At 42.4% G+C, this 72,089-nt stretch overlaps 2 protein-coding genes across 2 annotated transcripts; one reads left to right on the plus strand and one right to left on the minus strand.

Moving 5' to 3' along the window:
* Positions 1 to 14,074: 14,074 nt before the first annotated feature.
* Positions 14,075 to 41,205, plus strand: LOC123751369 (ankyrin homolog). The gene is made up of 14 exons (XM_045733462.2): positions 14,075 to 14,208; positions 17,342 to 17,501; positions 18,058 to 18,162; positions 19,003 to 19,116; positions 21,138 to 21,236; positions 22,775 to 22,876; positions 29,138 to 29,236; positions 34,587 to 34,685; positions 34,989 to 35,087; positions 35,516 to 35,614; positions 37,058 to 37,156; positions 37,860 to 37,922; positions 38,472 to 38,538; positions 41,053 to 41,205. Exons 1-13 carry the CDS (start codon positions 14,203 to 14,205, stop codon positions 38,498 to 38,500), a joined length of 1,173 nt encoding a protein of 390 aa, XP_045589418.2. The 5' UTR covers positions 14,075 to 14,202; the 3' UTR covers positions 38,501 to 38,538; positions 41,053 to 41,205.
* Positions 41,206 to 55,715: 14,510 nt separating this feature from the next.
* LOC138351633 (balbiani ring protein 6-like) lies at positions 55,716 to 56,378 on the minus strand. The gene has a single exon (XM_069303634.1). It carries the CDS (start codon positions 56,376 to 56,378, stop codon positions 55,716 to 55,718), a length of 663 nt encoding a protein of 220 aa, XP_069159735.1.
* Positions 56,379 to 72,089: the final 15,711 nt, after the last annotated feature.

Here is a 72,089-nt window from a genome sequence, read left to right on the forward strand (position 1 = left end):
AGCACAGGAACGTAGTATACCATACAAATTGAATAGATCGAATACTAATGACCCAAAGTGGATAACAAAGAATTTGAAGAACCTTATAGGTAAAAAGAGAGCTTGGTACAAAAGGATTAAAAATGGGGAGGTCACTTTAGAACAGGAATTCGTACAACTGGTTAGAAATGTTAAAAAAGAGATAAGGAAAGCAAAAAGAAACTATGAAGTTCGCATAGCAGGGCAAGCAAAGACAAATCCTAAAGGGTTTTTTCAGTTATATCGTACTAAGACTAGGGAAAGGATAGGTCCATTAAAAACTGAGACAGGTCAAATAACAGATAGTGATGAAGAGATGAGTAGTATTTTTAATAAATATTTTGTATCTGTATTTACTAAAGAGGAACTTAACAATATGCCTTCAGCCGAACAAGTCTATGTGGGTGGGGACGAGGACAGGTTGACGAGTTTAACAGTTACCAGGGAGGATGTTCTTAAACAAATAGTAAAACTCAAACCAAACAAATCCCCAGGGCCGGATGAAGTGTTTGCCAGGGTGCTTAAAGAATGCAAAGAGGAGCTTTGTGACCCACTGTCAACCATATTTAATAAATCAATAGAGTCAGGCAGAGTGCCGGAGTTTTGGAAAGTTGCTAATGTGATACCAGTTTTTAAGAAAGGAGATAGATCACTTGCGTCTAACTATCGACCAATTAGCCTAACGTCTATTGTGGGAAAGTTACTCGAATCTATAATAGCAAATAAAATTCGTCTTCATCTTGAAAAACATAAATTAATAATTGAGTCGCAACATGGTTTTATAAATGGCCGTTCATGTTTAACAAATTTGTTATCTTTTTATTCTAGCATTGTTGAGGCAGTTGATAGTGGTAAGGATTGCGATGTTGTATACCTTGACTTTAGCAAAGCTTTTGATACAGTGCCACATGAAAGACTGATTAAAAAGATAGAGTCTCATGGTATTGGGGGTGCTATATTAAGCTGGATTAGGGCATGGCTATACCAAAGGAAACAGAGAGTTAGTATAAATGGAATCAAGTCAGAGTGGGAAAATGTTGTAAGTGGAGTGCCTCAAGGCTCTGTCCTGGGACCTCTGTTGTTTATAATATATATAAATGATTTAGATTCAGGTTTGAGTAGCAACATTTGCAAATTTGCCGATGATACGAAAATCGGTAGGGAAATTAATTCGGAGGAGGACTCACTATCACTTCAAGTTGATCTAGATAGGGTTTTGAAATGGTCAAAGGATTGGCAGATGCAGTTTAATGCTGATAAATGTAAAGTTCTGAGGTTAGGTAATGATGATAGAGTTACAAGATACGAGCTAGATGGTGTTGTGATTGCGAAGTCGGATTGCGAAAGGGATCTGGGAGTTATGATTAGTAAGAATTTAAAACAAAAGGATCAATGCATAAATGTTCGTAATAAGGCAAATCGGACACTTGGATTTATTAATCGCAGCGTTAGTAACAAGACACCTGGTGTGGTTCTCAAGCTATATCTTGCTCTAGTTAGGCCCCATTTAGATTATGCAGTTCAGTTTTGGTCGCCATATTATAGAATGGATATAAATTCACTTGAACGTGTCCAGCGTAGGATGACTAAGTTAATTCCCCAAATTAGAAATCTTTCATATGAAGAAAGATTAACAAAGCTTAAGTTGCATTCACTGGAAAGGCGAAGAGTTAGGGGTGACATGATAGAGGTTTACAAGTGGATGAATGGACATAACCGGGGGGATATTAATAGGGTATTAAAAGTATCAACACAGGACAGAACACGAAACAATGGGTATAAATTGGATAAGTTTAGATTTAGGAAAGACTTGGGTAAATACTGGTTCAGTAACAGGGTTGTTGATTTGTGGAACCAATTGCCGCGTAACATTGTGGAGGTGGGGTCCCTCGATTGTTTCAAGCACGGGTTGGACAAGTATATGAGTGGGATTGGGTGGTTATAGAATAGGAGCTGCCTCGCATGGGCCAATAGGCCTTCTGCAGTTACCTTTGTTCTTATGTTCTTATTATGTGCCTCTGTAACCCTTTCCACTACCGCCCACGGGATGGGTATGGGGTGCATAATAAATGAACTAAACTAAACTTTGAAACGCAAAAGCCGTAATACTGCTTAAGATACCCCCCCCCCCCTCATGCTCCACCGGGCTCTCTATATGTGTTTTCTCTCTCCACACAGTATCAAAGCCTTTCTAAGTTATAACAAGAAAATTACAACCTAATTAACGAGGGATATAACGAAATCCATGCCCGAAACGCTTTGCGTAATAGTGGCTTTAGGCATTGTATGTACTAGCTCTACCTATAAGTCAACCAATCTTTGTAAAAATTTATTGTATGTATGTACCTTACCTAAATAAAAATTATTATTATTATTTTTATATAACGAAATCGAGGTATTTAAATAGGAGCTGCCTCGTATGGGCCAATAGGCCTTCTGCAGTTGCCTTTGTTCTTATGTTCTTATTGGCCTCTTTAGAATGCATTATTGCAACAAAGGTGCATTGAAACAGAGTACCCAAATGAACCACACAGACATTAAGAACATAAGAACAAAGGTAACTGCAGAAGGCCTATTGGCCCATACGAGGCAGCTCCTATCTATAACCCCCCAATCCCACTCATATACTTGTCCAAATAATATTAGAAATAACTTTTTTCAGTGTTAGAGTATAACAAATGAAGTGCATTAGACAGTGATGTGGTGGAGGCACACTCCATACACAGTTTCAGATGTAAATATGATATAGGGCTCAATAAGCTCAGGAACCTGTACACCAGTAGATTAATGATTGAGAGGCGGGACCAAAGAGCCGAAGCTCAACCCCCGCAAGCACAACTATAGGCACTGCAAGACGCCGAAACGGCGTCGTGAATCACTGTATTGGTACATACTTGTGGGTTATTAACTGATTCACTTTATTATATTAGCTAGGCTAAGCTAACTGCTTACAAAGCCTTTAGAATCGTCTCTTGTGCTCATGACTCCCAGAGAGTGAATGCTGTGGCAGTATATAATGCAGTCAATCCTCCATAATGAGAGGCACCGCTCCTGTGCCAGGTAAGTCCACTATGGGCTCACCATAGCCCGTGCTACTTGGAACTTGTTCCGAGTAGCTGAATCTATAACAACAACAATCCATAATGAGACCGCTGAACAGACACGTACAAGAAACTTACTTTTTAAAGATTCGATTTCTTGTGGCACGGGCATGAATAGCCCGTAATGATTTGTTTTAATAATACACGAATACAGTTTCTCAAACTGTTTTATATTGCTATGTTAAGACTGTATGCTATACGTTGTTGCTGCTGGGTAATATATATAATCTTTGTCTAGACTCTGAGATGTGGTAATGGTCGTCTTCATAAACTTGAGTTCTTTATGCCATGATACTCAACTATGATGTTTGTTTGTTATAAATCCCACAGTTTGTTTCTTTGAGGATTCTGATAAATCCCCCAATCTGTTGTCAAAAATCCCTGAGTGTATTTTCCTCTGTAGTTGGCGTCTGATCTGTACTTATATTTAAGAACCATTTTCACCTATTATATGAACCAGTTCGTTTCCTATTTAACTTCCCTTCTCTAAGAAAAGATTCTCGCAGCGGAATGTTAAAACTTAACATGATGTAGTTACTACTTTCCTCTCCTCCGCTGTAATATTCATGCCTTGTTAAAAGAAACTTACTTTTAAGTTTACCTGTTCACATATTTAAGTTCACCTATACCTGGTTGATGGGGTTCTGGGAGTTCTTCTACTCCCCAAGCCCGGCCAGAGACCAGGCTCGACTTGCGAGAGCTTGGTCCACTAGGCTGTTGCTCGGAGCGGCCCCGCACCTTACAGACCTCTTTGTTTTTAGGCTAACTTTGTTTAAGACAATGCTTCCTAGTCATCTAACTCCATGTTACACAGAATATCCCAACAAAAGGAGAGGCGCCAGCACCAAGGACATTTATCTCTCATTACTTCCGTGTCTGCACGCATCTAGAGCAGCCCTGCCCTACCCCACCACAAGTACTCTTCTGTTAATAGTAGTGTTTGCGCCAATTACATTTCATAAGCAATCTAAATAAAGGCACACTTACCAATTTAAATATAAATAAACAAGTCGGTAGGACAAATAATGAGTCAATTAAATGCTAATGTCAATGTTTCTACAGTTACCGAGCTAGTTAATATATTTTGTTTTTATGTATGTATTTTTTTTAAGAGGCTCAAGGTCAATAATATTTACGTAATGGGTTCTTCTCATGAACGAAAAATAACTTCTGCAATTATCTAAATATATCTGCAGCATTTCCAGGAACGCGTGGAGGTGGAGGGCGGTTACGACGCTAGGCTAGGCTTGCGTGCTCTCTGAAACTACACTATAAAACAGGTAACAATGGCGAAAAGACGAAACGCTTGTGTGTGTGTGGAGGGATAATACAAAGCTACAGGTTTAGATATGCAAGATAAAAAAGAGGGCATGGAGCAAATGATAAGAAGCACGAGAGGGGAGGTGTGGCAAAGCATGAATGTGACAATGACAAGTGTTGAGACCCTCGACGGCTTGTGGGGGTGGTTGGGAGTGGTTTAACTTGCCGTCCCTATTAGTTAACTAGCAATTCGCGTGCCCCTCTCTTTTTGCACCGTAAACACAGGCCTGTCACTTGCCGCACACACACTCCAAGCATCATGACCACCACTGACGGCTTGCAAGAGCCGTGCGTGTGTGTTGTGCGTGCACGCAAGGTGCCCCCCCCCCACAAGTGCCAAAGAGTTTAAGTGCACGCATGTCAACGATGGCGGAAGTCATAAAATACAAGAGCGTCATGGCGGGGGCGGAGCTACACCAAGCAAACAATGTGGAGCTGGCTCACTGTAGGTCAGTCTCGTGAAGGGGACGCCTCGGGCTGAGCCGTGTCAGGGCAGTGCCAGTGTTTGGAGAGTGCCACTTACACCAGGAGTGCCACTTACACCGGGAGTGCCACTTGGGTCCGCTGCAGGAGGAGAGGCTACTGCACGTGCCCTAGTAAGCGACGCCTCGACCCCACCCTTCTTCTTGCTTGTGGTGGGTGTGTCTGCATATTTCTTGTGTAGTTTGCTAGATTTAGACAATCTTATACGTTGCCTATTGAAGCTTTAATCGGCAAAAGGTATATGGAAGCTTAGCTTAGGATTGTTTAGTAGTTTATTGTAAGATTATGAGCAGTCAAAGACAAAAGATCTCTGGTTTGGCACCCAAACAGGCAGCTCCCGGTCCCCGATAATGGAAACTCACATATTATGATATTTGGAAATAGTTATTTACGCTTTTATTGCAAAAATAATACAAAGGCGGCCTGGTTTGATTAAGTAGTACCATCAAACTTAGCCTATTTGAAAAGTTCTATCAAAGCCTGATATAAGTTGCAACTCTAACATTCAACATATCTAAACCCCATGACAATATTCCATAATATAAGCCATTACGTTGTTTATTCCATCTAAAAATAGGTTACGTGAACGATTTGAAATTCCTTAGTGCTATTACTGCGTGCGAACACAAGGGTTGGTAATCAAAATATATGTACCTGATCCCGCTATCAAATTAATATGCAAATTAACAGTAATTATTTGGTTTTAATGATAAAATCATTAACCAGTACGTTGTTTGGTGACATTTATTTTGTTAAAATCGATAGAAGTGTACAAGAAAATGTTTATTTTATATTGAATTGGTTAAAAATTGCTGTTAGGACTTTGTACCCGTTTCTTAGTCTGAAGTATTATGATAATCTAAATGCTGTAAATAATCCTTAGAAACTATATACGGATGCAGGGAGGAACTTTTGACAAGCCGGCGGCTTTCCTGTCCCTCATTGAGGCTACTAGGGAGGATTTCCATGAGGTAAATTTACCATTTCGAAAAACCGATTATTGATAAGACTGGTTATATAATTGATGGGAAAAATTCAAATTAGGTCTTACACTATTTTAACTAATGGTTGATCAATAGGATTGTGTGACGCATATGGGTGATGACGTCATAATATTTAACATCAATCAACTTGATAACTAACACACCTGTAATTAGATAATCTAGAATGTAACTTACGGTAAAGTTACGCGGTGTTCCGCGCGAGGCTTCAAGCTTATATATATATTTCATTAACACAACTGTATGATCTATTTCAACGCTATTTCTATTTTTCCTTTAACTATTTCTATTCGTGTTAGCAGTTCTTAACATGTGAGTTGTTAATATTAGATCGAAGTAGATTGATTAATACTAGAGAGATTAATATTACGAAGTAGTTTTTTTTAAATAATAGACTATGAACTGGGTTTAGGCTCTATTGAATGTTTGGTAATATGGTGGTAATGACGTCGCTGTTACGTGATCCACACGGCGGATTTATTTATTTATTTATTTATTTATTTATATACAAGAAGGTACATTGGGTTAGAAAGAATACATAGCATAGTATTTACAATCTTGTAAAGCCACTAATACGCGCAGCGTTTCGGGCAGGTCCTTAATCGACGTCACTGTTACCTGTTCCTTGTTAATATGACAAATACATCACAGATATTGACCAACAATTAAACTAATACAATGAATGAAATTATATTTTAATTCATATGTTTGGCTCAGGCTACGAACTTCTTTGAAATAGATTCTGAATGTTTTTACACACATAAAATAGATGTTTTTTTCCCACATATGATTTGATAGCATTGGTGATGTTCCCAACGTGGTTGGTCAATGTGTACTTCCTACTCCTGGGGTTGTGACCTCGTGACCAAGCGTCCCAAAAGGTCACCGTTTCTGTAAGAGGTAATATGATTGAAGTATACCAATGGGGCCTGATGGCTGAGTGGGCAGCGCTCGGTATTCATAGTCCTAAGGTTCATAGTTCGATCCCCGGCGTAGGCGGAAACAAATGGATAGTTTCTTTTCACCCTGTTACCTAGCAGTAAATAGGTACCTGGGAGTTAGACAGCTGCTACAGGCTGCTTCCTGGGGGGGTGTAACAAAAAGGAGGCCTGCTCGAGGACCGGACCGCGGGGACGCTAAGCCCCGAAATCATCTCAAGATGTATGGAAGGTCATAGCAAAGAGGGTGGGGGGAGGGATATATGAATACTTCCGCACAAATTAGATTTTGAAACGATGGATATAAAAATTTTGTTGATTTAGAAGCTTCGTTGTTGAATTTAGAAGATGCCTTGTTCTCCAAGATGCCTTGGAGAACAGGGCATCTTCCCAAGATGCCTTGGAGAACAGGGCATCTTCCCAAGATGCCTTGTTCTCCAGCAAGACCTCCATGTGCGATCATTGAGTATGTAATGTTATCAACGCTTGGCGCAGTGTGTCATTGCCACCTTTTTTGGCCGTGATTAGTTCGTGTTTGGTGATGGGCCAGTCACATTCGTATCCCGCCCCCCCCCCCTTTCCCTCCTTAAAAAAAGGTTCCAAATCTTTTTTTTTAAGTCGCGGACCCCTTTGAAAATCAGAAAGCTATAGACCCTCGTCCTACAAAAATGCACAAACGTACATACACAACTTTGCATGCAATGCAGATGCAGTACCTTATTGAAAATTGATTGCAATGGTGGGCAATCATAGGAAGATAAAGAGAGGGAGGGACTGATTGACTGGTATCGGGGGAAAGCGCCAAGCCATTATGACTATATAGCCCTTGGAAGGTGTCTGGATAAGGCTTTGGGATGGGACGGTGGGGAAAGGAATGGTGTCCAACCACTTGGATGGTCGGGGATTGAACGCCGTCCTGCATGAAGCGAGACCGTCGCTCTACCGTCCACCCCAAGTGGTTGGACAGAGAGGGAGGGAGGGATAAAGGACCTGAGAGAGGAAGTGACCAGTGAAGAATGGGGTCAGAAGAGGAAGGAAAGCGAAAGGGAAGAGGACGAGAAGAGGCAGGACAGAAAGGTTCAACACGTGCGGACCATCAACAGAAGCGCCTGCCTTGCCAAAGTGCCCCGGTCATTAGTCATAATGGTGCAGATGGTGTGATGGAGCAGCGTCATGGGCAGCAATGCCCTGGCACCTGTGGCTGGTGCTGGCACCTGTGGCTGGTGTTGGCACCTGTGGTTGGTGCTGGCACCTGTGGTTGGTGCTGGCACCTGTGGTTGGTGCTGGCACCTGTGGTTGGTGCTGGCACCTGTGGTTGGTGTTGGCACCTGTGGTTGGTGCTGGCACCTGTGGTTGGTGCTGGCACCTGTGGTTGGTGCTGGCACCTGTGGTTGGTGTTGGCACCTGTGGTTGGTGTTGGCACCTGTGGTTGGTGCTGGCACCTGTGGTTGGCGCTGGCACCTGTGGTTGGCGCTGGCACCTGTGGTTGGCGCTGGCACCTGTGGTTGGTGCTGGCACCTGTGGTTGGTGCTGGCACCTGTGGCTGGTGTTGGCACCTGTGGCTGGTGCTGGCACCTGTGGCTGGTGCCACAGGTCTCATCCTAAATCCTTATCCTGACGTCTTCCAAGTGCTATATAATCGTAATGGCTTGGCGCTGGACAGGGAACACCCCATTAGGACAAAAAGATTATAGCCACAACGCCGCCAGCCTACAGAGGTACTAGGCTACTCCGGCCCCACGCGACCTCAATATCATCATCCACCACTCAACCAAGCTAGGGCAAGAAGAGCTGGGTTGAGTGAAGAGCCGAGATACAGGAGTGGTTCCTCTAGTAACTCCCTAGCTTTCATTCGGTCAAATTCCTCTACATCAACACTCTACTGGGAAGTGGACAGCACGCTCTTGTCCTCTTGAGTCAGCTGTCAGTGTCACTTAACACTCTCTTGGTCTCGTGTGGGGGAGTGAGAGGCTCTCCCCCTCAGCCCAGTTAGTCTTATTGTGTGAAGTGCTGAAATTCGCGGCGGGAGGAAGAGGAAGGAAAGGCTGCTCGTTTGATAACCTTGACGCCGGATATGTTCTAGTTAAATGAACAAAGTGTAGTGTAGTGTTATGTTCTAGTTCGTAGCTTTATGTTCGTGCACACGCATGGACGCACGCACGTGCGCCTCTACGCACACCCTGAAAATGCACAGAACTGACTGAAAGAGAGGAGGCATAAGATATGGGAGACATGGTTTGTTCTTTTAGTTTTGATATCCAAAGGATTTGGAAAGGATGTTGGGAAAAAGAAGGATGGGGCGGTGAAATTCATGGAAGAGGATTTGGGTGTGGAGAAATTGAAATTGAAATAAGTTTATTGAGGTAAAATACACACAAAGGGATGAGGTAGCTCAAGCTATTCTCACCCCGTTCAGTACATCGTGTTAATACATACATAGACACACATCACAAACAATAAACATATTACCAAACATTCTGAGAGATAAACATATACATTTCCTCAAGGGTGTGGAGAAGGGGCTTGAAAGTTCGGTGGCCTGTCCACCGTGGGTTGGCATATGGTTTTGGCTTGGGATCTTCTTAATAAGAGGCAGGGAGACATGATAGCGGTATAAACAATTCTATGGAAATTACACACATTGTTCAAGAAACAACAGCACCCGGAGACACGGTTGGGAACCCATACTCGTGTTAAATAGTACCTATTGTGACGGTCAATAGTCACGAATTCGTACGTTCTTAGTTTTTAGATATTAGTATGCTGCGGGCTGTATACTGACTAGTAAGGAATTCTTTTAAAATAAATGAGGCTAAAAAACTAACTTAAATATTCCTAGACCTAGTATAGCACACATATGTACTATATTAGGCCTCAGATATCGTATATTAGGCCTAGGAAGGATAGGTTAGGTTAGTTTGGTACAAAATAGTTTTCCGGTTTGTCGAACTCAGTAGTTCAGATTTCTACTTTAGCACGACCATACAAGAACATAAAGGCGTGTTCACACACAATGAACATATTAAGCAAGCACTCCGACTGTTCTTCCCTGTTCTGGCATGTTCTTTGTTATCTAGACACATGTTCTATATAACAAGCCCAGATTCTTGACGCCACGTGACCACATAGTGAACTATTCATGGCGGCCGTGATTGTTATCAGCAGGATTTAAAGTCTTGCTTTCTTCCTTTGAATTATTTGTCGCCCGGTAACATCCTTGATGAACCTGATGCCCTTGTCGTTCTTGGTGAATCTGATGCCCTTGTCGTCCCTCAGTGAATCTGATGCCCTTGTCCTCAGTGACTGATGCCCTAGTCGTTCTCGGTGAATCTGATGCCCTTGTCGTACTCAGTGACTCTGATGCCCTTGTCGTCCCTCAGTGAATCTGATGCCCTTGTCGCCCTCAGTGAATCTGATGCCCTTGTCCTCAGCGACTGATGCCCTTGTCGTTCTGGGTAAATCTGATGCCCTTGAAGTCCTCAGTGAATCAGGTGCCCTTGACGTCACTCATCCTTGTCCTCTTATTACCAACCACAATAATACCTTAATGGCACTCTGGAATATTCAGTGCCACGGTGACATACACGGCCTGGCGGGCTTATATGGCACTTTACAATGAGTTAGTGGCTGACATTAACAAAGGTCTCGGTCTACCTTCAAGAATAAGTTCATTCTTAAGTTGTTAAGAGTACACGTATGCTGAGAAGTACATCTCTGTATTCACGTACAAATGAATGACTTATGCAGGAGTACCTTTTAAGTCTTAACTACCCTCTTAGAAACTCGTATGAATTATGTCTCAACTTCTGTCTCGCTTAAATTAGTAACAGAAGCATATAACGGCAAAGTTTGTGCTGTTGAAAAACCCACAACAGCACCAGGCTTTGTTGAAAACTCCACAACAGCACCAGGCTTAGTTGAAAAACTACACAACAGCACCAGGCTTTGTTGAACACCCCCCACAACAGCACCAGGCTTTGTTGAAAAACTACACAACAGCACCAGGCTTTGTTGAAAAACTACACAACAGCACCAGGCTTTGTTGAAAAACTACACAACAGCACCAGGCTTTGTTGAAAAACTACACAACAGCACTAGGCTTTGTTGAAAACTCCACAACAGCACCAGGCTTTGTTGAACACCCTCCCCCCTCCAACAGCACCAGGCTTTGTTGAACACCCCCCCCCCAACAGCACCAGGCTTTGTTGAAAAACTACACAACAGCACCAGGCTTTGTTGAAAAACTACACAACAGCACCAGGCTTTGTTGAAAACTCCACAACAGCACCAGGCTTTGTTGAACACCCTCCCCCCTCCAACAGCACCAGGCTTTGTTGAACACCCCCCCCCCCAACAGCACCAGGCTTTGTTGAAAGCCCCCACAACAGCACCAGGCTTCGTTGAAAACTCCACAACAGCACCAGGCTTTGTTGAACACACCCACAACAGCACCAGGCTTTGTTGAAAGCCCCCACAACAGCACCAGGCTTCGTTGAAAACCCCACAACAGCACCAGGCTTCGTTGAAAACTCCACAACAGCACCAGGCTTTGTTGAACACACAACAGCACCAGGCTTTGTTGAAAACCCCACAACAGCACCAGGCTTTATTGAAAACCCCACAACAGCACCAGGCTTTGTTGAACACCCCCACAACAGCACCAGGCTTTGTTGAACACCCCACAACAGCACCAGGCTTTGTTGAACACCCCACAACAGCACCAGGCTGTGTTGAACACCCCCACAACAGCACCAGGCTTTGTTGAAAGCCCCCACAACAGCACCAGGCTTCGTTGAAAACCCCACAACAGCACCAGGCTTCGTTGAAAACTCCACAACAGCACCAGGCTTTGTTGAACACACAACAGCACCAGGCTTTGTTGAAAACCCCACAACAGCACCAGGCTTTATTGAAAACCCCACAACAGCACCAGGCTTTGTTGAACACCCCCACAACAGCACCAGGCTTTGTTGAACACCCCACAACAGCACCAGGCTTTGTTGAACACCCCACAACAGCACCAGGCTGTGTTGAACACCCCCACAACAGCACCAGGCTTTGTTGAACACCCCACAACAGCACCAGGCTTTGTTGAACACACCCACAACAGCACCAGGCTGTGTTGAAAACCCCACAACAGCGCCAGGCTTCGTTGAAAATCCCACAACAGCACCAGGCTTAGTTGAAAACCCCCACAAGAGCACCAGGCTAAGTTGAAAACCCCCACAAGAGCACCAGGCTTAGTTGAAAACCCCCACAAGAGCACCAGGCTTTGTTAAACACCCCCACAACAGCACCAGGCTTAGTTGAAAACCCCACAACAGCACCAGACTTAGTTGAAAACCCCACAACAGCGCTAGGCTTTGTTTATTTTACATTTGAATTCCAGTCTTTCAGAACACATTATATAACCTGTCCTCACACTTAATCCACTGCAGATTTGACGCTATCGCTCACAACGTCAAAATTCGGGCGTTTTTGACAAAATTAAAAGCAGTTTAATACTGACGCATCATTGGCTAAGAGGCTTAATGGACAACACTAGGCTATCTGAGTTGTCTAGGGGTCATACGCTTCTGGGTAGACAAAACCACTTGATATTCGACGTTTGCAACATGTGGACGATTACGGGGTATTCATGCCCGTGCCACCTCATGGGTGGCTTTATCTTCATCAATCAATCAATCAGTTGGACGAGACGTTAAAATGGTCTAGATGTTGTTAGTTAGCGCAACAAGAGCCCCATACTGATCTAAATTTAAAATTATTATGTGCGTATTTGAATGCAAAGGTGTTGATATCTATCAAATTCCGACCAACCCTTTCCCCCCTTTACCCAACCACTTGAGCTGGACGGTAGAGCAACGGTCTCGTTTCATGCAGGTCGGCGTTCAATCCCCGACCGTCCACAAGGGGTCGGGCACCATTCTTTACCCCCGTCCCATCCCAAATCCTTATCCTGACCCCCTTTCCCAGTGCTATATAGTCGTAATGGCTTTGGCGTTCTCTCCTGATAGTTCCCTTCCTTTCCCATTCTACCCTGCAGGTCTCAATCAACCTCTTTCTCCCTCTGTCCATTCCCCCCCCCCCTTGCACTACATAATGTCAGTAGGAATCAACCTTAATTAAGAGTTTCTTTCACCCTATGCCCCTGTTACCTAGCAGTAAAATAGGTACCTGGGTGTTAGTCAGCTGTCACGGGCTGCTTCCTGGTGGGTGGAGGCCTGGTCGAGGACCGGGCCGCGGGGACACTAAAAAGCCCCGAAATCATCTCAAGATAACCAGCGTTTAAACAAATACGAACGTTTCCAAAATAAACAGTTTCATAGTATAGTATTAGGAAGGCACCTGTGGACTGCCTGGTGCAGCAGTATGGTCGCCAGGCAGCGTTTGTGTTGGCCAGGAAGCATTTCACCACACTGTGGGGGAGAAAAAACCCATGCAAAACAGCAATAGGGGATTTGCGTCGCACGATGTACAGGATATCCTGTTTAGCCTAAAAAATCCCTCTCTCTTTCTCTCTCTATCTTTCTCTCTATCTTTCTCTCTATCTTTCTCTCTCTCTATCTTTCTCTCTCTCTATCTTTCTCTCTCTCTATCTTTCTCTCTCTCTATCTTTCTCTCTCTCTATCTTTCTCTCTCTCTCTATCTTTCTATCTTTCTCTCTTTCTATCTTTCTCTCTCTCTATCTTTCTCTCTCTCTATCTTTCTCTCTCTCTATCTTTCTCTCTCTCTATCTTTCTCTCTCTCTTTCTCTCTCTCGCACAAATTAAAGGAAGGTGAATTAAAGTAGATTATCGTACCAGGCCTGCCACCTATACTGCCTCTCCCTTCTGTCAAACACACCTGTTATCTCCCATTTTGGGGGGAACATAAGCTCTTGTTCACAATTCCAGTTAAAAAAGTTTTATTTTGTTAAAATTAGTATACCATATTTGTTAATTCTAAGTTTATTAGATTGATCTTGAAGACGCTGACGTAATAAGGTTCTGGCTTACCAAAACGGGTTCAAATTCTTAGTTTTGTTAATGAACTTTGAATTTTCCGTTTAGTTATGTAATTTAGTGAATAAATTTTTATGGTATGGAAATCCACATTCCGCTGTTAGCAACAAGGGTGTTAAACTATTAAGATTTATTCATTCCAAGACAAAGCGAGTCTCTCGAAATACAAGTGAAGCATTGAACGAGCAGCTCCTTATAATGTCTTCGCGTTCCGGCGCCTTATCCTGAAGTTACATCCAAAAGTAACCGTTTGGTTACTTCTACCAGAGTGTTAGTCTCCTCGGCTTTTCCTTTCTTCAACCACTTGGAGTGGACGGTAGAGCGATGGTCTCGCTTCATGCAGGTCGGTGTTCAATCCCCGACCGTCTACAAGTGGTTGGGGCACCATTCCTTTCCCTCAGTCCCATCCGAAATCCTTATCCTGACCCCTTCCAAGTGCTATATAGTCGTAATGGCTTGGCACTTCCCCCCTGATAGTTCCCTTCCCCGGCTTGGCACCTTCTTTTGATAATTACTTACTTCAAATCAAATGTTTATTCAGGTACACATACATACACCAATATGACAGTGACAGACACCAATATGTAACCATCAATGATACAACTTCTTCCACTCTACCAATTACCGTTGGAGTGCCACAGGGCAGCATCTTTGGACCTCTTCTATTTCTTATATATATAAACGATCTGCCTAATGTCTCTAATATTCTCAAACCTATATTGTTTGCTGACGATACTACCCTCAAACCTCAACCCACATACATTAAATAATGTTGTGAATAATGAATTAAAAAAAGTCCACTTATGGATGTCAACGAACAAACTAACATTAAACATCGAAAAGACTTACTACATCTTATTTGGAAGCAAATCATCAAATGCAATTCAGCTACAGATAGACAACATTAACATCAGTAATAAAAATGATGGCAAGTTTCTTGGCCTATTCCTAGACAAGAGACTCAACTTCAGTACCCACATTCAACACATAACTAACAAAATCTCTAAGACAGTTGGTATACTCTCCAAAATCAGATATTATGTTCCTAACTCTGCTCTCCTCTCACTATATTATGCACTAATCTACCCCTATCTTAATTATGGTATCTGTGCATGGGGGTTTACCACTGCAAACCACCTTAAGCCCATCATCACACAGCAAAAATCTGCTATCAGAATAATAACTAACTCTGCTTTCAGACAACACTCAGCTCCCTTGTTTAAATCCCTAAACTTTTTAAATATTAACTCCCTCCACACATTCTCTTGTGTCAACTACATTTACAAAACCCTGTTCTTAAATGCAAACCATGCTCTGAAACTCTCCCTGGACAGATGTAATAGGACCCATTATCACCACACCAAAAATGAATATCTCTTTGATATCCCCAGGGTCAAACTTAATCTGTGTAAACACTCTATGCAAATTAAGGGACCTAGTCTATGGAACTCACTCCCTAGTGAATTGAAAAACTGTAAAACTTTTGCCTTATTTAAAAGCAAAACCAAAAAGTACCTAACTTCATCTTCTTAGTTTCCTACACTGAGCTTTAAATTTGCTCTGTACCTAGTGTTACCCAATCTCCTAATTTTTATGTAATATCAAACTACCTTATCATTGTGTTCATTGCTGTCTTCTTTTATGTGCTAGCCATATACTGTATTGTGACTACCAATTTTTGTCAACTACCATTCAAGCTGTCATTGCAATCAATCTTATATTGTTTCTGCTGTATTGTGCCTACCAATTTTTGTCAACTACCATTCAAGCTGTCATTGCAATCAATCTTAGCTACCTATGTGCTTTAATATACTGTACCTACAATTTTCTCTCATCTTCTTTTTTTTCATTTCATGTAACTGTTATCATTTTTTTGTCTATAAATTTTGCAAGTATTTACCTCCCTAAAATTTTCTTAGATTAAGGACCTGCCCGAAACGCTGCGCGTGCTAGTGGCTTTACAAGACTGTAATTACCATATTTGTATCCTCAAATTCCTTATGTACATTCTTGTATATGCATAAATAAATAAATAAATACAAGATGAGTTACAAACACAATGTTGGATTTCTTGAGAGAGCTATAGTACATACAATGCCTAAAGCTACTAATACACACACACACATACACAGCATTTTGGGCAAAGTGTGGTAAAAAACACTTAGACTAAAACTTAATACTAATTGAGATCAAAGCATAAATTGAGTTGAAAAAGGGAAAAGGGGGGAAAAAATTGTGGGAAATCAGTAGGCCTATACTTCTTTCTACCAGTGTGTTGAGGACTGTTTTAATGGCTTTAGCAGACTAAAGTTGGTATAGATGTTGTTGTTGTTTCATATTTAGCTACTCAGGACGAAGTGTCCATGTAGCACGGGCTATGGTGAGCCCGTAAACCTGGTATAGATGGTTGGTTTTAGTTTTAGTCTAAGTGTTTTTTCCCCCACTTTGCCCGAAACGCTATGCGTTCTAGTGGCTTTAGGTATTGTATGTACTACCTCTATCTATAAATCCAACTTTATGTTTGTAAAACAACTATGTATGTACTTTCCTGAATAAGATTTACTTTACTAGATGTTTCCGTTTCAACGAATGGTATAGTGAGGACCAGTCCTGTCAAAGTCATCAAGCATTTAGGCAACCACATACGAAACCTGTACATCTTTCCTCAATCATGGCAGTTTTATTTACGTTTAATAAATAGTTTGAGCTTCAAAGCAATATGAGGTTATTTACAACAATAATAACTTTGGGTTTTGAGGTTTCGAGGCTTGTAAATTGTTTAATAAATGTAACAAAACTGCCATGATTAAAGAAAGATGTACAGGTTTCGTATGTCTCACTGAATAAGTGAGACATAATATAAGTGAGAATAATAAGTGATGTCTAAGTGCTTGACGAGTCTTGGCCTTGGCCAGACTATGGGGACACAGCCACTTCAAGTTACACATAAATAAATAAATTAATAAATAAATAAATAAATAAATAAATGTTTATTCAGGTAAGGTACATACATACAAGAGGTTTTACAAAAATTTATAGATTTATAGATAGAGCTAGTACATACAATACCTAAAGCCACTATTACGCAAAGCGTTTCGGGGAGAATAAGATAGGTAGCCATCCTATGACTTCCAGGCAACCCTTCTTTTACAGAGATAAGGTTACAGTGAAGGCAGGAATTGTCTCTTAACCCCTGCACTGTGCAAAGCGCCTTTAGGCGCAAAGCGAAGCGCCTTTAGGCGCTCTGAGAGTTGTGCTATTTTTTTTTTAATTAGGCTACATTTTAGTGTTTTTTAATGTTTTCATTACTCTGTGTTTTTAAATGAAAATAGTTGTTTGGAAACATTTTAACATTAAATTTACCTGAATATTTATGAAAACAACAAGAATATGTCCTTGACAATTGCCCAAAGAAGTTTTTGCCGAAACCAGGTGCGCAGTGCAGGGGTTAAAACACTACTTCTCTTGTCTTGCAGAAGCCGAGAAGGATGCGTCTGTGGGTGGTGGTGACACTGATGGTGTGCAGCCTGAGGGTGGAGGCAGCCAAGAAGGGAGAACCACCGAAGGAAGATAAGAACAAAGATGATTGTGAAGATCTGTCGATACTCCCGCCAAGGAAGAGAAACTTATGCAATGGTGAGGTGATACCCTCATGGCATCAGTTCAAGCTGATGAAGTGAAGCTTTACTCTTATTGCTTCAAGTAGTTACAAGAGCAGTGCTGTTGTGCTAGCAGTTTATAGCTTTTTTCTAGAAGTAATATAATTGTCACCCGTACAAATTAATGTAGACGTGTAACTCTAAAAGTCATCAGTGTGCGTTATTATAAAAGAGTAGGGGTTTTTAATTGAGAGATATACATCATGTGCACCCCTGCTTTTTTGGGATACAGTTTACATTAGTTCTGGACTATGAATGCTGTAAATATACTGGCTGGTTGGTCAGTATACTCTTGTGATGGTCTTAATAACCATTAAGAGGTTGACGGGGCTTAAGTCCAAAACTAGCTCAATTTATATGAACCTAACTGTTCCAACATTTTACTGTGTACACGTTTAGAAATTTATTTAAATCTGATCTTTCTACAGAATTAGAATACACATCCAACAGTTATATATTATATACAGGTATTCTAAAAAACTTCCATTCATTAAGAATGTGTCTAAAACATTTATACTTTATTCCCCAATTAGCCAACATGCTGTTGTTCGTCGCCTCGAGAAGGAACACTCGCAAGATTGAGAAGCTCCTAGGACAACCAGACCGAACCTACCTACTTACCTACGTTGAGAGCACAGGTATCAACCCGTTCTCGTTTCCAAAGACGCATTCATAAATTTGAACATATTGTGCATTAAAAATGTTTCTCATTTATATAGTAATAGAGTATTATTATACTGTATATTAAAATTCTATGTATAGTTAGGCATAGGTTAGGTGATTAGGTTGTATTTGCAATTATTTCTATTCGCTGTAAATACTTCACCATATACTTCAGTGTGATTCAAACAGGGGTAGTCAGCGAAGCACTGTTTGAAAAATGTTAGAATATTATCCGTTGAGTCCTGTGAAAACCGTTTTTCATACATAAATAGGAGGTTTGGTGGCTGGATTAACGAACATTTGGCTTTTGTTGATGAGGACGGGCTGTAGGTCCCTGCATCCTGTGTATATACAGTATACTGCTGGATTCATGGGCTCAGTCACGAACACTGGTAAAGTGCTGTTGGATTCATTGGTATATTCAAACCGTCCTAAGAACATTTAACCAATGTTTATTATGTCCAGCCACCAAATTCTGTGTTTATGGTTAAAAAATACTTCACACATGACTCACAACTTATGTTCGAACTTTTCTCGAGCAGTATTTAATTTTCTTTCTACGTTCAAATTGCAGAAGCATAAATGCTTCACCCACATACTGCAAATACAAATAATTGCCAATATTGAGATTATAATTAATATTTATATCCATTCCTATTATTTTTAAAAGTGACCAAAACAAATAAAGGAACTTGGCTAAAGTTTCCTAGCATTCTCTGGAATCGAATCCTGGGACCTTCTTGCCAACTCTCCCTTGAACTTACTTTTCATTAATTGTCTGATTTATATTAATATTAATTTTAATTTATATTCAGCGGGCAAGAAGAAGGGATATAATGCGTTGTTGTGGGCAGCGGAGACAAACAGCACCAAGGCCGTAAGTCTTCTGGTCGAGGCCGGCTCCTCTGTCAACCACACGAGTGAAACAGGTGAATATTGCATTTTCTGTCTACTCTCTACATTGTCTGGCAAATTGCATGCATCTATAGCTATTAGATTCTGTTCATCCTATAAACATTGGCATAGTGCTCATTAATCCAGCACTAGCCTCTGTTTATGAACGAAAAACAATTTATACAAAACTCACAAATGTTTACATTCGAACCTGTCTTGAATAGTGCTTCACTTATCTTCTGCTTGATTCACACTGCTAAAGGCTGCACCCATTTGTGGCAAATACATATAATTGTCATCAGAATCAAACCACCTAACCTGTTCTAGGCCTACCTATTGACAGAATTCAAATATATATATATTTACCTGAGTTACCTGCGGTGGGTAGGCGGTTCCATGGGTTAATAACCCTGTGGTTGAAAAAGCATCTCCTGTTCTCAGTCCTACATTGTGGCTTGTTGAACTTGAAACCATTACTCCTTGTTTGTGTTACATCTGACCTTCTGAAGAAAATATCCGGATCAACATTCTCTAACTTGTTCAGTATTTTAAAAGTTTCAATGAGATCTGCTCTGTCATGCCTGGTTTGCAGGGTTGATAGCCCTGTGGCCTTCAAGCGTTCCTGATACGGGAAACGACTTGGCACTGGAATGACTTTTGTTGCCTGGCGTTGCACCTTTTCCAGAGCAGCTATGTCCTTCTGGAAATGAGGTCTCCATGCTTGGATACAGTAATCCAAATGAGGGTGCACCAGAGATTTATACAGTTTAACCATTATCTTCTTTTCCTTATAGTCAAAAGTATGCTTGATTATTCCAAGAGTTTGGTTAACTTTTCTGATTGCTGCACCCACCTATTGTGCAACTTTTAATGAGTGGTGGATTTTGACTCCAAGGTCCTTTTCTTCATCAATCTGCTGTAATGTAATGCTATTAATTTGGTATTTGTGGCATGGGTTGTTATGCCCCACATGCATAGTCTTGTATTTGTCAATATTAAAAAGCATTTGCCATCTGATTTTATATATATATATATATATATATATATATATATATATATATATATATATATATATATATATATATATATATATTAATTACTGAATAAATACATTGTTTTATTATACAGTATGTTAATGCAGTGTGTGTGTGTGTTTAGGGTTGGTCGCCACTTGGATGAGCGCCACCTGAGGATAGGTTTAAGATTCAGCTAGCATCAAGTCTTTAATTTCTTGTGGGTATTTACTATTTGTGTCAGCAGAATCGAGCTATTAACTCTAGGATCCTGCCTTTCTAATCAATCTATTTTTTTCTCTATTATATCTACTACAGAACATATATTTCTCTCTAATACACACACACACACACCCACCCTCCCTCCCTCCCTCCCTCCCTGACAGGGAGCCAGTGGCTGTGTGGATAGCATGCTGGACACGTAATCCTGTGGCCCGGGTTTGATTCCCGGCGCCGGCGAGAAACAAAAATGGGCAGTTTCTTTCACCCTGATGCCCCTGTTACCTAGCAGTAAATAGGTACTTGGGAGTTAGACAAAGGTTATGGGCTGCTTCCTGAGTGTATGTGTGTGTGGGAATAAAAAATAAAAAAATTAGTTAGTAGTAAGTAACAGTTGAGAGGCGGGCCGAAAGAGTAGAGCTCAACCCCTGCAAGCACAACTAGGTGAGTACAACTAGAATACAATGCACACACACACATCCCCAGGAAGCAGCCCATAGCAGCTGTCTAACTCTCGGGTACCTATTTACTGCTAGGTGAACAATGGCATCAGGTTGAAAGAATGTGTGTGTGTGTGTGTATGTGTGTGATCTAACGTAATAAAAACGATGGTAAAAATTAACTTAAATCCGTCTTTGACAGGTATGTGTTAAATGGGGTTCTTGTAATGTTATTTGTCTATTTGTACTCACTGCATTTGTGCGCCCCCTGAGGGACTTGAAGTAGAGGAGGGTAGAAATAGCCTAATATCCCTAAATAGCCTATCCCTTTGAGATGTATTTATTGCTTATCTCAATAAACATACTTGAACTTGAACTTGACAGGTATGAGTGCACTTTACCTGGCTGCAGAGAACAGCAACAGAGAGAGTGTTGAGATCCTGCTCAACAACACTGCCGACCCCAACACCATGACTAAGTATGGTGAGTTAAAGGTGAACCAATTTGGGTGCTACAGTGAATGGAGGTTGCAGCAGTATGTCAAGGTTAATTGAGAGTGATCAGTCCCTTGTAGTGCAGGGTGTGCCTGAATTAGGTAGTGAGTGTTGAATGGTATATTCAATATCAGAGGTCACCAAGGGCGCAGTTAAAAAAAAATCTAAATATATACACATTAATTCCTAATACAGCTGATAATTAAATTATGCTTTGTATAAAATTTTATGTAGTAAATTAATATATATTTAAGGGTCCTGTTATTGAATTTTGTAACTAGCTCAAGATTGTAACTTGCTTAGCTAAATGAATTGTGGGGTTCAGTCCCTGAGCCCATTATGTGCTTCTGTAACCCTTTCCACTACTGCCCACAAGATGGGTATGGGGTGCATAATAAATGAACTAAACTAAAAAAAAAAAAACTGTTAGTACAGTCGGGTTTGTTCTCGACGCACAATCGAGAATTCCTGGTTCAAATCCTGGGTGGGACAGAATTGGTTGTGCACATTTTATTTCCCCTAATGCACCTGTTCACCTAGCAGTGAGTAGGTACTCAGGAGTTAGTCAGCTTGTTGTGGGGTTGCATCCTGGGAGGGGTCAGTAATTCAACAGTAATTCAATCTTGGGATGGGGGGAGGGCCTCAATAAAAAAGTCAAATGTGTATGAATACACTCTGGCTTCCTGTCCCCCGACACAGTGAATTATATATATATATAAATTCGCTTTGTCATGGACAGGAAGCCTGTGTGTATATGTATCGAGGCCCCCCCACTCCCTCCCAGGTCGAACTGACCCTCCCCAGGATGCATTCCCACAACAGTTGCCTAATTCCTGGGTATCTATATACTGCCTGGTGAACAGCAGTATTAGGTGATAGGAAACGTGCCCAATCATTTCTGTTCCACCCAGGAATCGAACCCGGGATCCACAACTAAAAGAGTCGAGAATGAAGCCAGGTTTGGAGTTGGGATTAGCTCCTATCAACTTATAAAATGTTATCAAAACCCAAATAAAAATTAAGGCAACAGCAGTTTACAGACCAATCAACAAGTATACTGTAGTCCTGAACTAAAGTAAACTGTGTACACAGAGAAGCAGGATATACACCTCTTGAGTTTACATCCCCTGTACAGTACTAATTTTCTTGTCATAAAATAATGATGGTATCCCACTGGCTTCACAGTAATTAAATTAATGGTAAATACAGATAATTACCATAGTTGCATTTTGTATTATTTATACATCACAAAGTTACCTCTATTGTGTCTGCATTTTAATGACATTGATTACATAATTACTGTTGAATTTGCATTAGCTTGACATCAGTCAGCTTTTATAAGTACCGGTGACTGTAACTTGCTTAGCTAAATGAATTGTGGGGTTCAGTCCCTGAGCCCATTATGTGCCTCTGTAACCCTTTCCACTACCGCCCACAAGATGGGTATGGGGTGCATAATAAATGAACTAAACGAAACTGGTGACTCAACAGTATTCATTTCATGGTAAATTTAAATATTATTAACAGGCTACACTCCACTGCTCGTTGCTGCCTGGAATCAATGTGCGGATATTGTAAAGCTGTTGTTAGATCACAAAGCTGACCCGAACATCACCACTCCGAAGTCACGTAAGTTGAATGTCGTGTTTTACCCAAGGGCCATTATATCTAGTGGGCTTGGCAAGGACAGGAAGCCGGTGGTTTGTCAAATGTTCCGCCATTTGTCCTGAAGATTTTATGGGGAAGGATTTTGAATTGCAGCCATGTTCTGCAATTTGTAACCATCAGAGTGTGGGTTAGTAACAGGACAAACAAGGATTCACATGAGATAAATGCAGCTTACTTCACATCATGTTTCTTGCTATATAATTTGAGAATTGAGACTTTGTTTTTAGCTGTGTGTTGTATGTGGGTACTGAAGTTCAGTCTCTTGTCTATGTATAGGTTATTGGTAGTGTTAACTTTGTCTATCTGAAGTTGAATTTGATTTGATGATTTACTACCAAATAAAATGTAGTAGGTCTTTTCTATGTTTATTGTAAGTTTGTTGGTTGACATCCATCTTCTTGGTTATCTTGAGGGTATCTTGAGATGATTTCGGGGCTTAGCGTTCCCGCGGCCCGGTCCTCGACCAGGCCTCCTTTTTGTTACACACCCCTAGGAAGCAGCCCGTAGCAGCTGTCTAACTCCCAAGTACCTGTACCTATTTACTGCTGGGTGAACAGGTGCATCAGGGTGAAAGAATCTCTGCCCATTTGTTTCCGCCTCCACCGGGGATCAAACCCGGGCCCTTAGGACTATGAATCCCATGTGCTGTCCACTTGGCTGTCAGGCCCCTTCAGAGAACTTTTTTTTTTAGTTCATTGTGGACAATATTATTTAGTGTGTGGGGGTTGGGGTCAGAATAGCTGAAGGTAGTATGGTCAGCAAATAGTATTGGTTTAAGAATGTTAGAATCATTTGGCAAATCATTGATGTATATAAGAAATAGAAGAGGTTGCAAAATGCTGCCCTGTGGCACCCCTACTGTCAATGGTAGATTTGGGGAGGTTATGCTATTGATGGCTACATATTGGTGTCTGTCACTGAGATAGGAATGAATATTGTCCAGAGCATCTTGAAGTTCATCCTGAAATTCAAGTTTAACTAAAATTATTGAGACAATAAGATACATTTCAAAAGTACAGAGAAGCTTAGGATATTTTTATTAAATTTTTTCTTTATTATGCACCCCATACCTATTATGTGGACAGTGGTGGAAAGGGTTATAGAGATATATAATTGATTCAGGAACTGAACCTCATAGTTCATTTAGCTAAGGAAGTGTCAATCTTTTGAAGCGAGTTACACAATTGTTTACCTGAATTTACCTGAGGGCCACTAATACTAGTGGCTTTAACAAGGACAGGAATCCGGCGGCTTGTCAAAGATCCCCCCATTTGCCCCGATGATCTTTTCCAACTGTATTTTAAAACCCAGCAGAGTTTTGGCTTCAGCGGGTAGGCGGTTCCACGGGTTTACAACCCTGTGGGTGAAAAAGCATCTCCTGTTTTCAGTCCTACATTGTGGCTTGTTGAGCTTGAACCCATTGCTCCTCGTTCATGTTACATCTGATCTTTTGAAGAAATTGTCTGGATCAACATCCTCCAACTTGTCAAGTATTTTAAAGGTTTCAATGAGATCTGCCCTCTCATGCCTGGTTTGCAATGTTGTTAACACTGTGGCCCTCAGCCGTGCCTGACACGAGAGGTGACTTAAGCTCTGGGATGATGTTTGTTGCCCAGTGATGCACATTCTCCAGAGCAGCTGTGTCTTTCTGAAGATGAGGTTTCCATGCCTGGATACAATAATTCAGGTGGGGGGGGGGGTGCACCAGAGACTTGTACAACTGAATGACTACCTTCTTTTCCTTTAAGGTAAAGGTACACTTGATTATTACCAGGGTTTGGTTAGATTTTTTTTTACTGCTGCTCCCACTTGTTGTGCAACTTTTAGTGAATGATAGATTCTGACTCCAAGATCCTTTTCTTCATCTATCTGTTGTAAGGTAGTTCTGTCAGTTTGGTAGTTGTTACGTAGATTGTTATGCCCCACATGCAAGGTCTTGCATTAATCGGCATTAAAAAGCATTTCCCAGTCATGTGATCATTTGTGGACTTCATGTAAATCTCTTTGTAAGGTCACTTTCTTATATCACTTTTGCTTCCCACTTTACCATACATCTTGATATCATCTGCAAATTTGATGATGTGGTTTGTAATATTCTCATCTACGTCATTGATGTATATGACGAAAAGAGTTGGCCCCAAAATGGTCCCCTGTGGCACATTTCCCCAAGTCAAGATTCATTCCCATTTAGCATAACCCTTTGTTTTCTGTGTCTTAACCATTGTTTTATCCATACCAGTATTCTCCCATTTATTCCATGTGCCTGTAATTACCTTGCCAGTCTGTCATGTGGTACCTTGTTAAAAGCTTTAGCAAAGTCCATGTAAGCTACATCTATTGGAAGTCCTTTGTCTGAATACCCGGTTACCATTTCTAGAAATGTGAGCAGGTTTGTAAGGTAGGATCTGATTTTAACAAACCCATGTTGCATTGATTTTACAAGATTGTTCTCTGTGAGATGTTGGATGACTCCCTTCCTTAGGATTCTCTCCATGAGCTTGCAGATGTGTGATGTCAAGCTCATCGGACGGTAGTTTTCTGCCGAGCTCTTTTTGCCTTTTTTTTTTAAATAGGGGTGACATTTGCACATTTCCAATTCAGGAAAACTATCCCTTGGTTCAGGGATTTTCTGAAAAGGTGTTTCAGTGGTATGCATAGTGCATCTGCCAGTTCCTTTATGACTGGATTGAAATCCATCCACACCTGGGGATTTTGAGTCTTTTAGTTTGTCAATGTTCTTCCTGATTGTGTCACATGTAATGGGTATATCCCTTAATTCATTCTCTTCCCCTCCTTCAAACATTTGTGTGGGTGATGGGATGTCGTTCAATCATTCTAGTGTGAACACTGATGTAAAGTATTCATTCACAGTGTTTGCTGCCCCTTTTATCATCCAATATAACTTTATTAGTCTCATCTTTTGAAGGTCCTACAGAGTCCTTTGTTTGTGTTTAATTTGTATATAAACATAGAATGATTTTGGCTTTTCCTTTATGTTTTGGGCAAGTTTTCTTTTGTAGTTTCTTTTGGCTAATCTGATTTCCTGGCTAGCTGCATTTAATGCCCTTTTATATATCTCATAATCCATGATGTTCATTGTGGATTTATACCGTCTCCAGAGGTTCTGTTTAGTTAACAAAGCTCTTTTTACTACTTGTGTCATCCATCTTGTTCTTTTTCTTTTCTTTCTCATTTTTGGCACATGTTTAAACAAGTTCAGTAATTACTCTTTATATTTTGCTATGATCTCCTATGAGCTCCCTCCGTGAGGTGTTTTTCAATCTTCTCATTCCCTGATAGTCTCCTCGATGGTAATCTAGAAGGTTATGATCCTGGACCTTTACGAGAGTTTCTGTTATCGTATTCCTTCTTAGAATATTGTGATTACATGATGAAGTGAGCTTTTCCCCTACCTGAATTTGATCGATCATGCTCTCTTCTGATGTTAGCACAAGGTCCAGAATGCTGTTACCTCGAGTGGGCTCTGTCACATGTTGTATGAGAAAGGAGTCCTGCACCAGTTGTACAAGTCCTAAAGGAGTCCTACAAATTGATATCCTTCTGCTTGTGATGTCAGATTTGCCCAATCTATTGTCTCTTGGTTAATATTGGCCATTTTAAGAGTTCGGGTTTGTGACACAGCATTGATCACATTATGCAGATCAGTAACTTCCTCTGCTGTTGCTGTGTCAGCCCTGTAGCACAGCCCCACTGTCAGTATGTTACCATCTTGATTTAGTGTACAGCACCATACAGACTCTGAGAACCCCATGGTATTCAGTTCCTAATTAATGGTTGCATTTAGGTTCTCTTTCCCATAAAGCAGTACACCACCTGCTCTTGTTGTTCTGAACTTTCTGAATGGAGGATGATAGCCTGGGAAGTGGAATTCCCCTTCAATAATGTCCTCTCGTCCCCATGTTTCACTTACGCCAATGATGTCAGTTTCACTTACGCCAATGCTGTTTCACTTACGCCAATGGAGTCTCGGGCCTCCGCATTTGCACACACAGCATCAAATTTATTCACAAAGCTTCTGGCATTAGTGTAGAAGCACTTTAAATTTCTTACGTTGTTCCTATTGGGCTGAGAGATAGCTCCTGCATTCTGTACATAATTATTTTGTTCGTTGTCACTCTGGGTTTGTGCCTGTTCGTCTTCCGAGATAAATTTGGTTAGTTCTGCCTGGCTGGGTGGAGGACTGCATGACATTGGCATGTAATATTGTAAATGTTACATACACATGTACATATATATACAATCATTTACACAAATACATAGGTATATCAATAATCTTTTTATATCACAAGTGATTCAACAAGAAGCTCACAACAGTCACTATACAAGGCACTTTACATCTATGGTGAGTCACACAGTTACTAGTCTTGCTCCACACCCCACCCAACTGGGCGGCAACTTTACAGCCATGTGCCTGCTGCACCTACAGTAAGCAAATTTTGGATACTTTGCTAAGATTCCTGGCGGTACATCATTATGAATGAAGTACAATACTTTCTCAATTCTTGGATTCTATTGATGGTGTTATCTATGAATTCCACGATTTTTTTCATATTACATTATATAATGATGCAAAGTATGTGAATAGTTCTGCTGACAGAGTCTACATTTAGTCAAATCTACATCAGCAGATGTTGCAAACTCCCAGAAGTACTTGTAGCCAAACCTGTGCCTAGCAGTGGTAACATCTAGGAGTCTGCTAACCTTATTGGATGACCCAAAGATATGCAGTTCTTCCTGCGTAATAGAATGATGATAGATGGAGTAACTATATAGACCAAATGTGTGTTAATATAATTTAGTAGTAAAGTCATTGTAATGGAAAAGTACAGTATAGAGTGATATCTCTTGGTATCTGCCCAAAATGCTATGTGTAATTACCTAAGTGTAGTTACATGATGAGAGCTATGCTCATGGTGTCTTGTCTTCCCAGTACTCTTTGTCGTATAATGTTTTGAAACTACTGAAGGTTTTGGCCTCCACGACCTTCTCACCTAACTTGTTCCAACCGTCTACACTATGTTTGTGAAAGTGAATTTTCTTATATTTCTTCGGCAGTTGTGTTTAGTTAGTTTAAATCTATGACCTCTTGTTCTTGAAGTTCCAGATTTCAGGAATTCCTCCCTCTCAGTTTTATTGATTCCTGTTACTATTTTGTATGTAGTGATCATATCACCTACTTTGCTTCTATATTCTAGTTTTGGCATATTTAATGCCTCCAACCTCTCCTTGTAGCTCTTGTCCTTCAGTTCTGGGAGCCACTTAGTGGCATGTCTTTGTACCTTTTCCAGTTTGTTGATGTGCTTCTTAAGATATGGGCACCATACAACAGCTGCATATTCCAGCTTTGGTCTAACAAAAGTAGTGAATAATTTCTTTAGTATTTTGCCATCTGTGTATTTAAAAGCATTTCAGAAGTTAGAAAGTGTAGCATAGGCTCCTCTCACAACGTTCTTTATATGGTTCTCAAGTGATAGATTTCTATCTAGAACCACCCCTAGATCTCTTTCTTTATCAGAATTCTTTAATGACTTTTCACATAATTTGTAGGTTGTGTGGGGTCTATGTTCTCCTATTCCACATTCCATAATATGGCATTTATTCACATTAAATTCCATTTGCCAAGTGGTGCTCCATATACTTATTTTGTCCAGGTTTTCTTAAAGTGCATGACAGTCATCTAAGTTTCTTATTTTCCCTATTATCTTAGCATCATCAGCAAACATGTTCATATAATTCTGTACAGTATTTCATCTGATAGATCAGTTATGTAGATAATGAACATTACCAGTGCAAGAACTGAACCCTTTGGTACTCCACTTGTGACACTTCTCCAGTCCGATGCATTGCCTCTGATTACTGCCCTCATTTTCTATCAGTTAAAAAAAATTTCTTCCATGTTAGAAGCTTACCTGTCACACCCTCCAATATGTTGCAGTGTGTTAGGCCAAGTGTTAGAGTGGCAGGCTGTGGCTGCCAGGCTGTAGACTCCTGAGTCTGCAAGTGTGGCAACCTTGGCACGCTTGTTATTTTCACCTTCCTTCAAACACCGGCGGCCTGCCTGTCGACCCTTCACAACACACTGGTTGAAAAGCCCTGGTCTAAGACCTACAATCTACAACTGTCGATATATGTGGGTTTATAATGTGTGTTGCTTCAATAGCCTTTCAACTCTAGATTAATTCTGTTGTCCATCGTTTTCAGATTACTCTGCACTGTATGTTGCGGCCAAGATGGGCAGCTTGAAAATTGTGCAGAGTATTTTAGAAGCTAATGGTAACCCAAACATCCAGACCTCCTGGGGTAAGTCTCGTAGAAGTTAAGACTAGGCTCCACATTCAAGATCCGTTGGAGTATCTCATGCAACCTAAGACTAATATCAACATTCATACATTTCTGGGAATTGCAGACTTATTTTAAATATTAGCAACACTTGGTCAAGTGCATGTTTCTATCATTAGCAAAAACAGCTTGCAGTATTTTTCTGGCCCAAAGAAATGCATATGCCGGTTTCACCCAGGAAACCATTAAAAATATCTACAAGATTGCAGCATAGTTTTTTATTACTTTATACAGAACAGTTCGCTAGTTTTATACATGGTAATTTTATATAATAGATTCAGGGAATAGGATTCACAAATATAATAATAATATGTGTGCTTAATTTGGTTCCCATGTCTTTGGTGAGGAAGTCCCTTTATTGTGAAATATAAATATATATTTATCCAATTTACCTGAGGGCCACTAACCCTAGTGGCCTCGATGAGGACAGGAAGCTGGCAGCTTGTCGAAGACCCCCATTTGCCTAGATCTTTTCCAGGTATACTGTATTTTGAAATTCAGCACAGTTTTGGAAGTTACGGCTTTGGTGGGTAGGCTACTCCATGGGTTAATAACCTTGTGGGGAAAAAGCATCTCCTATTCTCAGTTCTACATTGTGGCTTGTTGAACTTGAAACCGTTGCTCCTTATTTGATTTACATCTTACCTTCTGAAGAAATTATCTAGATCAACATCCTCTAACTTGTTTAGTATTTTAAAAGTTTCAATGAGATCTGCCCTGTCATGCCTGGTTTGCCGTGTTGTTAGTCGTGTGGCCTTCAAGCGTTCCTGATACAAGAGACAACTTAGCTCTGGAATGACTTTTGTTGCCCGGTGTTGCACCTTCTCCAGAGCAGCTGTGTCCTTCTGGAAATGAGGTCTCCATGCTTGGATACAGTTGCAGCCGATGAAGATATGGGCACCAGACAACAGCTGCACATTTTAGCTTTGGTCTAACAAAAGTCGTGAATAATTTCTTTAGTATTTTGGATACAGTAATCTAAGTGAGGGCGCACCAGAGATTTATAGTTAAACCATTACCTTCTTTACCTTAGTCAAAAGTACGCTTGAATATACCGAGAGTTTGGTTAGCTTTTCTGACTGCTGCACCCACCTGTTGAGCAATTTTTAATGAGTGATGGATCTTAACTCCAAGGTCCTTTTTCTTCATCAATCTGCTGTAAGGTAATGCTATTAATTTGGTAGTTGTGGCGTGGGTTGTTATGCCCCACATGTATGGTCTTGCATTTGTTGATAATAAAGAGCATTTGCCAGTCTTCTAGCCATTTGTGGAGTTCATGTAGATCTCTTTGTTAGGCTTCAATATCGTTATCATTTCCCTCTTTACCATAAATATTCATGTCGTCTGCAAATTTGATGATGTGGTTTGTAATATTCTCATCTGTCACTGATGTATATGACAAAAAGGGTAGGTCCCAGAATGAACCCCTTGTGGCACCCCACTTAGCACAATTTTCCATTCTGATTCATTTCCATTTAGCACGACCCTTTGTTTTCTTTCCCTCAACCATTATTTTATCCATTCTAATATTTTACCATTTATTCCATGGACCTGTAATTTCCTTGCCAGTCTTTTATGTGGTCTCTTATCAACAGCTTTAGTAAAATCCATGTACCTTACCTTGAGGTTACCTTGAGGTGCTTCCGGGGCTTAGCGTCCCCGCGGCCCGGTCGTCGACCAGGCCTCCTGGTTGCTGGACTGATCAACCAGGCTGTTGGACGCGGCTGCTCGCAGCCTGACGTATGAGTCACAGCCTGGTTGATCAGGTATCCTTTGGAGGTGCTTATCCAGTTCTCTCTTGAACACTGTGAGGGGTCGGCCAGTTATGCCTCTTATGTGTAGTGGAAGCATGTTGAACAGTCTCGGGCCTCTGATGTTGATAGAGTTCTCTCTCAGAGTACCTGTTGCACCTCCGCTTTTCAACGGGGGTATTCTGCACATCCTGCCATGTCTTCTGGTCTCATGTGATGTTATTTCTGTGTGCAGGTTTGGGACCAGCCCCTCTAATATTTTCCACGTGTAAATTATTATGTATCTTTCCCGCCTGCACTCAAGGGAGTACAGATTTAGGCTCTTTAGTCGGTCCCAAATAGTTTAGATGTTTTACTGAGTGGATTCTAGCAGTAAAGGATCTCTGCACGTTCTCCAGGTCAGCAATTTCTCCAGCTTTGAAAGGGGCTGTCATTGTGCAGCAGTACTCCACTCTAGAGAGCACAGTATACTATAGCCAGTATAGTATATGTACAGTATACTATAGCCACCTGTACATATACAGTATAGTATATGTACAGTATACTATAGCCACCGGAAGGCCTTTGTCTGAGTAACTGGTTAGCTGGTTACCTTTTCCAAAAATGTGAGCAAATTTGTAAGGCAGAATCTGTTTTTAACAAATCCATGTTGTGTTGATTGTACAAGGTTGTTCACTGAAAGATGGTGAATTACTCCTTCCCAGAGTAATTACTTAACTCTGCAAGTTATTACTCCCATCTGCAAGCTCTCCATGAGCTTGCAGATGTGTGATATCCAGCTGATCGGCTGGTAGTTTTCTGCTGAGTTCTCTCTCTGCCTTTTTTTGAAAATACGGGTGACATTTGCATATTTCCAATTTAGGGGGACTACTCTAGTTCCAGGGATTTTGTGAATAGTTTAAGCGGCAGGCACAGTTCTTCTGCCAGTTCCTTAAAGATTTTAGACTAGATTCCATCCACACCTGGGGCTTTAGAGTCTTTTAGTTTGTCAATGTTCATTCTAATTATCTTGCATGTTATGGGTATATCCCTAAATTCATTCTCCTTCCCTCTTTCAAACATTTGTGTGGGTGAAGGATGTTGTCCAACTTTTCAAGTGTGAACTTTGATGTAAAAAAATCATTTAGTGTGTTTGCTGCCCTTTTATTATCCATTATAGCTTGGTTAGTCTGATCTATTAAGGGTCCAATCGAGTTGTTTATTTTGGTTTTACTTCTTATATAGGCATAGAACGATTTTGGATCTTTATGTTTTGGGCAATTTTTCTTTCGTTGTTTCTTTTTGGCTGATCTGATTTTCTGAGTGACCGAGTATAGTGCCTTTTTGTATAACTCATAATCAATGACGTCCATTGTGGATTTATATGTTCTCCAGAGGTTCCTCTTCATTACCAATGCTTGTTTTACAACCTGTGTCATCCATCGAGTTCCTTTTCTTGTCTCTCTTCTTTTCAGCACATGTTTTTGAATGAGTTCCTTAATGACCCTCTTGACATTTTGCCATGATGCTTCCGTGCCATGTTCACCCATCAGCTCCCTCCAAGAAATAGTTTGCAGTTCCTCTCTCATTCCTTGATAGTCTCTTCGCTGGTAATCTAGAAATTCTTCATCTTTGACCTTTAAATGGGGTTTATATATTCGTAGTCCATCTTAAAATACGGAGGATGCACGAGAAGGTTAGCTTTTCCACCACATGAATTTGATTAATCATATCCTTTTCTGTAATCAGCACAAGATCTAGTATACTGTTACCACATGTTGGCTTTACCACATGCTGTATGAGAAAGAGTCCTGCACAAGGTTGAGAAATTGTTCATCTTCTGCTTGTGATGTTAGATTGATCCAATCTATGGTCTCGTGGTTAAAGATCCCCATTATTAGGGTATGGGTTTCAGATGCCGCATAGATCACATGCAGATCCGTAATTTTCTCTGTTGCTGCCATGTCAGCCCTGTGACATACTCCCATAGTCATTTTGCCACTATCCTGAGTTAGTATGTTGCACCATACAGACTCTGAGAAACCCATGGTGTTAAGTTCCTCATTGTTGGTAGCATCCAGGTACTCTTTCACATTTATTTATTTATTAATTTATTTATGTACAAGAAGGTACATTGGGTTTATGAGAGTACACAGCATTGATGTTTTTACATTCTTGTAAAGCCACTAGCACGTATAGCATTTCAGGCAGTACATACATGACGCAGACAGTATTACCCAGCCTGCCCATGTTGTTCTGCCCTTTCTGAATGGTGGGTGGTAACCTCGGAGATAGAATTCCCCTTCTGTTATGTCCTCTTGGCCCCAGGTTTCACTGATGCCAACGATGTCAGGATTTTCAGCCTCAGTATATGTACATAATGAGTCAAATTCATTTACTAGGCTTCTGGCATTGCTGTAGAAACAACTTAAACTCCTGACATTATTCCTGGAAGGGGGATGAGATTTCTATATTTAGTTCCTGTATTTAGCACATTATACTATTCTGTACATGTCTACTCAGGTTCTGAGCTCTGGTTCAAAACCCACAACCTTCTGTTTTTGTCATTCGAGATATATATAGATTTAGTTCTGCCTGACTGGGTGAGGGGTTTTGACTTCTCCCCCGTCTGCAGTCTGCATAACCTGCCCTCTCCTGATCTTTAGCTGTGCATTTTTTAATCTTTCTGCATTTCTTAACTCCTTCAGTTTGCCTCTTAGCAAAGTATATGTGCTATTCTCTCTCTCTCTCTCAGAGAGAGATAATTTGTAGCAAAATTGAAAAATGGTAATAGGTTCATTGCAAGAAAATTTAAAGAAAATTATTAGGTACATTACTATGAAATTTTATGATTATCGACAGGTACATTGTAGCATAATTTGATGATTATTTCTAGGTGCAGTGTAGTAAACTTTGCATTCAACATAACACCCATGATATAAGATGATGGCAGTGATTACAATGGTGAAGTTGTAAGGCTTAGGCACATATTTTGGGGGAGTGGATAGCACAAGATACAGTGTGAGTTTGAAGCACCTGGTAGGAAACTATGAGGTTTAAAATTAGGTACTTTTTGGTTTTTCTTTTGAATAAGGCATAAGGTGGATGGCTTTTCATGTCTCATAATGTTCCCCAAAGATAATTTCATTCGTGTTTTACTCAAGTTGTTTCCGGAACAGCAAATCTTCGCCTTCTGAAGGTTGCCTTATTCTGTCAAATGAGTTTATTAAGGTGTTACTTAGTTTAAAATTTGGCTCGGGACAAGATTGAGAGGTGTTCAGTACTGTTCCCAAATTTTCTTGGTCTATGAAATAAATACTTTAAATGGCATAGATACTTTGAGTTAAATTTTCAGTAAATGAAAGGTAACCAAATGTTAGAATAACACGTTTGGCCTCAACAACAAAGGCAGTCATTTTTGTTCAGTCAAAATACATAGGAATAATTTATAATTACAATCATTACAAGGTGATTGTATATTTTATTATGCTGGTTGTTGTTCTTGGGAGGGTGGGGGGGTGGGTGGGAACTACCTTAACTTTCCTGTAACAACTTGACTGATAATATATTTTCAATTGCAGGTGTGACTCCGCTCCACTCGGCCACCTACTGGGGCCACCATGATATTGTTAAGGCCTTGCTGAAGGCTGGAGCTGACCCCAACATACAGGAGAAAGATGGTCAGTTCTGCTTTATTGTACAGAAAGATGATCAATTCTGCTTCATTATACAGGATGCTACATAGTCTTCCCGGCTTGGTGCCTTCTTTTGATAATTACTTGCAAGCTCAGAGGAAAACAGAAACAAGATTTTTCAGGATTTTGTCTATATTTCAAAAATGTCTTTGAACAGATGTAAACTTTTTTTATATACATTGAGCACATCGGTGGTCAATCAATATTTGTGTGAATACAACATAGTGGGTGTGGAATGTGCGGGGGTTTGGAAAAGTGTCTCTTTACTCACTACTCTCCTCCTTACAGGGTATACTGTTTTACAAAAAGCAGCTTACTACAATTATCCCAAGATTGTCGACTCCTTGATTAGCAGTAAAGCTGATGTGAATCTCCAAAACAAAAATGGTAATTTATTTTAGAAAATCATTTATACATGTATGGAATTCTGAGACACATTTTGGCTATATGTTCCTGGTATATAAACAGGTTGTTATATATCCCGAGATATACATAAACCGTCAGGACAGAATGAATATATATATATACTGCAAGGTGTATTTATATTTTTGCTTTTTGGTGTATATTCAGAGAGATTTAACCTTTGCTTAAACTATGTTCCAGATTAAAGTAATGTATATTTACTGCTTGGTAATCTATTGTGGTTGCCTTAATAACCGTCTTAGAGCTTTTTGGTGTTGGACTATCATTGTGCTAAGTTTATTAATAAATTGTTACTAGATTTGTATAGCAGACTACCATAAAAAGTTTGAAATATAAATATTTACTATACAGGGTAATAGATTCTCGGACTAAACGTTCGTTATTGTTTACAGGATTTACAGCACTGACCCTAGCAGCGACGGAAGGTCACACTGGCTTGGTCGCCAAACTCCTTGCTTCCGGTGCTAATGTGAATCATCAGGATACATCCGGTTGGTTTTAGAAACAGCATTTCTTTTTTAAGAACTTTTTATTTTGCAGGAGTATATCTGCTCAAGCCTTAATCCTCTTGCTGTCCCTCTGAATGGTAGTCATTTCAGTCTTATTTAAGCGGTGGGTGTTTGACTTGTAACTTTACTGATGACTTGAAAAATGTTTTTTTTCTAAGTTGATGAGAGTTGTGTATTTTCCTGGTTAGTAATTACTGGATCTGATGGGTTTCCTTGAGAACTGGTGAGTTAGAGGAATAAGTGAAATACCTTGAAAACTGAGTAGTTTTCTAGAATCAATGACTGGGGAGAGTACTGTATACTCTGGCTGAAAAACTGGTGAGGTACCATGAAACCGGAGGAACTGATGGAACCATTGATTGACTTTGCTTAGTGGTCTGCTGTGGATATCGATTTTAAGTGCAATGAGTGGTGACTAGAGTACCTAGGTCCTAGGATTTAAAGAGTGAAGATAATAGAATTGGAAAATCTATAAACTAATTACTTTAGAAAACCAAACATAACTAGAGAACGAATAGAACTGACAACCAGTGACTTTGATAGAATTATGATGAATTAGTTTAGAATTTGTGAGTTTCTTAACTGTTATAATTATTAAGGTAGCAAGATTGATAGGCCTTGAGGTCAACACGAAACTGTCTTGTTTTGGCCGGAAATCGAACCCACGACTGACTGGTTGAGAGTCTACTGGACTCCAGGTCGGAATCATTAGATTCATTTATTACGACAAAAGGGTAATTTGTGTACAAACACCGCCGTGTATAATCCTCTGCTTGACCTCAAAGTCTGCTGGTCACCATTTTGTCCAGACCATTATGTCAGATCACGACCACATGACCAGTTGGTCATATTTAAGGCATTGCTAGTAATTGTTTCAACAACGTTCTGTAGTCTCCTGCTGGTCGTCGTCCGTTAATATAATTCATTTTGTCGAAGACAGGAATCCCATGCATATACATGGGATTATACACTTGCATTATACACTTTAGACTTATATCGAGGTCGCCCCGAGATCAAACTACTGACTCAACAAGATTCAACCCATAACAGTTGTGTAACTTACAGGTACATATTTACTGTTATGTGAATAGAGGCATTAAAGCAAAGGAAACGTTCTCACTCATTTGTCTCACCTGGGAGTCGTATCCGGGCTACCCGAGACAGAGCCGAGAATGAAGCCCACTGTTCTAAAAGACCTTCTGCACGAAGGAGAAGGAAATAATCTCACTGATCCAAGTCTCCTCATTTAAAGTAATAAATAATTACACGTAAAGTAGGCCTACATAGATCAGGGTAATCAGGGTACTGAGAGTATGAATCACTAGAAACTATAATAAACAATATTGAGGTAAATTATGCATTGGTGAATACATTTCTTTCTTATTGATGTTTTAATATTTATAAACATCTCCCCCCCCCCCCCAGGTTCTACAAGCTTGCATCTGGCTGTGAGAAAAAAATGGGTGGCCGTCATCAAGAAGCTGCTGAACGCTTGTCCTGATATAACACTCAAGGATAAGAGAGGTAAGCCATAGTTAAGTTATCCTAGAGTCAACCTTGATTGACCAAACTTTCAGTAGGTAAGCCTAAGGCTGACCTAACCCCTAGGTAGACCTAGGTGTTATCAAAGTCAAGAGATACCTTGTTATTTCATGTCTACATTTACTTAAAAGTAAATTCACTGTGATTTACTTATTTTTATACAATACTGTATATAAATAGTGGTTATAATGGGTTTTTATATATTTTTTATTTATCAATGATGGACATCTTTAACATAGATGGCTGTTGATGTACGAATACACATTTACATTACCTTTATTTTATGCAGATTTTATAAAAAAAGATTAATTATACATAATTTTTGACAATAAAATTTCTTAATAAAAAATTATTTCGTGGAAGAATGAAGTTAAACAATTCGCAAATATTTTCTTTGGCAGTGTAAGCCATTAAGCAAAGTAAATTCTGTTGTTTAAAGTTGTTGTTTCCTGTGATTTTTGACTTGTAAAACTTAAGGCGATGTCCTGCTTGTATAGAGACAATCCACTTAACGTTCTGTATAGGAATATAGCTCCTACTGAATGAATGTTCTGTGGGGAATGAATATAGCTCCCACGCTCACATTATGTTCTCCAGAAGCAGATAGAAATCCTTTAATACTCTTTGCAGGCAGTGTATACTTACCTATACTTTTCCGTGTATACTCATCCTGTACTCTCCACAGAAAGGACACCACTGGATATTGCCAAGTCTACCAACAACTCCGAAGTCATTAGCCTCATTGAAGGTAAGTTAATTATGTTTTTCTTATTTTTAATAATTTCAATAATGTCAAAGAAAACTAGAAAATAATCATAGTCTTTATTCACACAAAAAATCACTCTACAGTAGTAACTTTGAAAATAACTGGATGATGCAACATACAGGTACAGTTATATAAAAAAGATATTCGTGTACAGTGAAGTCACAATTAGCATAGCTATAGTAAGACTACAATGATCTGTAAACCTGTAATTATTATGACTAGGTTATATATAACAATATTAAGACTAGCTAATCTAGGACTATCAATACATATGGGAAATTGTTCTTCCACTAACGCTTTTATAATCATTGTGAATCTTAATTGTAAAAATTACTTTAGCTAGTTAAATGTTCAATTAGTGGGCTAACAACATTTTTTTAATATATTTATCAGGTTATGTCTACCAAACTCTGAAGACATACACCGGGAAATACTACACAACCATACATTGGGGAGTACACTAGCAAGTTTTTACACAACATTCTTGTAAATTAAAGAACCGTGTGGAATAAATATTTATTTGTGTTGCAGGATACAGTGCCGCTGCTTGCAAGACATAATTCGGGAAGATTCGGCCTAATTTCTCTCGTAATTTTTGGTGAGTTTTTCTTAAAACTTTCAATTTTGTAGAATTCTTACTGAATGTTGTATCAACATATGTCTAAGACAGTTTTTTTTTTTAGTTTAGTTCATTTATTATGCACCCCATACCCATCTTGTGGGCGGTAGTGGAAAGGGTTACAGTGGCACATAATGGGCTCAGGGACTGAACCCCACAGTTCATTTAGCTAAGCAAGTTACAATCTTGATGAGGTAGTTACAAAATTCAATATAAGTCGTCACATCAACAATGGGTTGGGATCGACCTCAACTACAGGTTCTAAATTAAGCAACTGACCTAAGACAGTGATGTATTTATTGAATACAGTACTGTATTATTCTGCACGAGTAAAGCTGTGTAATGTACACTGTACGTGAGAACAAAGGCATATGTACAGCATTGTTCTTACGTCTTTATAATGCTTTGGCTTTTACCAGCATATCTCGAAGCATACATCTACACCACATAGCACACACACCCCATCATAGACCTCAAAGCTGACACACTTCATAAACCTCAAAGCGGAGACACTCTTCATAAACCTCAAAGCGGAGACACTCTTCATAAACCTCAAAGCGGAGACACTCTTCATAAACCTCAAAGCATACCTCCCCTTGAGGGGGGTCGGTATAAACCTCAAAGCATACCTCCCCTTGAGGGGGGTCAGTATAAACCTCAAAGCATACCTCCCCTTGAGGGGGGTCGGTATAAACCTCAAAGCATACCTCCCCTTGAGGGGGGTCGGTATAAACCTCAAAGCATACCTCCCCTTGAGGGAAGTCAGTATAAACCTCAAAGCATACCTCCCCTTGAGGGGGGTCGGTATAAACCTCAAAGCATACCTCCCCTTGAGGGGGTCGGCATTGAGGTTTATGGGGGGTGGGGGTCTAACCCCCCTCTCATGAACCTCAAAAGCAGACACTCTTCCCCCCCCCCCCCTCATAAACCTCAAAACAGACCTTCCTCGAGGGGGATTGCTTTGAGGTTTATGGGGGGGGGGGGTGTTAGACACCCCTTCATAAATCTCAAAGCACACCCCCCCCCTAAACCTCATTGCACACCTCCCTCATAAACCTCAAAGCAGACCCCCCCCCCCTCAAAAACCTCAATGCAGACCTCCCTCGAGGGGTCTGCATTGAGGTTTATGGGTGTTGGGGTGTCTGAGGTTTATGGGGGGGGTTTGCTTTGAGGTTTATGGGGGAGGGGGGTCTGCTTTGAGGTTTATGAGGTGGGGATTTAACCCCCCCCCCCTCATAAACCTCAAATCAAAGCACACACCCCTCATAAACCTCAATGCAGACCCCTCAAGGGAGGTATGCATTGAGGTTTATAGGGGGGTGTCTAACACCCCCTCCCCCTCAAACCTCAAAGCAGACACCCCCCTCATAAACCTCAATGCAGACCTCCCTCGAGGAGTCTGCTTTGAGGTTTATGGGGGTCTGCTTTGAGGTTTATAGGGGGTTGTTTGCTTTGAGGTTTATGAGGGGGGTGTTTGCTTTGAGGTTTATGAGGGGGGTGTCTGCTTTGAGGTTTATGGGGGGGTACATTTGCTTTGAGGTTTATGATGGGGTGTGTGCTTTGAGGTTTATGAATGCTTTCAAACTTAACAAATTATGGAATATATACAAAATAAGGATCGTGCACAAGATTCATAATCTTTAGTTTAATTCTTCTTGCAATTGTCTAACATTTACGTAAAGAAATGAAACGTTTTATCAGAGCATCTCGATAAAATGAATGTATTTGAAATAACTAACTTATGCATTTTGCACCTATCAACCTAGGGAGGATTATTAAGGCAGCACAATAGCTTACTGTCTAACCAGCAAGTATATAGTCTTGGACTAATGTAAACTCAGCGTATATACACCATGAAGTTTGATACACCTGTGTACACAGTATATTCCTGTACGTACATCGAGTGATGAAGATGAAACCCGTGCCACCTCATGGGTGGCTTTCAAGTTCAAGTACGTTTATTGAGACTATAAAATACATCTCAAAAGGATAGAGTAATGTAGGCTATTTCTACCCCAGTGACCACAAGGGTAGAAATAGCCTACATTACTCTATCCTTTTAAGATGTATTTTATAGTTTCAATAAACATACTTGATCCTGAAAGCCACCCATGAGGTGGCACGGGACTTAATCTTCATCACTCGATGTACGTACAGGAATATACTGTGTACACAGGTGTATCAAACTTCATAGTGTATATATGCTGAGTTTACTTTAGTCCAAGACTATAGTACACTTGCTGGTTAGACAGTAAGCTATTGTGCAGCCTTAATAATCCTCCCTAGGTTGATAGGTGCAAAACCAAAATGCATTAAGTACGTTTATTCTCAAACGTACTTAATGCTGTTTTGGATTCAGCTACTCGGAATAAAAGTGCCAAGTAGCATGGGCTATTGTGAACCCGTAGTGAACTTTTGCTTGAACGTGAATGCCATCCAAGAGGTGGCACGTGCAGTACATACATTGTCTGATGTCGTGTCTTGTATTTCCAGGACTGGTGACTTGCAGGTATCACTTCAAAGGATGAGGCCACCTTACGTCCAGGACCAATTGTCGTAGTCTTCAGAGATTGTGATCTGTTGGTCAATATACTTTTTCAGATAAATGATTATTTTGCACTTTAATAATAATAATAATAAATCAATGACATATATTTAAATTCCACATCCTTTGGTACCATATTCATTATCTCTACCTTAGATTTGAAATAATTTTGGTCTTGTAGGCAGTAAATGATATTGTTGCATTCTGAATACATTTAATATGAACAAATGAATCAAATATTTATTTGTAATATTCAAAACTAATATCATCATCACAGCATACAGATGAGGCTATGAGTTAGATCATAGCATCAGTACAGCAAACAAGTGCGTTCCTCTGATGTCAGTACTGTACTGTACTTTGTGCTGACATCAGAGGAGAAGCAAACAGGTGCTGATGACAATGTATAAATCAACAAATGTTGATGAAATTGTTGTCAAAATTTCTTTCCACTGTGTTGGTATTAGGTTGCCACAGATGGAAACTGCCCAAAACGCTATGCGTGTTAGTTGTTTTGCAAGAATATAAGACCACCAATGTTATGTACTCTCACAAACCCAATGTAATTTTTGTATATAAATAAATAAATATATGAAAATAACTAGGTTATAGCCTAAATTACTTGCTCGAAAGATGATTTAAAGAAAATTTAAATGTGAAGCTCTTGGAAACTACTCTAAATTATATTTCATCTTCATTCTCCAGTTTACACAGATTAACACTCACATCTACAGTTAATGGTCACACCTGCAGTACAGTCGGCGCTCATTCACACAGTTCACAGTCACATTTACCATTAGAACATGCATTATCAACTCTCAAAACTGCTTGAAGACATTTTCAAATTAATCGATATTGAGTTTGTATTACTATTCGGTTAAATTTATATTTTATCATTGCCCGCATTTTGTACTTTGGAAGTGGTTCAACTCGCGGTGAACTTTAGTGGCTGGTCAGACTTTTCACGCATATGCGTAAAAGTCATGAAATTATGTTTAATATGGAGCAAAACGAGCAAGTTTATATGCCTTCCAGCACCCATGAGATGCTTTCCATCCCTGTTATACGTGCTTGAAAGAAATCGTCACTTGTTAAGAAAAAGTACAACTTAGGTTTTTTTAATAATTGCTAAAAAGTCCTAACCCACCAAATATATTAATAATTTAATTATATAATTATAATTATCAGTGATCAAGCTCTGAAGTAGCTCCTCGATAATACTGGTTATAGCTAATTACAGAATGGATCTAGACAGGAATACCAAGAGGTTTACCCCTCTTATTAGTGTATACACTTAGGGGGGTTTATATTAGTTCTGGACTATGTTCAGGACTAAAATAATCTTCCAAATTGGTCAGATAATTGTTGGGGGTCTTAATAACCCTCCAGAAGCTGACAGGCCTTTAGCCCAATACAGTACCAAATCAAACCAAGAGACAAAGATATATATACACAGAAAGGTGTACTTGTCTTGTATATACACTTGATTGTAAAGCTTGTACTCTATATACAAGCTTTAATGCAACGGGTACAACATGGCTAGTAGGCGGGGCATAAAGTGCAAGAGACCTCACTACCCCGTAGTCACTGCTAGGAAAGTACTCGAAGATTATACTTTATTCCTGAACTATTTTCAGGCATTAGGTATACCTGATGATCAGATAGCAAACTGTTGTGTTTACCTAGATAACAATCCCATGGCTGAGAAGCCTCAAGCCCTGTACTATAAAAAACACTTAAGTGTGCATAATAGATGACTGGCTTGGTGTTCAAGGTCACCACAATAGTGTACTGACCAACCAGCAAGTATACTGTAGTATGCCTTTCGGTATATATCCTCTTAACCAATTGGTTTCGAGATCATTGTGGTTGTCGCTATGCTACTGCGCTGTTTGCTAACATGTAATCCCCACTGCTATCTTTCAAAATAGCACAGTACCCACTTAGATATTATATGTAAAATAAACCATACCAAGTAAATCATTTCCATATAAAGAATTATTTGTTACCAAACAGTGCATTATCACTAATGCATGTCTGCAACAAGTGCAGTACAAACTGCATATACAGTATTTCTAAACCAACCTGTCTTCTCGCATAACACATCGTATTTCGATGTAAAAATTCCCAACGTCAATGTAAAATGTGCTAGAAATGATAGCGGCTCTCAAAATTGACGTGATGTACCATTTTCTATTTGTGGATCCTCGATTTGGTTCGAGCAATTTAGTTCATTAGTGTAGTGGCTTTTTTAAACACTCGAGAGGACAGGCTGCCTAAATAGCGCAAATAATTAACAAGCCAAAGTGTTATGCCAGGAAAACAATTTTTCACTATCAAACGTACCAGATTCACCGAGGTTTTTGTTTAAGGGACAAACGACTCGGAGGGAAATTGTGAAAGCAAAATTTCCAATCATGGTGAAAATCAGGATATTCCATCAGGCAGCCCATGACTGAAGACTATGCAAAACTAGAAGACACTTAGGCCAGCACAAGATTATTAAGAGGGAATGGGTAAGTGCTTGAATAAGAATGGAATCATTCTGAGAGGTTCTTGGGGGGGTCAGGCACTAGACTAATGCTCTAGTGGAGGGGGAGGGGGTCAGGCACTAGACTAATGCTATAGTGGAGGGGGGGGGGTCAGGCACTAGACTAATGCTATAGTGGAGGGGGGGGGGGGGGTCAGGCACTAGACTAATGCTATAGTGGAGGGGGGGGGGGGGTCAGGCACTAGACTAATGCTATAGTGGAGGGGGGGGGGACAGGCACTAGACTAATGCTATAGTGGAGGGGGGGGGACAGGCACTAGACTAATGCTATAGTGGAGGGGGGGGGTCAGGCACTAGACTAATGCTATAGTGGAGGGGGGGGTCAGGCACTAGACTAATGCTATAGTGGAGGGGGGGGGTCAGGCACTAGACTAATGCTATAGTGGAGGGGGGGGGTCAGGCACTAGACTAATGCTATAGTGGAGGGGGGGGTCAGGCACTAGACTAATGCTATAGTGGAGGGGGGGGGGGGTCAGGCACTAGACTAATGCTATAGTAGAGGGGGGGGTCAGGCACTAGACTAATGCTATAGTGGAGGGGGGGGTGTCAGGCACTTGACTAATGCTATAGTGGAGGGGGGGGGTCAGGCACTAGACTAATGCTATAGTGGAGGGGGGGGGGTCAGGCACTAGACTAATGCTATAGTGGAAGGGGGGGGTCAGGCACTAGACTAATGCTATAGTGGAGGGGGGGGTCAAGCACTAGACTAATGCTATAGTGGAGGGGGGGTCAGGCTCTAGATTATTGTTCTAGTGGAGGGGGGGGGGTCAGGTACTAGACTAATGCTATAGTGGAGGGGGGGTCAGGCTCTAGATTAATGTTCTAGTGGAGGGGGGGGGGTCAGGCTCTAGACTAATGCTATAGTGGAGGGGGAGGGGGTCAGGCACTAGACTAATGCTATAGTGGAGGGGGGGGGGATCAGGCACTAGACTAATGCTATAGTGGAGGGGGGGGTCAGGCTCTAGACTAATGCTATAGTGGAGGGGGGGGGGGTCAGGCTCTAGACTAATGCTATAGTGGAGGGGGGGGTCAGGCACTAGACTAATACTATAGTGGAGGGGGGGGGTCAGGCTCTAGACTAATGCTATAGTGGAGGGGGGGTCAGGCTCTAGACTAATGCTATAGTGGAGGGGGGGGGTCAGGCACTAGACTTTATTTATTTTATTTTATTTATTTTATTTATATATATACAAGAAGGTACATTGGGTTTGTGAGAATACATTGGATAGTACAGTATTTACATTCTTGTAAAGCCACTAGTACGCGCAGCGTTTCGGGCAGGTCCTTAATCTAGCAGATAATTTTAAGTAGGTAATTTCTATCAGAATTGATAAATGATAAAGATACATTGCAAGAGAAAAATGAGATGAGAGAGCTTAGTAAGTATAGTTAGTCTTAGTTAGTCTACAACTTAGCTGGTTATAAAGCCATTCATAACTGTAGGCCTAATAAAAAAGGTGGTGGCACAGCTATATATTACCGAGATGCATTTATCTGCAACAGTGTTATTAGTGACAGAGATGACTACTGTGAATATACTTTTGCTCAGTTTACAATTAAATCCCTTAAATCCTCTTTGACTATTGGAGCCATCTATAGATTTCCCAATACTAACATAGCTTCTTTCTCAGACAACCTAAGGAATCTTATTATAAACAACAATCTCAACAAAAACCACATCATTCTGGGAGGAGACTTTAATATTGACCTGGGTTAACAAAATTGCTCTCAAGTTGACTATTTCCTTAACAGCATGAACTCCTGTATGCTAATCCCCACAATCACCAAACCTACCCGAGTCACTCAAACATCAGCCACTACCTTGGACCACATATGGACAAACATAACAGCTCCCCTTGTATCTGGTATAATCTACGACAGAACAACTGACCACTATCCTACCTTTCTCATAGCGAACATGGACATAACACCACCAAAAAGCAAGAAACTTTCATTTAGGCTACACAGTGAATCAGCTTTAGACAATCTTACAGAGGCACTTCACAATATTAACTGGGATTCTGAATTCAATTATACCCATGATATAAATTCATTAGCTAACCTCTTCCTCTCCAAAACTCTAAGCCTCTACAACCTTCATTGTCCCCTTCTTACCAAGCAAGTAACTGACAAAAGATTAAACAATCCATGGCTCACAAGTGGCATTCTCAACTCAATCAACAAGAAACATGAATATGAAAAGAAAGTTAGGATTGGCCTAGTTTCAAAGGAAGTAGCTAAAAGGTACTCATCAATGCTTACCAGTATCATAAGAAAGGCAAAACTTGCATATTATGTGAATAGATTCAATGAAGCAAAAGGCAACATGAAAAGCACTTGGAAAACTATCTCTAGTATCCTAGGAACTAAACAACACTCACATAACCAAATAAAACTCTACAAGGATGGGGATATACCGTCAACTGATTTAGAAATGGCAAATGAATTTAATAGTTTCTTTTCATCGGTTGGTGCTAATCTTGCCAGTAAAATCCCACAGACTCAGACACATATTAACACATATCTCTCAGGCAGCTATCCAAACTCTCTTCTCCTTTCACCAATCAGCCCGGCAGATGTTGTGTCCATCATACACTCTCTAAAAACCAAGGCAGGGAACACCAGTGAAATTCCGTCCATTGTGTACAAGAGAGCCTCCCATGCCCTTGCCCCACCCATAGCACTACTGTTCAACAAATCTATAGAGTGTCACACCTTCCCTGATATCCTAAAAAAAGCAAGAGTAACGCCAGTCCATAAAGGAGGCAATCCGGCGGACATAAACAATTATAGACCAATATCAAATCTACCCATTCTATCAAAAATATTTGAAAAAATTATTTACAAACAGCTCTATTCCTACCTCGTAAAATTCGACATACTCAGCCCCTGCCAGTTTGGCTTCCGGTCCCAAAAGAGCACCAACGATGCAATCATTAGTCTCCTTGACGTTATCTACTCAGCCCTTGACAAAAATGAGTTTCCGATTGGACTCTTCATTGACCTAAGAAAAGCCTTTGATACTGTTAATCACAACTACCTCTTACTTAAACTCCAGCATTATGGAATCCGAGGCCTTGCCCTTGACTACATCCGATCCTATCTTAGTGACAGACACCAATATGTAACCATCAATGATACAACTTCTTCCACTCTACCAATTACCGTTGGAGTGCCACAGGGCAGCATCTTAGGACCTCTTCTATTTCTTATATATATAAACGATCTGCCTAATGTCTCTAATATTCTCAAACCTATATTGTTTGCTGACGATACTACCCTTATCTATTCAAACCTCAACCCACATACACTAAATAATGTTGTGAATAATGAATTAAAAAAAGTCCACTTATGGATGTCAACGAACAAACTAACATTAAACATCGAAAAGACTTACTACATCTTATTTGGAAGGAAATCATCAAATGCAATTCAGCTACAGATAGACAACATTAACATCAGTAATAAAAATGATGGCAAGTTTCTTGGCCTATTCCTAGACAAGAGACTCAACTTCAGCACCCACATTCAACACATAACTAACAAAGTCTCTAAGACAGTTGGTATACTCTCCAAAATCAGATATTATGTTCCTAACTCTGCTCTCCTCTCACTATATTATGCACTAATCTACCCCTATCTTAATTATGGTATCTGTGCATGGGGGTCTACCACTGCAAACCACCTTAAGCCCATCATCACAGCAAAAATCTGCTATCAGAATAATAACTAACTCTGCTTTCAGACAACACTCAGCTCCCTTGTTTAAATCCCTAAACTTGCTAAATATTAACTCCCTCCACACATTCTCTTGTGTCAACTACATTTACAAAACCCTGTTCTTAAATGCAAACCATGCTCTGAAACTCTCCCTGGACAGATGTAATAGGACCCATTATCACCACACCAGAAATAAATATCTCTTTGATATCCCCAGGGTCAAACTTAATCTGTGTAAACACTCTATGCAAATTAAGGGACCCAGTCTATGGAACTCACTCCCTAGTGAATTGAAAAACTGTAAAACTTTTGCCTTATTTAAAAGCAAAACCAAAAAGTACCTAACTTCATCATCTTAGTTTCCTACACTGAGCTTTAAATTTGCTCTGTACCTAGTGTTACCCAATCTTCTAATTTTTATGTAATATCAAACAACCTTATCATTGTGTTCATTGCTGTCTTCTTTTATGTGCTAGCCATATGCTGTATTGTGACTACCAATTTTTGTCAACTACCATTCAAGCTGTCATTGCAATCAATCTTATATTGTTTCTGCTGTATTGTGCCTACCAATTTGTTGTCAACTACCATTTTAAGCTGTCATTGCAATCAATCATAGCTACCTATGTGCTTTAATATACTGTACCTATAATTTTCTCTCATCTTTTTTTTTTTTTTTCATTCCATGTAATCTGTTATCATTTTTTTGTCTATAAATTTTGCAAGTATTTACCTCCTTAAAATTTTCTTAGATTAAGGACCTGCCCGAAACGCTGCGCGTGCTAGTGGCTTTACAAGACTGTAATTACCATAATTGTATCCTCACATTCCTTATGTACATTCTTGTATATGCATAAATAAATAAATAAATAAATAAATAAATAATAAGTAGTTGACAAAAATTGGTAGTCACAATACAGCATATGGCTAGCACATAAAAGAAGATAGCAATGAACACAATGATAAAGTTGTTTGATACTACATAAAAATTAGGAGATTGGGTAACACTAGGCAACCCGTTCTCGCAAATTCGTAAAGTCAATATTGACTTATTAACTACGTGCATAGGTGATATACTAAACATAATAGATACCCTTAAAAAGATTCATAGAAAACACCGACCTTACCTAACCTTGTTAGTATCTTAAGATAAGCATCTTATTGCTTCGTAATTACAATTATTACTTAACCTATACCTATTATAGGTTAGGAACTAATTGTAATTACGAAGCAATAAGATGCTTATCTTAACATACTAAGTAGGTTAGGTAAGGTCGGTGTTTTCTATGAAGCTTTTCAAGGGAAACTATTATGTTAAGTATGTCACCTATGCACATATTTAATAAGTCAATATTGACTTATTAAATTTGCGAGAACGGGTTGCACTAGGTACAGAGCAAATTTAAAGCTCAGTGTAGGAAACTAAGAAGATGAAATTAGGTACTTTTTGGTTTTGCTTTTAAATAAGGCAAAAGTTTTACAGTTTTTCAATTCACTAGGGAGTGAGTTCCATAGACTAGGTCCCTTAATTTGCATAGAGTGTTTACACAGATTAAGTTTGACCCTGGGGATATCAAAGAGATATTTATTTCTGGTGTGGTGATAATGGGTCCTATTACATCTGTCCAGGGAGAGTTTCAGAGCATGGTTTGCATTTAAGAACAGGGTTTTGTAAATGTAGTTAACACAAGAGAATGTGTGGAGGGAGTTAATATTTAGCAAGTTTAGGGATTTAAACAAGGGAACCGAGTGTTTTCTAAAAGCAGAGTTAGTTATTATTCTGATAGCAGATTTTTGCTGTGTGATGATGGGCTTAAGGTGGTTTGCAGTGGTAGACCCCCATGCACAGATACCATAATTAAGATAGGGGTAGATTAGTGCATAATATAGTGAGAGGAGAGCAGAGTTAGGAACATAATATCTGATTTTGGCTCTAGAGGGGGGGGGGGGGGGGAGGGTCAGGTTCTAGACTAATGTTCTAGTGGAGGGGGGGGGGGGGGTCAGGCTCTAGACTAATGTTCTAGTGGAGGGGGGGGGGGTCAGGCTCTAGACTAATGTTCTAGTGGAGGGGGGGGGGGTCAGGCTCTAGACTAATGTTCTAGTGGAGGGGGGGTCAGGCTCTAGACTAATGTTCTAGTGGAGGGGGGGGGTCAGGCTCTAGACTAATGTTCTAGTGGAGGGGGGGGGGTCAGGCTCTAGACTAATGTTCTAGTGGAGGGGGGGGGGGTCAGGCTCTAGACTAATGCTCTAGTGGAGGGGGGGGTCAGGCTCTAGACTAATGTTCTAGTGGAGGGGGGGTCAGGCTCTAGACTAATGTTCTAGTGGAGGGGGGGGAGTCAGGCACTAGACTAATGCTCTAGTGGAGGGGGGGTCAGGCTCTAGACTAACACTCTAGTGGAGGGGGAAGTCAGGCTCCAGGGGGGGGGGCCAGGTGGCACTGTCTGCCAAGCCCTCATTAGCGTCGTTAGGTATTAATTACAGAATTGCTCGTTCTGCTGCAGTGTCCTGTACTTGTTTGGTGGCCCTGTGTCCTCCTCTCACACCTCCCTCTCATCCACCTTCCCTCTCTCTCCCTCTCCTCTTTCTCTTCCTCACCTCCTCTGTCTCCCCTCTCCTCTTTCTCTTCCTCACCTCCTCTGTCTCCCCTCTCCTCTTTCTCTTCCTCACCTCCTCTGTCTCCCCTCTCCCCCTTCCATCTTTCCTTTTCGTAGGTTGGGTGGAATAGTGTCGTGTCAAGGCTACATTAACCAACAATGAGAGGGGGAAGGGAGATGGAAGGGGGGTGGGGGGAGAGTCTATGGATCTCTCACCACATTCTCTCTCCCTTCCTCTGTCCCTTCCTCTGTCCCTCCCTTTCTCTCTCTCCCTTCCTCCTCCCTACCTTCGTACTCTAGAGGTTCAAGATGAGTGAACCAGATTAACAACAACAAGACAGTTGGGACGTGAACTATCAAGATCAAAACACTCTCCCACCACGACTATATAACCCTGGGAAGGGGTCAGGATAAACACTTAGGATGGGACGGGGGAAAAAAGAAATGGTGCCCAACCATTTATGGACGGTCGGGGGGGGATTGAACGCCGACCTGCATGAAGCGAGGCCGTCGCTCTACCGTCCAGTCCAAGTGGTTGGGTTGACAGCTGGGAAACTTGAGTGTTAACAGAATAGAAACTTGAGTGCTACAGCTTGAGTGAGTAAACGGCTTTGTGAGGCAGCCAGAGGCTTAGGGCCCTCCTTCTATCCGTCTCAGGTGTGTAATTACCTAACTGTCTACAATTCCAATCAAATGCTTCTAAAAGCATTAGGAATTTGTCTTTGAAGGTGTCAGCTTCGCCATTCCCCTCCCCCACTCCCAATCATTCAATCAGTCAAGCAAGGAATCAATCAGTCAATCAAGCAAGCAAGCAAGCAAGCAAGTAGTATCAGCCTCTCTTTCCCGCCTTTTCGCCTCACTAAGTTCAAACTCTGTTCTCAGCCTCTCTGAGATACTTATTCCATCGTCTTCATTCCCCTTGTTTCTTTTCTTCTCCTTATTGTTCTTCTGGCTTTTTTGTCTGCTATCCTTTGTCTTCATTCATTCGTGTATTTTGTTTATGTCTCTCTCTCTCTCTCTCTCTCTCTCTCTCTCTCTCTCTCTCTCTCTCTCTCTCTCTCTCTCTCTCTCTCTCTCTCTCTCTCTCTCTCTCCCTTTGTCTCCTTATCTCTCGGTCTCTCTCTTTGTATCTCTCACTCTTTTATCTTCATCTTTCTTTCCCTATCTCTCCATTCCACTTTCTTCCCCCTCGTTGCTTCTCCATCCTCCTTCCTCTCTCCTTATTCTCCAAACACTTCTCTCCTTGTGAGTGATGCTCCATCTTCCTCTCTCCTCTCCTTGTGAATCATTATTGGAACCATCGCAATGTTCTCTCTTCCATCTCCACCCCTTCCTCGTCACGACCACCACCACCTGCCTCTTGTTCAACACCACCTGGCTCTTGTTCAACACCACCTGGCTCTTGTTCATCACCACCTGGCTCTTGTTCAATACCACCTGGCTCTTGTTCAATACCACCTGGCTCTTGTTCAATACCACCTGGCTCTTGTTCAATACCACCTGGCTCTTGTTCAATACCACCTGGCTCTTGTTCACCACCACCTGGCTCTTGTTCACCACCACCTGGCTCTTGTTCAACACCACCTGGCTCGTGCTCACCACCACCTGCCTCTTGTTCAACACCACCCTAACTTTCACCCCATCACTACAACAGTGAGTGTAGAGGCCACATTGAGTCTGCACTGTTGCAAAACAGCTTATTTGTTGCAGTATACAGGAAGTGGGGCCACCACGACCAGCTGAGCTGCACAACAGACTAATGGATAGACATCCCCCCCAGCAGGCTGTGAGGGATTCGAAGCAGGTCGTGAGGGATTCGAAGCAGGCTGTGAGGGATTCGAAGCAGGGTGTGAGGGATTCGAAGCAGGGTGTGAGGGATTCGAAGCAGGCTGTGAGGGATTCGAAGCAGGGTGTGAGGGATTCGAAGCAGGGTGTGAGGGATTCGAAGCAGGCTGTGAGGGATTCGAAGCAGGGTGTGAGGGATTCGAAGCAGGGTGTGAGGGATTCGAAGCAGGCTGTGAGGGATTCGAAGCAGGGTGTGAGGGATTCGAAGCAGGCTGTGAGGGATTCGAAGCAGGGTGTGAGGGATTCGAAGCAGGCTGTGAGGGATTCGAAGCAGGGTGTGAGACGGTGAAGTGTTTCCATCACCCGGGTGGATTTACCGAAGAACCTGCTCCTCAAATATTAAGAGTTCTACAGCTCTCAAATGAACATAAGAGTGAAAGTAACTGCAGAAGGCCTATTGGCCCATACGAGGCAGCTCCTATTTATACCCCACCCAATCTCATTCATATATATATGTCTAACCTGCGCTTGAAACAATCAAGAACATGAGAAAGAAAACGAGAGTATAAGCCTATTGCATATACCTATTGTAAGTACTCAGAAAGCACTCTTACTTAAACAAGGGAAGGCGATTGGTGTATGTGATTAGGTGAGGGATAATAATCAATTTCAATCCAATCAATCCAATCAATATCTTTCACAAAGGGACCAAATCGTCTAATCCTTGCAATGCGTTGCAGCCATTTGCATCCTCCTCTGAATGCAATAAAAAAAAATCCAGAACCAATATTTTATGAATTTCTGGTTTTCAAATCAACGTTAATAATATGGAAAGTATTCTTGGATATGAAGCGTTTGATATTAATTAAATTCTGATATTGACATGTCAGGTTCCCCCGAAAAAATTCAAATCCCTTCCATTTTCTCTGATAGGAATCGAGAATATTACTTCTTATAATGAATGATTTTTCGTATATATATCACAAAAAGTTTACCGTATACTTAATAATAGCCAGAAATATCAAATCTATAATTATGGAGACTTATAACATAACCGTTTCTCATATATTCCAATATATTTACATCTAAGACGGAAGTCGTATGTACCGGGGTTCAATTCAAATTCAAATTTGAATTGAAACGGTACAAACGGTTTTTTCTATCTCTCTCACCTATTGTCTATCTGTCTGTCTGTCTGTTTCTGTTCTTCTGCCTTATTCTGCCCATCAAACATTCAATCCGCTCAACCCCCATCATCAAAAACATTACCAAAAAGTTTGAAAACGCCCACATGAAAGCAGCAGCAGCTAGGTTTCAAGCCATGATTGAGACTGACATTCACACGATTTACTGGTTAGCGTTCCGTCTCAGACCCAAAAGTCTCAGTCTCTCTCTCTCAGTCTCTCTCTTAGTCTCTCTCTCTCTCTCTCTCTCTCTCTCTCTCTCTCTCTCTCTCTCTCTCTCTCTCTCTCTCTCTCTCTCTCTCTCTCTCTCTCAATCCAGGGGTCCACTTTCCATCTAATTTATTTATCTTTGAGGTAAAAAACAATTGCTGTGGAAGATGGTGTAAGAATAGGGTCTGGCTGTGTGTATATGTGTGTATATATGTATTTACTGTGCCTGGAGAATCACGCTCCTAGCTCCTGGACCCGGCTTTTCTAGCAGTTTACACACTGAACAAATTCACAAGGGCTGTGACGATGATTCGAACCTACATCCGAGATCATCCCATCAACACAAACATTGTGTAGTGTACACACTCTCTCACACACACACACACACACACACACACACACACACACACACACACACACACACACCCACACACACACACACACACACACGCACGCACACACACACACACACACTCACACACTCACACACACGCACGCACACACACTCACACACACACACACACACCCACACACACACACACACACACACACACCCACACACACACACTCACACACACACACACACACACACACACACACACACACACACTCACACACTCACACACACCCACACACACACACACACACACACGCACGCACACACACACACACACACTCACACACTCACACACACGCACGCACACACACACACACACACACACACACTCACACACACACACACACTCACACACACCCACACACACACACACACCCACACACACACACACACACACACACACTCACACTCACACACACGCACGCACACACACACACACACACACACACACACACACACACACACACACACACACACTCACACTCACACACACGCACGCACACACACACACACACACACACACACACACACACACACACACACACACACACACACACACACACACACACACACACACTCACACTCACACACACGCACGCACACACTCCATTGTCTTCTAGCATGCCTTTACAAGTGGTGGAGATGAACTCACTGTTGAATTTTTCCGTTACGTTTGTCCATTTTTCCCCTTCCACTGTGCCGGGAAAGGAACCGACTCGGAGAGAGGGGAGAGGAGAGGGGAAAGAGGTAGCAGAGTAAGGGGGGAAAAAGTGTCGTAAGACAATGAATGAAATAACATTGATCGGAGTGAGAGTCTTGTGCTCGCACTCTCTCTCTCTCTCTCAATGGTGTGGGGGCGTGGCTATGTCTGGCCCCGCCTCTCTCTCTCTCTCTCTCTCTCTCTCTCTCTCTCTCTCTCTCTCTCTCTCTCTCTCTCTCTCTCTCTCTCTCTCTCTCTCTCCCTCTCTCTCTCTCTCTCTCTCTCTCTCTCTCTCTCTCTCTCTCTCCCCCCTCAACTAAGGTAAAGAAGACTGGGTAGACTGCAGCTTCCAAGAGTGCCAGGAAGCAGTTGATACTGCGCCTCATAAATGACTGGTGAACAAGATGGAAAAACCAAGTCTGGGCACCTGGGAAGGCGCTGAAGGGATCACCTGAAGGGCAGAATATGACAGGTTTCAAACTGGAAGTGAAATTGAGAGTCACTAAGACCTGGTTCTATGGCTAGTGGACTGGCTCTATGACTGGTGGACTGGCTCTATGACTGGTGGACTGGCTCTATGGCTCGTGGACTGGTTCTATGACTGGTGGACTGGCTCTATGACTGGTGGACTGGCTCTATGGCTCGTGGACTGGTTCTATGACTGGTGGACTGGCTCTATGACTGGTGGACTGGCTCTATGACTGGTGGACTGGCTCTATGACTGGTGGACTGGCTCTATGACTGGTGGACTGGCTCTATGACTGGTGGACTGGCTCTATGACTGGTGGACTGGCTCTATGACTGGTGGACTGGCTCTATGACTGGTGGACTGGCTCTATGACTGGTGGAGGGACATCGTACAAGCTAATGCCTCCAGACGATGCAGAGCTAATTAGGATGCTTGCAGAAAATTACAGAAAGATCTTGACAAACTCCAGGAGTAGGCAGACAAATGGCTGTTGGAGTTCAACTCTCAAGAAGTGCAAGGTAATAAAGATGGGAGAGGGAGGAAGATATACACTAGCATATACACTTTAAAAGGGGAAAGGCAACTACAGGAATGAGGAACATAAATAATTTTGGGAGTGGATATTATTCCAACACCATTATCAGAGGCACACACACACAAGGTAGCATCGGCGGCATATGAGACGCTGACAAACATTAGAACGCCATTTAAAACCTGAATAACGCCTTTTTCCAGTTAATCTATACCATTTATGTACCATTTATGTACAGAGATTTGCAACAAGATTAGTGCCAGAGATACGAGGTAAATTTACAGTTAAACTAAGTCTCACAACTGTAGAGAGTAGAACACACGGGACATGATCTCAACATGCAAGATACTTCGGGGGATTATGTAAGGTGGAGAATGACAGCCTCTTTATATTTAGAGGAAGTAGGACAAGAGGACGTAAGTGGAAGCTGGAGACTTAGATGGCTCAAGGAAATATAAGGTAATGCCCTCTACCTTGTAGGGCAGGTCAACAGGTAGAGTGTCAGAGCTCTGTGGCACTCTAGCTTATCCTGGCACTCTGGTCTATCCTGGCCCTCTGGTCTATTCTGGTCCTCTGGTCTATCCTGGCCCTCTGGTCTATTCTGGTCCTCTGGTCTATCCTGGCCCTCTGGTCTATTCTGGTCCTCTGGTCTATCCTGGCACTCTGGTCTATTCTGGCCCTCTGGTCTATTCTGGTCCTCTGGTCTATCCTGGCCCTCTGGTCTATTCTGGTCCTCTGGTCTATCCTGGCACTCTGGTCTATTCTGGTCCTCTGGTCTATCCTGGCACTCTGGTCTATTCTGGTCCTCTGGTCTATCCTGGCCCTCTGGTCTATTCTGGTCCTCAGGTCTATCCTGGCACTCTGGTCTATTCTGGTCCTCTGGTCTATCCTGGCCCTCTGGTCTATTCTGGTCCTCAGGTCTATCCTGGCACTCTGGTCTATTCTGGTCCTCTGGTCTATCCTGGCCCTCTGGTCTATTCTGGTCCTCTGGTCTATCCTGGCACTCTGGTCTATTCTGGTCCTCTGGTCTATCCTGGCCCTCTGGTCTATTCTGGTCCTCTGGTCTATCCTGGCACTCTGGTCTATTCTGGTCCTCTGGTCTATCCTGGCACTCTGGCCCTCTGGCAATCATGCTTTTGTTTACTCACTCTTCACCCCCCCCACTCCTCCCTGCACGAGTATTTTAGATATACGGATCATGTCTCCTCTATTTCCGCCAGTGTACTGAGGTTCTGCTACGTCAATCTGTCCCCATAGTTTAATCCTTTCAATTCTTTGACAAAACTTTTTATGAAACGTTTGTAATATTTCGCAGAAAGTTTTGTGCTCAGTGAGGAGACTTTGTGCTAGCGATGCACAGCTTAGCAGTGGTCTGACATACGTTGCATTAATGAGTTCTGGAAGTTGTGGTGTGGAGAGTGTGAGGTGGACTGTGGCAGGTGTGGTGGTGTGTGTGGAGAGTGTGTGGTGGACTGTGGCAGGTGTGGTGGTGGTGTGGAGAGTGTGAGGTGGACTGTGGCAGGTGTGGTGGTGGTGTGGAGAGTGTGTGGTGACTGTGGCAGGTGTGGTGGTGTGGAGAGTGTGTGGTGACTGTGGCAGGTGTGGTGGTGGTGTGGAGAGTGTGTGGTGGACTGTGGCAGGTGTGGTGGTGTGGAGAGTGTGAGGTGGACTGTGGCAGGTGTGGTGGTGGTGTGGAGAGTGTGTGGTGACTGTGGCAGGTGTGGTGGTGGTGTGGAGAGTGTGTGGTGACTGTGGCAGGTGTGGTGGTGGTGTGGAGAGTGTGTGGTGGACTGTGGCAGGTGTGGTGGTGTGGAGAGTGTGTGGTGGACTGTGGCAGGGGTGGTGGTGGTGTGGAGAGTGTGTGGTGGACTGTGGCAGGGGTGGTGGTGGTGTGGAGAGTGTGTGGTGGACTGTGGCAGGTGTGGTGGTGGTGTGGAGAGTGTGTGGTGGACTGTGGCAGGTGTGGTGGTGGTGTGGAGAGTGTGTGGTGGACTGTGGCAGGTGTGGTGGTGGTGTAGAGAGTGTGTGGTGGACTGTGGCAGGTGTGGTGGTGGTGTAGAGAGTGTGTGGTGGACTGTGGCAGGTGTGGTGGTGGTGTAGAGAGTGTGTGGTGGACTGTGGCAGGGGTGGTGGTGGTGTGGAGAGTGTGTGGTGGACTGTGGCAGGGGTGGTGGTGGTGTGGAGAGTGTGTGGTGGACTGTGGCAGGTGTGGTGGTGGTGTGGAGAGTGTGTGGTGACTGTGGCAGGTGTGGTGGTGTGGAGAGTGTGTGGTGGACTGTGGCAGGTGTGGTGGTGGTGTGGAGAGTGTGTGGTGGACTGTGGCAGGGGTGGTGGTGGTGTGGAGAGTGTGTGGTGGACTGTGGCAGGTGTGGTGGTGGTGTGGAGAGTGTGTAGTGGACTGTGGCAGGTGTGGTGGTGGTGTGGAGAGTGTGTGGTGGACTGTGGCAGGGGCGGTGGTGTGGAGAGTGTGTGGTGGACTCTGCCAGAGAGTCAGGAGGCGGCGTAGTAGCAGAACTCACCTGAGGGACTCACCAACTAGAAACCTCAGCTGGCGGAGTCACGATAACCACATCCCCCCTACCATCAACCACCACAACACCTCCACAGTCTATCCCGCTCCTCCACGCTCCTCTATCCCCCCCCCCCCCACCAACAGGACGATCTAGGAGGGAAGAAAAAGCCGACGAGAAAGGTTTGTGTTGATGTGGTACAGATGCGCAGGATAGCGAAGGATAGAGCCTGGTTGTGGCCACACCGAAGCCAAACCCCTCAGTGTGATCTGCGACACAGCCGAGGGTAGTGTGTGTGTGTGAGAGAGCTCTCATTCTGACGGTTACCACTCTCTCTCTCTCTACTTCCCTCGCTCTTTGACCTGGAAGAGGAGAGGCTCTTTAGTGTTGAGCCGGTGTCGTTAGCCACGTGGCCTCAGAGGGGTAGTGCAAAGGACTTTCACTATTGAACGCGGGAAACATCAAATGGCGTGCGAGACCGTCGAAGCTTCTTGGCTCTGTGGCTAATTATTCACGAGTGTGTCTCAGTGGTTAGCAAGACGTGACCTGGCATCGTGCAATTGCAAGAAGGCGGCGGTGGTGGTGCTCGAGGACCTCAATTGAAATTGGAAGGCTCGTACAGCCGCCTGTCTCGTTCAGGTACGTCTTAATTGGCGGGAACTAGCCTCACCTGCGGACCGAACGGGGCTCTGGTGATCAGAGGAAGCAGTTAAGAGTTCCCTCAGAGGTCTGTCATAACCCAAGGCACCGCAGATGAGGCACTAGATCAATAAACACCAACTCACATCACCCAGGTATTGAAAACGGACACAAATAATATATGTGAATATCTCTTCAAAATAACATTTTAACTCGCTCTTCAAACACAGAGGAAAAAAATTTAAACACACTCAACAATCGATAAGAACAGCCTCTCTCCTTCCCTTTTTGCGGCCCCCAAAGGGACAGGATTTAGGAGACAGTTGACAGGGTGCGGAGAGGGAAGGTGCGACCCGTCTGGTGACAGGACCAACTGTACTCTAAGGACACAAGTGTCATGGAGTAGGTGACGGGCAGTGGACGGTAACAGTCTCCACTATACTCCTTCTGCTGCTGCTGCTGTCTGCACACACCCCGGTGTTCATCCCTCGCTCTATCGTGATAAAACCCACTTTTGCAGAACACCTTTATCAGCAATGATTGCCTTTTGTGGCCATTAGCACCTCTTGGTCCTCGCCGCCATAACACCACTTTCGTCTCTTGTGAGAAAACAATTCCTAGAAACCTATATATATATATATATATATATATATATATACTTTCCCCCCATTGAAAACCAAATTTGTATTTCCAATTTCTCACCGCGAGACCCTTGGACGAGTATTATTATGATGCCAAGCATGTTACTGCTCGCCTAAAGTGTATAGAACGAATAATGGTTTTCTATTTTTATACTTTAGCACAATAGATTATAGCAAGAGAAAACTCGGGAGATTTCTTGAGCTCTTCCCTGAGGATTTGATAACAGGCTCGTCGAGTGGCTAAGGACCGAGGTAACATGCTCTTGACGCTCTGAGGACCACCTCTGAGGACCACCTCTGAGGACCACCTCTGAGGACCACCTCCACCCTCATCCACCCCCAGAAAGCAGTTTGAAGCAGCACTTGAGCCCTCGAGGAGGACGACTCAGCCACCCTCCAGCGTCGAGGAGCAGCTATGGGTGAGTAACCTTGCTTGTACTTTGAGTATGTTCATCATGTCTCGAACTCTTATAAAAATCGACCTATATAAATGCATAAATTTCCTAGACAAATCTAGATGTTGTTCAATCAATTTGTTAGTGTGTGCATGATGTCTCCTGATGTGACCTGAGTGTGGTGTAAGTTTGGTGACATGTTCCGTAAGGTTCAAGGATTCCTTCCTTAGCGGCGGCTGTTCAAACATGAACAAATCCACAAGGGCCGTGACGAGGATTCGAACCTGCGTCTGGGAGCATCCCAGACACTGCCTTAATCGACTCAAGGGCCGTGAATCCTCGTCACGGCCCTTGTGGATTTGTTCATTTGATGCATCACGTTAGTGTGATCTCTGTGTGTGCTGTTCAAACATGTTCATTAGTTCACAAGACTCTTGGTACAATCGGTACTGTTGTCTGAGTAGTCCCACTCAGACGTCAAGGGTCTGACAGCATGATTACAGTCAAGAAAGCAAAGTAATACTTGACATTTCTTCATTCTGGCTTGACAGGAGAGGATCTTAAACATCCTTAACTTGTCTGATGAATAGAAGAAGGAAGTTCCTTCTGGAGAAGGAACTTTCATTTACTGTATCTTCGTAATGTATACCTTCCCACAAGGATGTATTTCCTCCTCTCGGTAATACAGATCACAGAAAAAGACCTAAACTTTTTTGAAATCTTTTTTTTGGGGGGCTATTTCATTTCTTCTTAAATTCCTTCACAACCTATTTTTTGTTTACTAATCGAGTTTTAGTCCACATTAATCCATCAAAAAATTTTGTTTGAACAGCTCGCTTGACCCAATGATGTAGACCAACAATATAATTCATTTCACTGCTAAAAAAAAAACAATCCCTATTTTTTCAGAATAATGATTTCTTGCCCAGTAAAACATCCCTCCCCCCCCCCAAAAAAAAAAATAAATAAACGCATCCAGTGTATGTATTTATATCCCTAAGTATACTGAGAAGTATATTGAATGTTTTGTGTCCTGTATAGAACCAAACCAAATTTTTTTTAGATACAAATCCAGAGTATTTTCCTTTAATTTTATGTATGTTTTTTGGGGGGTTCGATGCTGTTTAAGTGTCAATGATCCTCCCCCCCCCCCTACTTTACCTCAAACATGTCGTTGGTGTTTAAAATTCGCTACTTGGAGCAAAAAAATCCAAGTAGCACGGGCTATGGCGATCCCGTAGTGGACTTACCTGGCACAGGGGCGGGTGGGGGTGAAGGGGGCTTACCCTTAAACGATCTGCGACAATGTTTGTAGGGTAAAGCTAGTCCTCCCTAGCATGTCCCCCCCTCCCCCTCCCCCTAGTTTCAGCCCCCCCTTACCCATACTTTCCCCCCCCCCCCCAACCCCTTCCCCGTGTGTTTGTTTGTTTGTTAGTTAGCCCCCCCCTCTCAAATTCCATGTTCTAGTCGTGATTATTTTAGATCGTTCTATCTGTGTGTGTGTGTGTGTGGGGGGGGGGGGCGGGGGTGTCTAATGTTTTTCAACATTTTTCTTTTGTAAGTCAATGTTGATTGTTGCTGAACTGTGATATAACTTGACCTTAATGAATGTTTACTAGGGAATAACGGAGGAATATTTGCGAGAGAGAGAGAGAGAGAGAGAGAGAGAGAGAGAGAGAGAGAGAGAGAGAGAGAGAGAGAGAGAGAGAGAGAGAGAGAGAAAAGGGGGGGGAAGATGAGAGGGGGGGGGGGTCTCATGTCTACATATACCACTATAACTTCCACAAATACTTCTACTACTACTACCATATCTACCACTACCACTACCATATCTACCACTACCACTACCATATCTACCACTACCACTACCATATCTACCACTACCACTACCATATCTACCATTACCACTACCATATCTACCACTACCACATCTACCACTACCACTACCATATCTACCACTACCACTACCATATCTACCACTACTACTACCATATCTACCACTACCACATCTACCACTACCACTACCATATCTACCACTACCACTACCATATCTACCACTACTACTACCATATCTACCACTACCACATCTACCACTACCACTACCATATCTACCACTACTACTACCATATCTACCACTACCACATCTACCACTACCACTACCATATCTACCACTACCACTACCATATCTACCACTACTACTACCATATCTACCACTACCACATCTACCACTACCACTACCATATCTACCACTACCATATCTACCATTACCACTACCATATCTACCACTGAAGGTCCAACAGCAGCACACCGCCACACTAGACAGCAATGTGGTGGAGGCTGACTCCATACACAGCTTCAAGTGTAGATATAATAGACCCCCCAGTAGGCTCAGGAACCTGTACACCAGTTGATTGACGGTTGAGAGGCGGGACCACAGAGCCAGAGCTCAACCCCCGCAAGCACAACTAGGTGGATATAGATGAACAAGAAGCCAAAGTGAACACACCACATAACTCCTTAAGAACATAATATCTCCCTTATACAAGCTCAAATACTGAAAGAAGTCACCCTTTCTTTCACCCTATGCCCCTGTTACCTAGCAGTAAAATAGGTACCTGGGTGTTAGTCAGCTGTCACGGGCTGCTTCCTGGGGGTGGAGGCCTGGTCGAGGACCGGGCCGCGGGGACACTAAAATGCCCCGAAATCATCTCAAGATAACTTCAAGATAAGATAACCCTATGGTTCCTTTAAGTAATATTCCAAGGACTTTACTCAGAATGAAACGTGGATACATGGATATACATGGATGTATATGATATATATATATACGTGGATATACGCAGATGCTCGTTCTATATAAGCGGGAGTTTATATAAATATCACGACATTTAGATAATTACTTAGTAATTATCTAGGATAATTACTTAGTAATTATCTACGATAATTACTTAGTAATTATCTAGGATAATTACTTAGTAATTATCTTATTAAATATTATTTAATATTTAGTATCGGTCGAATTGTATTCAAGTTAGGCCCTTTTTAGCTTATGTGACACTGTTAGGTCAGTTTGATTGAAATGTATACATAATGTATATTATGTATTACATTAAATGTCTCCATCAATGAATACGATTTTTTTTTCTCGTGTATACTCATTAATGAAGGAATTTTGCATCTATACATACAGATACATGAATGATGAATCATCTATACATACAGATACATATGTGGTCACATATAATGTGTACCAGCTCATGCTTCTATTTACATATGGTTTTAGTACGTCAATATGTGTACGTTCGTCGGAGTTACTCTTAAGTACTCGCTTACGGGGATAAGAGCTCAATCAGCCCTGACGGCTAAGTGGACGGCGCTCGGGATTCGTAGTCCTGAGGTTCCGGGTTCGATCCCCGGTGGAGGCGGAGACAAATGGCTAGAGTCTTTTTACCCCTGATGCCCCTGTTCACCTAGCAGTAAATAGGTACCTGGGGGTTTTGTTAGACAGCTGCTAAGGGCTGCTTCCTGAGGGGTGGGGTTGGGTGGGGTGTAATAAAAAGGAGGCCCTGGTCGAGGACCGGGCCGCGGGGACGCTAAGCCCCGAAATCATCTCAAGATAACCTTACGGCAATCACATCATATATACAGACTCACATACACATATACGGTCTCCCATACATATGGAGTTCAAAATAAAGCTACATACCTTGTGTTTAGGCCTAATGGACTCTAGAGTATAGAGCACTTCGTGGCGAAGCGGTTACAGCATACGCAGGTCTCTCCAGCGGGTAGCTCGGGTTCGAATCCTGGCCCGGCGCTCCCAAAGGCGATTCTGAAATGGGTGTACTTGATTGATGAGTCGTGTTCTAGGGAGGGAAATGGATGGTTAGATATAGTTTTAATTACTTACTATCTGTTGAACTGGGGGTACAGAGTGGGGTACAGCCATGGGTACAGGACTGGGTACAGGCATGGGTACAGGCATGGGTACAGGGCTGGGTACAGACCTGGGTACAGACATGGGTACAGACATGGGTACAGGCATGGGTACAGGCATGGGTACAGACATGGGTACAGGCATGGGTACAGGCATGGGTACAGACATGGGTACAGGGCTGGGTACAGACATGGGTACAGGGCTGGGTACAGGCATGGGTACAGGCATGGGTACAGGCATGGGTACAGACATGGGTACAGAGCTGGGTACAGACATGGGTACAGGGCTGGGTACAGGGCTGGGTACAGACATGGGTACAGGCATGGGTACAGGCATGGGTACAGACATGGGTACAGGCATGGGTACAGGCATGGGTACAGACATGGGTACAGAGCTGGGTACAGACATGGGTACAGGGCTGGGTACAGGGCTGGGTACAGACATGGGTACATACATGGGTACAGGCATGGGTACAGGCATGGGTACAGGCATGGGTACAGACATGGATACAGACATGGGTACAGACGTGGGTACAGACATGGGTACAGGGCTGGGTACAAACATGGGTACAGACATGGGTACAGACATGGGTACAGGGCTGGGTACAGAGCTGGGTACAGACATGGGTACAGACATGGGTACAGACATGGGTACAGGGCTGGGTACAGAGCTGGGTACAGACATGGGTACAGACATGGGTACAGACATGGGTACAGACATGGGTACAGACATGGGTACAGACATGGGTACAGGGCTGGGTACAGAGCTGGGTACAGACATGGGTACAGACATGGGTACAGGGCTGGAGTGGTGGGCAACCACCACTACCACAATTACCCAAACCCTCTACCACCACAACCCCCCCCCCCCCCTCACCGAGACAGCCAATCATCTTTAAGAAAATTTGAACAAGATTATTGGAGAAATTCTCTCTCTCTGTGACGTATTCAACATTTTCTTTTCCCAGTTCAAACGACGTTCATATTTACTCATATTTTCATATGCCAGTTTTCAGGTTTCCAGCTTTAATATATGTTTGTTTTATCACAGTATGGACAAGGAGATATATTGATTCTTGGTGCTTTCATATTACCATTTTCTATGGACTGATGCTCGTTTTCTGTCATACTATTTCCGTTTTCTATGGACTGATGCTCGTTTTCTGTCATACTATTTCCGTTTTCTATGGACTGATGCTCGTTTTCTGTCACACTATTACCATTTTCTATAAGCTGATACTCATTTTGTCACACTATTTCCATTTTCTATGAAACGATGCTCGTTTTCTGTCACACTATTACCATTTTCTATAAGCTGATACTCATTTTCTGTTACGCGATTTCCATTTTCAAAGCAATTCCCGTTTTCTGACACGTTAAATACGTTTTCCTTAGACCACAGGTCTGATTTTTAAGGGAAAACTCAACTGTTCAGGAAAATAATTCACATTAATTCACAGATAGGGGAAAAATTATATTCCCAATTACAGGACGATTCCTCTATGTTACATATGTATGTATCTTCTTAACACATGTTATTCTTAGAGGTTGAGAAGGAGAAGAAGATAGGAGCCACAACCTCCACCATGCCAAGGATTGAAATGATTGACAGGGGGGGGGGGTGTGGGGGGGTGGGGGTGGGGGGGGGGGAAGTTGCAATTTCAGCATTTCCTCTGAAATTAGATTCTTGATACCTTATCTTTGCTGAGCTGTTGCAAGCATTCCTTGCATTTCACTATCACAAATTCACTATCACAAATGCCCATTTTGTGTTCCTGTTCATGGACCTTCAAACAAGCATTTACAAAAATTGAAAATAGAATATTTTAAAGGCATTTTTTTTTTCAGGGATTGAGTAAAATGCTTCGAGTTGAAGAACGACCTTTAAGGATGCGACGGGTTGAAAGTTGATCATTGCAACTTGACAATAGTAAAAATTACCAGTTCTCAAGTCAACCCCCCCCCCCGTCCGTATATAGCATAATCTCCACTGTCTGTGTCTCACAATCTTGATGAGTATATCATCAATCCGGAGAGCGGTTGATGGCTCCCTCAACCACTGATAACGTCGTATAGGCCCAGGACAGTTCCGTAATGACGTAGTTTGTTATGGTAGTTGAGCGGGTGAGCTGTTATACCTTGAGGCGACACTGGGAGTGTTCATTTGGTGATGAAGAAGTGATGTGATAACCTGTTATATTGAACTGGTTCAAAGTGATGATATGTCTTTATTAAAGACGTTTAATAAAAAAAATTTCGACAGACGTGGGGGGGGGGGATATATGCATGGTATCTTCCTAATTATCTGTACGATAACAGATAACAGTGAGTGTATTCTGTCTGTCTGTCCCTCTGTCTCTGTCCCTATGTCTCTGTCCCTATGTCTGTCTCTGTCTGTCCCTCTGTCTGTCTCTGTCTGTCCCTCTGTCTGTCTCTACCCCCTCTGTGTCCCTCTGTCTCTGTCTGTCTAATCTATGCATCAAAACAGCAAAATATACTTCGCTTCACATCCCGCAGTTGCATACGCCTCTCTTGCCCCCATTCCTGTCTCTCTACTAACCAGCGGAGACCATAAGGTCGACGAACGAGTCAATTCGCGTGTTCCAGCCGCCTCTAAGGCTATTGGGAATCGGTCTTGGAGAGTATGCAGTACCGACCTGTATCTCCTCACCTAGATGTACTTGGAGATGTTGAGAGCTAGCTCCTAGGCCCCGCCTTTGTCAGCACCCTGGGTTGTTTAATGCAGTGATTCACTTGATTCAAGACTGAATATAGTTAATTCAATTTAGTTATATTCTTCAAATCTTTGTGGCCCATTTAGGTCGTTTTAGGGATTTTGTATGTCGTTAACATATCTCCTGTGTATCGCTTTCAGTTCGTAAAGTTTTAGGTAGTTTGTATGTGTATATAGATGTTTTTTGCAATATATTATATATATATATTTATGTCGGTTTCCAGCCGTTGGCAATACTGTTGGGCCAATCACGATTTACGTAACATTTGCACTCTTGCTTGTGTTCAGCCAATAGGAGAACGCGTTCTTCATTCAGGCACCGAGGAACCAATCAAATTTTATGTTAGATGATGTTCGTTGACAGACTTTACGTCTTCGGGGACTGAGCGCCTATCACGTGAGAGAGAGAGAGAGAGAGAGAGAGAGAGAGAGAGAGAGAGAGAGAGAGAGAGAGAGAGAGAGAGAGAGAGAGAGAGAGAGAGAGAGAGAGACAGAGAGAGAGAGAGAGAGATAGACAGAGAGAGAGAGAGAGAGAGAGAGAGAGAGAGACAGAGACAGAGAGAGAGACAGACAGAGAGAGAGAGAGACAGACAGAGAGAGAGAGACAGAGAGAGAGAGAGACAGACAGAGAGAGAGAGAGAGACAGAGAGAGAGAGAGAGACAGAGAGAGACAGAGAGAGACAGAGAGAGAAGCAAAAAACCTCCCATCATAGTCTAATCGAACAATCCGAATCATTTGGCATCAAAGTCACACAACACAAATTATTACTGTTAACAAAAATAATTTAAATTGAATTTAAAACAGGAATATTTATATAATATTTTTTTCCCAGACTGAAGATTATAAAAACACTATAATAATCCTTTATAAAAATAAACGGCTCGATACCAGAGGATATCCCAACCCACAACTGGCTGGGATATCCCACCCAACACTGGTTGTGATATCCCAACCCACAACTGGCTGGGATATCCCACCCAACACTGGTTGTGATATCCCAACCCACAACTGGCTGGGATATCCCACCCAACACTGGTTGTGATATCCCAACCCACAACTGGCTGGGATATCCCACCCAACACTGGTTGTGATATCCCAACCCACAACTGGCTGGGATATCCCACCCAACACTGGTTGTGATATCCCAACCCACAACTGGCTAGGATATCCCTCCCAACACTGGTTGTGATATCCCAACCCACAACTGGCTAGGATATCCCTCCCAACACTGGTTTGGGATATCCCAACCAGTCCAATTCCCCCCCATTAAGACACAACACCGGAATTACAGTCACGCGAGAAAAAGACTAATTCTTTAGCGAACTAAATCTCTCTTAACTCGCTGCTGTTCTCTCGTCCTCCCAAACGAGCCAGGGTTCGAATCCCCTCCTCCCAAACGAGCCAGGGTTCGAATCCCCTCCTCCCAAACGAGCCAGGGTTCGAATCTTCTTCTCCCAAACGAGCCAGGGTTCGAATCTCCTTCTCCCAAACGAGCCAGGGTTCGAATCCCCTCCTCCCAAACGAGCCAGGGTTCGAATCTCCTTCTCCCAAACGAGCCAGGGTTCGAATCCCCTCCTCCCAAACGAGCCAGGGTTCGAATCTCCTTCTCCCAAACGAGCCAGGGTTCGAATCTCCTTCTCCCAAACGAGCCAGGGTTCGAATCTCCTTCTCCCAAACGAGCCAGGGTTCGAATCTCCTCCTCCCAAACGAGCCAGGGTTCGAATCTCCTTCTCCCAAACGAGCCAGGGTTCGAATCCCCTCCTCCCAAACGAGCCAGGGTTCGAATCTCCTTCTCCCAAACGAGCCAGGGTTCGAATCCCCTCCTCCCAAACGAGCCAGGGTTCGAATCTCCTTCTCCCAAACGAGCCAGGGTTCGAATCTCCTCCTCCCAAACGAGCCAGGGTTCGAATCTCCTCCTCCCAAACGAGCCAGGGTTCGAACCCAGGTCAATAAAGACTATAGCCTCGGTTGTTGCAATTGACAGAGTGAGACGCCGCGTTTAATCAAAGCTTTTAAAAGGCCGTTGCAATAGATTTGTTCTTTTTTCTACTGCTTTTTTCATTTCCAAAAAGTGTATCGGTTTAATATTTGGCCCCGAGGGGGGGGGGGGGGGGGGAATTATGAATATCAACAAAAGACAGGAGGGATTCGAACTGGTCTTTGTGGCTCGTGTGGGATTGTTGTGAAGGTTAATTGTACTGGTGTTATTGTGGTTGAGAGGAGGTTGTGTTTCGGCTCTTTGGTCCCGCCTCTCAATTGTCTCAAATATCATCACTAGCTTCCCTACTTATCACCAGCTTCCCTACATTATCAGCAGCTTCCCTACATTATCACTAGCTTCCCTACATTATCAGCAGCTTCCCTACATTATCAGCAGCTTCCCTACATTATCAGCAGCTTCCCTACATTATCACTAGCTTCCCTACATTATCAGCAGCTTCCCTACATTATCAGCAGCTTCCCTACATTATCAGCAGCTTCCCTACATTATCACTAGCTTCCCTACATTATCAGCAGCTTCCCTACATTATCAGCAGCTTCCCTACATTATCAGCAGCTTCCCTACATTATCACTAGCTTCCCTACATTATCAGCAGCTTCCCTACATTATCACTAGCTTCCCTACATTATCAGCAGCTTCCCTACATTATCAGCAGCTTCCCTACATTATCAGCAGCTTCCCTACACCCCCACCGGAAAACAATGAATGAGACAGAAATAAGAAACGAGACAAGCGCATCATGAGAAAAAATATAGAGTAAGCTGTTGGGAAGGAAAAGTCTCTTCCATATTCCCATTTTTTACCTTCCCTTCCATTTTCCTTCTTTCCTTTCCCTTGGTAAAATGGATTTCCAGACAGGACAACAAAATCTCGCCTGTTTTTTCCCCGCCCGAGGCTCAGTTGTGGTCCAAGGACGCCAGAGAGTACAAAAGCCATTTTGGCGCCTAACCTGAAGACCACTTGACGCTAGAAGTGGGTCGACTCCAGCAGTTGGCCTGGAGAATTCTCACTGCTGGAAGGTGGAAGAGCTCCCACGTCGACCGGCCTGGGAGAACATTTGCCGCTGGAAGTGCTTCTGCGTCGACCAGTCTGGGAGAACATTCGCTGCTGGAAGTGCTTCTACGTCGACCAGTCTGGGAGAACATTCGCTGCTGGAAGTGCTTCTACGTCGACCAGTCTGGGAGAACATTCGCTGCTGGAAGTGCTTCTACGTCGACCAGTCTGAGAGAACATTCGCTGCTGGAAGTGCTTCTACGTCGACCAGTCTGAGAGAACATTCGCTGCTGGAAGTGGGAACCTCCGTTCCAGCTAACAACTTGGAACACCTGCAAATAACTTGTCTCCAGCAGGAAAAGGGGGGGGGGAATGATGTTGTTCGAGCGAGGAAAATAACTTCTCCAGCTTTCAGTCTTAAAGACAGTGGCTGCTGAGAGCAGCACTTATCTTCTCGCTGATGAACTACGACCACGACAGAAATTTTCTAAGAAAACTTCTGCTGCTGGAAGAAACTCATTCCAGCAACGAGCTTATGGGATCTAATTCTTCAAGAAGTTCTGAAGTTAGTCGACTGAAGGAGATAGGCACGGAAGTCGTTGTGTCAGAGGCTGGGTGTCGTGGTCGTTGTGTCAGAGGCTGGGTGTCGTGGTCATTGTGTCAGAGGCTGGTGTCGTGTAGGTCATTGTGTCAGAGGCTGGTGTCGTGGAGGTTATTGTGTCAGAGGCTGGGTGTCGTGGAGGTCATTGTGTCAGAGGCTAGGTGTCGTGTAGGTCATTGTGTCAGAGGCTGGGTGTCGTGGAGGTCATTGTGTCAGCGGCTGGTGTCGTGTAGGTCATTGTGTCAGAGGCTGGGTGTCGTGTAGGTCATTGTGTCAGAGGCTGGTGTCGTGTAGGTCATTGTGTCAGAGGCTGGGTGTCGTGGAGGTCATTGTGTCAGAGGCTAGGTGTCGTGTAGGTCATTGTGTCAGAGGCTGGGTGTCGTGTAGGTCATTGTGTCAGAGGCTGGTGTCGTGGAGGTCATTGTGTCAGAGGCTGGTGTCGTGTAGGTCGTTGTGTCAGAGGCTGGTGTCGTGTAGGTCGTTGTGTCAGAGGCTGGGTGTCGTGGAGGTCATTGTGTCAGAGGCTGGTGTCGTGGAGGTCATTGTGTCAGAGGCTGGTGTCGTGTAGGTCATTGTGTCAGAGGCTGGGTGTCGTGGAGGTCGTTATTTCAGACGGTGGGTGTCGTGGAAGTCGCTTTGTCAGAGGCTGGGTGTCGTGTAGGTCGTTGTGTCAGGGCTGGGTGTCGTGTAGGTCGTTGTGTCAGAGGCTGGGTGTCGTGTAGGTCGTTGTGTCAGAGGCTGGGTGTCGTGGAAGTCGCTGTGTTCTTCAACAGGGTCACACTGCAGGAAATAAATAAGCCAATGTGATTTTTTGGGGAACCGAACCGTTTTCCCTTTACTGACTTTCCTCGAAACTTCTCGCCAAAAAAGTTTTCCCTGAAATTTTCAAGCTGATGATTTTTTTGTGTGTACATTTTCAGCTTGTGGTGTATTCAGGGAGTTTCCAGAAGTTATTCTTGCTCGATAGTCATTTCCACAAGATGAAAATCCTTCTAAGACTGATTCTGCTGGACGTTGTGCAATCTAACTGTTGCGTCCTGCAACTGGCATTAACCAGATGTGAACCTTTTCTGATTGGTATTAGTCTTCGAAGAAAAGAGACATTTACAGTAAAATGTTATTAACATTCTTATCGCATAATTGAAGAGAGTGACTTCGCTTTAAAAGAATGAGTTGGTCTCCAACTGGCGAAAGTCTTTCAGGAAAATTTCCAGTTGGTCCACCTGGAAAAGTTCTACACAAGACATGGACCTATTCCTCCAGGAAGTGAGAGCGTTCCAGGGATCAGCCACTTGTAATTCCTCTCTATTAAATGAGCAGTTTCCAGCAACCGGGAACTTGTAGATGCTTTCTGTTAATGGGCATATCCCCCCACGACGGGAACGATGCCACACTACTTCAAGAACACATTTCCAAGAGACCTGGAAGCACCGGCTGAATTCCAGGAAGTATATGGTCTCTAGGAAATTTGCCCTGTTACCTACCTAGCAGTAAATAGGTACCTGGGAGTTAGTCAGCTGTCACGGGCTGCTTCCTGAGGGTGGAGGCCTGGTCGAGGACCGGGCCGCGGGGACACTAAAAGCCCCGAAATCATCTCAAGATAACCTCAAGATAGAACAAGTAGCTCGGCTCCTCTGGCTACATCTCAGCGTGAACTACAGGACGAATTATTCCTGGAATTGACATGGTGACCTGTCCTCTAGCTAATGACTTCCCGGCGCGCTGGCTAAGTTGACTCAGGAGGAGGTGGTGGGTTGACTTACATTAAGAGTTGAGTGTGTTCCTGTTAAACTTGGAGTTTGTTAATAAAGGCTCATAATTTAACCAAGCTATAATTTACAACAATTATCTTTGAGTGCTTTTGAGAAATAATAATTAAGAAATTCAATGGCGAAGCTTATATATACAAGCTGATGAGGAATTATAATTAACTCAAAAAGCACTGTAATTCTTGTTACTCACCCACCACTATGTATACTCCCCGCCACTATGTATACTATACATGTAATAAAAATACAAGATTCTGACGTATCTACGTTAAAATACTGAAAGAAAATATGCTAGTCCAGGGATGTGTGGTTTAATACCTATGTATACTATCTGTATACTCTATGTATGCTGCATATATAGTGTGTATACACCGAATGCGGTCAAATAATGCATGAGCGCTTACAGCTCAAGACTGTAAATCTTGTGCAACTCAAATTCCTTCTGCGTTATCTGAGACGTGAAATATTCCTTTCTCCCCGGGGCCAGACTGATCTGGAAATTGACCCTAGAGCGGACTCACAGACTCACAGGACTCACAGGACCCACAGACTCACAGGACCCACAGACTCACAGGACTCACAGGACCCACAGACTCACAGGACTCACAGACTCACAAGACCC

The sequence above is a fragment of the Procambarus clarkii genome, chromosome 50 (assembly GCF_040958095.1).
Source record: "Procambarus clarkii isolate CNS0578487 chromosome 50, FALCON_Pclarkii_2.0, whole genome shotgun sequence".
NCBI lineage: Eukaryota > Metazoa > Arthropoda > Malacostraca > Decapoda > Cambaridae > Procambarus > Procambarus clarkii.

Bases quoted from the DNA above. Each gene is read 5' to 3' on its own strand.
- LOC123751369 (XM_045733462.2), top strand. The intron at 19,117-21,137 runs GTGAATATTGCA...TGAACTTGACAG, and splicing joins CAACCACACGAGTGAAACAG to GTATGAGTGCACTTTACCTG. The intron at 37,157-37,859 runs GTAAGCCATAGT...TACTCTCCACAG, and splicing joins AACACTCAAGGATAAGAGAG to AAAGGACACCACTGGATATT.
- LOC138351633 (XM_069303634.1), bottom strand. From the start codon at position 56,378: ATGATTGCCAGAGGGCCAGAGTGCCAGGATAGACCAGAGGACCAGAAT.